Genomic DNA, 72,089 nt, shown 5'->3' with positions numbered 1-72,089 from the left:
GAGGGTTAGTTTTAAGATTAATTTATTTTATGTATATGAGTATATGTATATGTATACGTATATGTATGAGTACACTGTAGCTGTCTTCAGACACACAGAAGGGGACATCAGATCCTATTACAGATGATTGTGAGCCACCATACGGTGGCTGGTAATTGAACTCAGGACCTCGGGAAGAACACTCATCTTAACCACTTAACTCTTCAGCCCAAGGGTTAGTTTTAAAAAGGAGTATTAGTCTCAAAAGAAGGCTCACCAAAGAAAGGTTTAAAGAGTTACTGCAGAGAGAAAGCAAGCTAAGATTCTAGGGTCAGTTCAATGGAACCACAGTGGGCCTTTGATTTGGTGCTCAGGGGATTCTTTTAGGCCTGGGCAGTAGAAACTTGATAAAAGGTGAAGTAGTTTTTCTTGAGATTAGATTTTGAGTATATTGCAGGCTTAGCCAACTGAAGAACCCTATAGCCTATGTATGTTCCCCTGGCCCAACCAGGGTGACTATAATCTATACTTCTGTGCTTGTTAGTTTTTTGGCAACTTGACACAAGCTACAGTCATTTAGGAAGAAGGAGCCTCATTTTAGAAAATGTCCCAAATTAATTCGCCTGTAGGTAAGTCTTTGGGGACATTTTATTGACTAATTATTGATGTAGGAGGGTCCAGATTACTGTAGGTAGTAACAATCCTGAGCATGTGATCCTGATTGTGTGTGTGTGTGTGTGTGTATATATATATATATATATATATATATATATATATATATATATATATATATCAGGCTGAGGTAAAACATGGGGAACAAGCCATGGTTTGTATTTCTGTATAGACTCTGCTTTAGTTCCTGCCTCCAGATTCATGCCTGAGTTCCTGCTCTAACTTCCCTCAGTGATGGAGTGTAACCTGAAAGTTGAAAGCTGAAATAAACCCTGTTCTTCCCAGGTTGCTTTCAGTTATGTTCTTTATCACCGAAATAGAGAGCAAGGTAGGACAATGCTCAAATGAACTGGAATAATCTATGACCAACTTTGTAAATCTCAGGAGCTTCAACATTGAGGAAAACAAAACAAGAACAACAAACTTCACCCTGATGTACAGGTTGATGTTGGAGTTAAGTTACATTAATGTTTGAAATAGACTTAAAATTTTTCAGTCTAAAACTATTAACTTTATCAGTCCATTTATTTGGCTCATTGTTACAAATAGTGATGGCCATGTGTGTGTCAATTTGTGTTAATGGTATAACCTAAAGCTGAGAGCAGACATGGAGCAACATATACATAGATTTGGATAGAATGTTAAAATAAACATTAGAAGTGAGTGATGGTATATTGGAAGGATAAGGTTGATTTAGAAGTATGAAAATACACAATTTGAGGGTAGATCGAGGACACAAGATCCTAGATATGATTAACATATATTAAATGATAAGGAAAGAACATAATTTCATTTTATGCAAAAATGAATGTGTTCATGGATAAATGCCTTGTACACACAGGCAACAGCACACAATGAAAGAGCACCATGAACAGTTTGTACTAGAATTCAAATTTTAATTCTAACACACCTAGGGGTATGAACTTGGAAAGGCCTTAATTTTACTGGTAACATTTATTGAATGAAGAGGATGGGATTGCATCTCTCAGAGATGCATGGATAGACTCAACAAGATCCCAAGATAAGAACCCAACACCAGAGAGCATTGAATAAATGTTCTTCCTTACAAAGTCAGGATGAGACATCTATTCAAGATAGCATGTTAAATGGATATCTTTATCATTTATTTTTCCCCTCTCCAAGGCCCAGGGATCATTGTAGAAGAAGGGGTTAAAATAAGAGTTGGAAGTCTACAGAGAGAAATATGTCTGACAGTGATGAGCCACTGTATGGGTGCTAGGAACTGAACTCTAGTCTTCTGCAAGAGCAGCCAGGGCTCTTAACATCTGAATCATCTCTCCATCCATTTGTCCCACTTATTAACTATGTAAACTAAGAGATAGTATGATAGTCTTGATTAGTCTTAAATATTATATCTTTTCTTGGAGAGCACTATTTTAATACTATCATTAACATTATAGTATCAGTATCCCTAATTTAAATATTTGACATTCCAAACTCTAAAATGATTATGGCACCAACATTGCTCACAGGAAAATACCACATCAGAGATCATTTAGTGGGCCATGCATGCCCTTTTGGGTCTGTGTTACCTCAGGATATTTTCTAGTTCCATTCATTTGCCTGCAAAATTTATGATGTCCTCTTTTTTTAATAGCTGAATAGTATTTCATTGTATAAGTGAAATTTTCTGTATCCATTCTTCAGTTGTGGGACATCTTGGTTGTTTCTAGTTTCTGATTATTACCAATAAGGATGTTATGAACATAGTGGAGCATGTGCCCTTGTGATATGGGATCCATCCCATGAGTGGGCACTAAACCCTGACACTATTACTGATGATGTGTTGTGCTTGCAGACAAGAGCCTAGCAAGGATATCCTCTGAAAGGCTCTATCAGCAGCTGACTGAGACAGATGCAGATACCATTGGGCTGAAGTCAGGGATCCCTATAGAAGATATAGCAATGCCATAGGCAGACTGACAATGTCAACTAATCAGAACCATGGGAGCTCCCAGAGACTAAGCCACCAACCAAAGAGCAAACATGGGCTGGTCTATGGTCCCTGCTACATAGGTTTCAGAGGGCTATTTTGTCTGGCATCAGTGGGAAAGGATGCGTGTAATCCAGTAGAGACTTGATGCCCCAGAACAGGGGGATGCCTGGGGGTGGGGGAAGCACCCTCTCAGAGGCAAATTTGAGGGGAAATAGGATGAAGAACTCTGGGAGGGGGGACATGGAGGGGGTCAATATTTGGAGTGTAAATAAGTAAAATAATTAATTAAAAAACTTTTACAAAAGGACATGTTCATGTCTAAGGAGAAAGGTTATGTCATTTTACATTAAAATGGTCCCTTTGGAAATCTGCCCTATTGAAAGCCTGAAGATAGATGGATGCAACTGTGAGAAATTAATTTTATAAGCTCCCCAGTCTATATATAGTTCCACACCATTCACTCTTTATTATTAGAGTTAATAATAGGTTGGGGGTGAATGAACATGAAGGGGAAAGTCTATTGAATCTGGAGCAGGTAGAGAGAAACCTTCCCATGTAGAAGACAGGAAAGACACAACTCGATGTTCTCTAAAAGATGACTCAGAAGAGAATCCTGTCAGGCAGTGGTGGCACACACCTTTAATCCCAGCACTTGGGAGGCAGAGGCAGGCAGATTTCTGAGTTTGAGGCCAGCCTAGTCTACAGAGTGAGTTCTAGGACAGCCAGGGGAACACAGAGAAGGTAAGGACACACCTTAATTTAAAACTTGCATTTCTCAAATTCAGAGCCTAAAATTCCAGTCCTGATCTGAACTTAGTGTCTTGTGTTTGTGATAACCAGTTCTCCAGAGGTATGATTAAAGGCCACTTTAAGCTACATAGTAAGTTTTTGGCCAGAATGGTGGAACCCTATCTCAAAAAACCAAGATAACTAAATATATTACTCAATTAAAAACACAAATAAAAAACCCACAATTCTTAAGGTAATGTCACTAGGACATGAAAGCCACTGAGAAGTTGTGAGGCTAAGTCTATCACAAATGGAAATATAGCCCTTATTAAAAAAAAAAGACCCATGTGACTATTCCCTAGTATCATTTGAGATTTTACAGTGCAAAGTTGTCATCTGAAGCATGAATGTGTGTCCTCTTCAAAGTAATCCAGTGTCAGAATACACTTCTCCTCCTCCTCCTCCACCTTCTCCTCTTCCTCCTCCTCCTCCTCCCTTTTCCTCTTTTTCCTCCTCTTCTTTCTCCTTTTCCTTCTCCTTCTTTTTTATCTTAAACAAATTCTCTCATATGTTTTATCTTGACTGCAGTTTTCCATCCCTCTACTCCTCCTAGCCCTTCTTGCCTCCCCTTCCCCCCAGTTCCACACTCCTTCTCTGCTTCCCTTTAAAAAAAAAGACCCATACAGGGTATGTAATCATTGCTTCAGTCTCTGTGTCCTCCTATGTACCCTGATTAATTGATTCTGTGGGTTGTGTTCTTATAATGGAGGAACACATTTCTATTGTTCATAAGCCACCAAGTCTTTAGTAATGTGTTGTAGTAGCACAAATCGATCAAGTTTTCATGGTGGTTTGAAAGCTACATATCTGCTCTGTGAAACTAGCTCCTTAATGTCATGAAAGCTTATGCCTATATCATATTTACATCAAGAGTACTACGGAAGTGTTTTGTTTTAGTTTAGTTTCTGTTGCTGTGCCCTAACCAAAAGCAAATTAAGAAAGGAAAGAGTTCATTTCATATTATAGTTACCTGTCTATCACAGCATGAAGTCAGGCCAGGATCTCAAGTCAGAATTTGAGGACAAGCTTGCTTGTTGCTCCAAACAGCATTATTTTGGAACAAGGTACTTCACAGCCAGATATCTACATCAGGAACTATGAAGGATACTGCTTGCTAGCTGGAAGCAAGTTAGCTTTCTTAAATAGCTCAGGATCACCTGCTTAGGGATGGCACTGCCCAAAGTCGGCTGTGATGTCTTACATCAATTAACAACCAAGACCTTTCTCCACAGATGTGCTTGCAGGTCAGACTGATCTAGGTAATTCCTCAGATGAGACTGCTTTCTCAGGTAAGTCTCAACTGTATAAAGTTTACAGTTAGAGCTAACTAGGACACATTTCAGACACAACAAAGGTAAGCAAGGTATATTGTTCCTGTGACATTTCTAAGAGAATGGAATAGGCACCACCAATGTTACAAAAATACATTTTTGTAAATAGTGACACACAATGAATGAATCATTTTGAAACATCATATACTGAGAGAAAAAAACAAATCCCTTTCTAATGGTTTTTTGAATCCTTTTGATTATGAAAAGGGAAAGCTTCAATTTAATATGGGTGCATCTATCTCTACTGTCTAATTTTATAATCTCGCTTTTAACAAAAGCAGGACAGGACTAGGTTCAGAACCTCATTTGAACAGTGGTATCTAGTGAAATTTAATAACAGACTTTTCATAGCACTTTTTATTTGCATTCTCTGTACAGAAAATTTTCTTATTACATCATAAAGATGAAAAATTTATTAAAGAGTGTGAGAATTTAAAGAAAATGGCAAGTAAGTAGGAAACTTTGGTGTTATCTAGATGTGGCAAACAGACAAAAGATGACATCGGATTAGTTAATCTTGGGAAACACAACTCCTTGATATTTTTATTTTTCTGTATGATAATGAGAATTTCATGTTTTGTTCAATAGGTTCACAGGCCCCAGAGCTGATGAATTAGTCACAGCTTATGCTGAAGGAACAACTAATAGAATAAACCATAGGAAATAAAGCTTAACAGATTTTTTTTAATGAAGGGATCATAAGAAGAGGCAAAATGCAAATTAGAGCCAAAGTATAGCCTGTTGCATTATTATTATTGTTATTATTATTATTATTATTATTATTATTATTATTATACTCAATATGTGATAGGTAACATCTGGTCTTACATCCCAGGGAGTGCTGTTCTAGCCAACACTCAGATCACACAAAGAGTATGTCAAGTCAATGCCTTATTTGGAGTAAAGATAGAATGCTAACTCAACTTTTATGTCTGTTAGTCAAGGCTCACAGTTCCCATTCTACCTCCCCTAGTACCCTTTAATGACATGAAAGAGTCCACAAGTAAAATAACCCTATAGGTAACCCCTCTTCCTCTTCTCCCAAACACTATAGTGGAAATGCTGATTTTTATCTTCTGGTTCAAAATAATCCTCAAAGAATCTTCTGTCTAGTGTCTTCTGTTGCCTGCTAGCTATGAAGGTAGTAGGAAGGGTGCTATAATCTTCCTACCTACTGAGTTTACACAAAAATTTCACACTTTTTTGAAGGGTGCTATAACTGGTGCAGTGTCTGATAGTTCTGGAGCAAGTATTTGCCACTTCCCTATATATCAGAATGCACAGGCACACTCTCCAGAGAGAAAACTCACTGGGATCCAGATTTCAAATTGGAGCATGTTTATGCAATTCTGAGTCCCCAAGACTAATAGATATAAAGCAGAAGAATCTTGTTCTCTCTCTAGCAGTAAATGCTTTTCTGCCTAATATATACCATGATGAACATGAGTATTGAACAATGTGCTGCTATAATAATCAGTCCTTTACTGATTAGTATATAAGTGACACTATTGCCTCATCCCTTACTTTGGACCATGAGGGAAGGACTAATAAGAATAAAGAAGAGAATTCCACTTTTGCATTTCACCAATGGGTTGATGTGGTTATGGGTTCTTAAGTAACATGGCATTTCCCACTTGTGACTCTCAGAGATGTTATAAAGTTTAAACTGGTTTGAATCTGGAAACTAAAGTATATAGGAAGCATGAGTGCTGCTTAGCAAATATTTGCTGTCCCTATTATGATCATTTCAGTACCGTTCATCACCACCATCATCAGTACCATCATCATCTTAGGTACTGTCATCATCATCATCATCATCATCATCATCAAGTGTTTCCTCAATCCTGGGATGTGCTAAGTACATGGGAGGTTGTATAAATTGAAAGGGCAGATGGCTCCTATGCAGGGAATTAAGGTTATCCTTCAGAGCTGTTAGTAAGAACCCAAATATAATGAATACTATTAGCCATCTGCAAATCAACCCAGCAGATGGCCTAATCTTCTTAACTGGCTTACAATCCTCCATAATCCATTCCCTACTGACCTTTGTGTTCTCACTCTCTGATAAACATCTCTTTGACCTTACCCTATGGTTTCTCTTGTATTTCCCTTTTTTCTCATGCCCCTTATCCTGCCCTGAATGTCATTCCTCTCTTACTGTCTGTAATTCATATTCCTTCTCTATGACAACCTGCTTGCCACCTGCATCAATAGTCTTGACCATCTCCATATTATCCTGCAAGTCATTGAAATAACTCCCCAATCTGAGTATTGTCTGTGATCTAACAGTCCCATTCAGTTTGAGCTCTTTCAGAGGAAGTGCTAGAATTGACTTATGGCTGCATTCCTTGTTCATAATCTGAAACCTCAAACTTAGGGTCACTTAACAAACATTTACAGAACAACAACAACAACAACAACAACAACAACAACAACAAAACATACACCAGTAAATCTGTGCAGAGGAGACATGAGGAAACCAGGTTTCCCAACAGGAATATAACAAGTGTGTTCTTAGGAAGTTTCTGCCAAGGACCAGCACTGGCTTGGAGAGAGGTTCTGAGAGGGGTGGTGTCTGGGAGCAGCAAATCAAGCTGGCAGCCAATGTTCTGCTTGAGATGGCTCCCTAGACAGCTTTTTGTAGACAGCTCTTGGCTCTGTATTCTGCTGGAGACATCTTTTTATACTGTTCTCTCTGTCTGTCTCTGTATCTGTCTGTCTGTCTCTCTCTCTGAGATCTCTCTGTATCTCTCTCTCTCTCTTTGTGTGTGTGTGTTCTGCTCTGCTCTAGACAGATTTTTTTGATATTCTAAAAAACTCTTTGATTGAGACAGCTAGCTTTCTGCTTGAGACAGCTCTCTCTGCTAGTGTAAATTCCAAAAAGCTGTCTGAATAGCTCATGGGTCTTCTGGCCAAAGTCAGAAAGCTGTTATAAAAATTCTTGAATCTTTCAACCAAGTCAGAGATCCTGTAAGAAAAATTCTAAAAGTAATTCTTGGTTTTCTGATCAAAATCAGAAAGCCAGAAAATATTCTAAAAGAACTGTGTTGCTCTTCAGACAGCTTTCTCCGGATAGCTGCTAGAAAAATTTCTAAAAGAGCTATGTTATCTCACTAAGTAATTCTTGAGATATCTGACATCCTGTTAGAAAAAAGTTGTAAAAGAGCTATGAAAAATTCTGAAAGAGCTATGTCTTCCATGTTTTTCTCCAAACCAGAAATCCTATTAGAAAAAAAAAAAAAAACACCTTTTTTCCCCAATTCCATTGTATAGCCCTGGCAGTCCTGGAACTCACTCTGTAGAACAGGCTGACCTTGAACTCAGAAATCCACCTGCCTCTACCTCCCAAGAGCTGGCTAGAAAAAAATTTCTTGAAGAACTGTGCTTGTTCTCCAGAGAGCTCTGCTCTAGCTGTCAAAAAAACCAAAAAAACCAAAAAACCAAAACCAAACCAAACCAAACCAAAAAACAAAACAAAACTAAACTAAAAAACTTGCTTTTTGGTAGCTCATCTCATGCAGATCAAAACCAGTTTTTTGTTTGCATATCAATTTATTCCACATTCCCTCTTGACCATCCCAACTATCAGCATTCCATGACCTTAGCCCCTTGACTCTTGGGAAGAGACAACAAGCATAAGCACAGATGAGAAGATAGCTGGGTGAGACCCCACCCTGGAAATACCATTTTGACTACACCTGGACCTAGATTTGCTCTGTCCTAGGGTAACCTTGAACTCAGGAATCTGCTTACATTTGTAAGCATAAACAAAAAACTTAGCTGGGTGGGATCTCCTGCAATCACCACTCTCAAATCTCTTTATTTACTTCCTTAGTATCTTTCTGACAATTTGGCTCACAGTGCAGCTGCTTTTGTTTCTTTAGATCTGTGAAGCTCCTCATATAATTCATATTGCATCCTTATATTTTGCATAGTTGAGAAATTATATATTTTCAAACTCATGTTTTCAGAGTTCTTTCCCATAGCCTTGAGGGCTATCCTGAAGGTCCCAGTGTTTACTATTTTGCTGAGACATTAGCTACACCTGCTTCTCCTGGGCTCAGGCTGTCTCTGATTATCATTAAGTTGGTAATGTTAACAGGGAGGGCATACTTTGAAGGAAAAACATGAAAAAAAGTACATTATTATACAAACAAGCCTTATTTCCACCGAAGCCCTTGATGCTTGTGGAGGCCATCATGTTGGCCCTGTTCCTGGGTGGAAACCATGTCATTCCACCCCTACCATGGCCAGGACAGAACAAAAAAGGCCTGACCAAAATGAGACTGGGATCATATAATTCCCTTCCGGACTCCTACTTGGTCCCACCATTCCAAGTTTTTTCTTTTTAAATGTCCTCCCCATAGCATTATAACCTGAAGAGTAAGGCTTTAATATATATATTTAAGAATGAGGGGGTGTTTAAGGCTTAAACTACAGGAAGGAACAAGACAAAAAGTTTCTCTGTATAAGTGATGATATTTTAGAATGTATCTGTCATAAGTACAACTCTATGACCAATCGTTAGGGGGTGTCACACATTTTAAAATACAAATTAGTGTTCTGTGGCCTCTAATAGACCACCAGTGACCCTTGGATAGATATTATTGAATAATATAAGATTGAATTTATGAAGGTTTCTTAAGCCTTATTCAGAAAAGCTTGCAAGGATTTTAATGCACAGTCATGCCCCCCCCCCCACTTCCAGCCCCTCCATGATGAATTCTAGGCAAGTGCTCTACCCAATCCCCAACCCATTTCTGAGGGACTCTAGGAAGGTGCTCTACCACTGAAAATATCTTCCCAGATCTATCTTTACCTTTTCTTTTGAAACAGTATATTGTTAAATTGTCCATAATAGTATTGAACCCACTCTGCAAGCAAGTGTAGGCAAGTGCAGGCAAGCCTTGAATGTAGGACCCACAGAATCAACTAATCTGGGCTCATAGGGGCTCACAGGGACTGAACTGATGACCAGGGAGCTTGCATGGGTTTGACCTAGGCCCTCTACTCATATGTTATAGTTGTGCAACTTAGTCTTTTTTGGGGACTCCTAACAGTGGGAACTGGGGCTTTTTCTGACTCTGTTGCCTACTGTTGGAACTCTTGTCCTCCTAGTGGGTTGCTTCATCCAGCCTTAATATGAGGGGAACTGCCTAGTCTTCCTGAAACTTGATGTGCCATGTTTGGTTGATATCCATGGAAGGCCTGCTGTTTTCTGAAAAGCAATGGAGGAGAAGCAAATGGGGGTTTGGGGGAAGGTAAGAGACTGGGAGGAGATGAGGGAGGGGAAACTGCAGTTGGGTTTTAATATATGAGAGCAGAATAAGTTAAAAATATGGAAACTAATACAAAAACATTGTCCTTGTCATGGTCTCTGTGTGTGTGTGGTTGTGTGTGTGTGTGTGTGTGTGTGTGTGTGTGTGAGAGAGAGAGAGAGAGAGAGAGAGAGAGAGAGAGAGAGAGAGAAATATGTAAATGTCAAAGGACAATTTTGTGCAGATGGGTAGATCTTTTCTCCTTTGTTTTGTTTTTGTGTATCTAGAACTTCTATCCTTTTGTTGTCTTATTTATTCTCTCCAGCTGCTAATGGGATTCTTTGGGGGGTTAAACACAGGACCTCATGCATGCTAGAAAAGCGTGCTTACTCTAAATCACACCTCATTTCCTTACCAGCGGATTCTAGGCACATGTTATAATACCAAGTTAGAGCATCAACCCTTATGGAGGGCCTTGTCTTATGCATTCACTCAGGAGCAAAGTTTTGAAAAGTATTTTTAAAATTACTTCACTTATATTTCTAAGTTATAATAAAATTACATATTTTCCTCCTTTTCTTTCTTCTCTTCAAATCCTCCCATATATCCCTTCTATCAAGTTTAGGAACTTTTAAAAAAATTAATGTTGTTACATGCACACACACAAACACACACTACTCTCTTTAAATTTTATGTGCATTGGTGTTTGTTTGTTTTTTTTTTTTGTTGTTGTTTTTTTGAGACAGGGTTTTTCTGTATAGTCCTGGCTGTCCTGGAACTCACTTTGTAGACCAGACTGGTCTTGAACTCAGAAATCTGCCTGCCTCTGCCTCCCAAGTGCTGGGATTAAAGGCATGTGCCACCACTGCCCTACTGCATTGATGTTTTGCCTTCATGTATGTATGTCTGTGTGAGAGTGTCAGATCCTCAGGAACTGGAGTTACAGAAAATTGTGAGCTGCAATGTGAGTGTTGGGAAATGAACTCAGGTCCTCTGGAAGAGCAGCCAGTACTCTTTACTGCTGATCCATCTCTCCATCCTCCATATACAATGCCAGAATCAAAATACAATGCCAGAATCAAAATCTTATTGAATTCTTAGAATGCTGGTGGTAGTGGTGGAAATAGTAGGTGTTATATGTACAGCAATGTAAGAAGCAGGCACCTGTATCTGAATGGCCTGAGTGTCCATTGCAAAACCACACAGGAAGTGAAAGAAAGCACAAATAAATACAGGTTTTTTTTTTTTTTTTTTTTTTTTTGTTAATCATGGACATGAAGAAGATAGAGGAATAATTAGGGAACATATACTTTTGACTGAGAGGTTCCCCATGGTATATTATATGCAAGCTGTGGTCTGGGAGTACAGAAGGAAGAGAAAATAAACACAAAGGTATGTGGAAGAATGAGGAGACTCATCTAGAAAAGAACACAGGTTATTAGATGGAGAAGGGCCAAATGTGTTCAATGGACTGAAGCCATGAGCAAAGAATAAATTTGGAGGGATTCTTGCTGTAGAGGATATAACAGGTGTCTACAGAGTGCTCCTTGTATTCTAAATACAACTGGAAGCTGATAAAGGGATGTGAATGGGGGTGTTAATTTAAAATAATTTACAAAACTATTTATGGTTCATACTACGGTCTTCTCCTCAAAGCTCATTTCTTTCTTTTTTTAAAAAAATTTCTCTCTCTCTCTCTGTATGTATGTATGTGTGTGCTTGTGCATGGCATGGTGCACATGTGGAGGTCAGAGGAAAACTTTTTGGAGTTCATTCTTGCTCTCTACCTTTGGATGAATTGTAGGAATTGAACTCAGGTCACTAGACTTTCACAGAAGGCATCTGTACCCGATCTTTCTATTTCAAAGGTCATTTCTTATCTACTTTCCCTTAGTCTGTCCTGGGTGTGCTAGTCTTTATCTGATTTTTTAAGTGGTATTTTTATTTATTCGTTGAGAATTGCATGCATTTATACAATATATTTTCATCATATCCATTGACTATTACTTCCTTCTAACGTCTTCTAATGCCCCTGTCCTGTCTCCCTCTCTATTTTATCTTCTCTCTTTTATATCCAAATCCAATTAGTGCTTCCTATATGCATGTGAGTGTGCAACCATTCACTTGAACATGGCTGACCTATCAGAAATGAGTACTCAAAGCAGAGTTTCTGCTCTTCCCTCAGCAATGACCCACTGTTGATTTCATCTCTGCCAATGTGAGGGCCTTGGATTATCCTGATCCATTTATTCTGGAATTTTGATTATTTAGGCCACCAGAATTGATGTGAACTGATGTGTGCAACAGAGGTAGGCATCTGGCCGATTTTTGCACAAGCTAAGGTTTTTCAATGAGGCAGGATGTTTGTATTTACTCTGTAATGCTTCTATCCACCACTCATTTGCAAGGCTTACTACTTTACATAACAAAAGGGATTTTGTGCAAGATGAGATTTTGCAAATGGTCAAATGATATTGTATGAAATATACTGAAATTTACTGATGATTTCAAATGAGTATGAATATACTTAAATTGGGTTTTGGATATTAATAGGAAATATAGATAGCCTCTGACCAGTATCATACTATGAGATGAAGTTTGGTAGCCAGACACCCTCCCCTAGAACATTTAGGTAAAGGTTAAGCATATATATCTCTGATCTCTGGGTATCCAGATACTTAGAGTACAGTTTGTCTCAAGCCTTGGGGGACAATTTTCTTGTAGAGCAGGGAAGAACATTCATGACTCTGGAGAAAAGTCACAGTCAGACATGGGTATGAATTTTCTTAGTCTTCAAATAAGGGGGAATAAACCCACCTCAAGATCTTATGATCTATGAGGCAGATTCTTGAAGTAAACACTTACAGAAAGCCAAGGAGTGGTGCACACAAGCTAGATATTAGTTCCTATTTGTTTGTATGTTTGTTTATTTATTTAATGTGTATGGGTACTTTGCTTGCATGTTTGTCAGTGCACTGAGTAAATGCCTGGTGGTTGCAGAAGTCTGAAGAGGGTGTTATGTTCCTTGGAACTGAAGTTACAGAGGTTTGTGAGTCACCATATGGGTGCTGGGACTTGAACCCAGGTCTGTAGGAAGTGTAGTTAATGCTTTCACTACCAAGCCATCTTCTGCCCTACTTCCCATATATAGAGAAGGCAGAGAAGCAACTTCTACTATGTCCTCCAGACCCTTTACAAGCTGCAACTCAATGCTTGTATCACAGCCTTGCTAGAAACCCAGCAGCTACACCTTAATTTATTAACTTTAATCTTCTGTTTATATCTCATCCTTTATGTGAGTTTTTGTGCCATACCTCCTATGGTAAGCTTTGTTCTCCTAGTTTTAGTGAGGAGAAAGCTACAATTGAAATTGAATTAACAGCTGCCGTATGTGTTCTAAGATCCAGGCAGGAGTATTACACTGCCCGGGGCCATATTGATGTGAGTGCCCTGTGCTGCCACCTGATGTCATGGTGATGTTTGGTTCCATGCTGCTTCTATGGGCCATGCCTGGGTGCATGGTCTTAGTTCATCTGAGGTCTGTTTTGATGTCCATGGCCTGTGTTACCACAGAAGTCCATGTGGATGTTCATAGTCTGTGTTGGAATCATGTTGATGTCTGTGGGATGTACTGCCACCAGGGGCCATATTGATATGAGGAACCTGTACTGCTACCTGAGGCCAAGGTGATGTCCTTGGCTTGTGCTGCCACTGAGGGCTATTATGGTGTCTGTGGCCCATATAGTGGTAGAGAACCATGTTAATGTCCATGGTCTATACTGCCACTAGAGACCATGCATGTGGCATGTGCTGACGCTGGAGACCATGTGGATGTATGTGGTCTGTGCTGTTGCTAGAGACCATGTGTAAATCCATGATCTATGTTCCTGCTGACTATGAAGGGCAAGAAAGCTACTTTTGCCATGGTATTGATGACTGAAGATGCACAATAAAGAAAGAGGAACATAAAAGGCTTCTGGGACAAGCCCTTCGTCCTCCCCCATCAAAAGACTAACAAAACAGCCTAGACAGAAAGCTATCATCGAGAACCCTTAAAATTGAGATGAGGACACTGAAGTATAGCTTTCCATAACTGATGGCTTCTGGAGGGTGATGCATGTCTGGAAGGACCAAGTTTTCTTCAAAGGACTGGCCACTTGGAGTTTGATTGTTCTTCAGTGAGTATATGAACAACACAAAATATACTTGTTCTTCTTTCTTCTCCTCTTCCTCCTTCTTTTCCTCTTCCTCCTCCTCTCTCTCCTTCTCTTCCTCCTTCTCCTCTTTCTCCTTTTTGGAATAGGGGGAGGGCACAGGGAGGATAGGTGAACCTGGGATGACTGGGAAGTAAGAGTGATCTGAGTTAATGATATGAGCTTCCCCAAATCAATAAAAATATCATGAAAAATATATGATATTTTTAAAACTTTGATTTTAAAAAAAATTTTGTAATTATATTTATGTATAGAAAACTTAGTGTACATTTAACCCAATTTAGTGGCCAGTTCTTTAGCCTTTGCCTTTTCCAGCTTGGCAATGTGAACTATAGATTTAGGACCCAGGACGTTGCCTCCCTAGTGGCGATGGATCTCATCATATCTGTCATTATAATTGGTTCTAATAGCTTCCACCAGCTTAGTCAGAGCACCCTTCTCTTCTGAGTTAACCTGTGTGAAGGCAATAGTGGTGCATGTCTTCCTATGGGCCAGGCACCCCAGCCTGGCCTTCCCTTGATGATACAGTAGGGCACCCCCATCTTTCTACACAGGGCAGGCAGGAAAACCACCAGCTCAATGGGGTCTATGTCATGGGCCATCACCACCAGCTGAGCCTTCTTGTTCTCCACCAAGGTGATGACTGTATTGACTCCTGCTCGGAGGACAGGTGGTCTCTTAGTTGGGATGTCTCCTTTGCCAGCAGCTTTCTTCTCAGCATGGGCCAAAGAAGCCTTTGCTTCTTTTCTTGCTTTGTCTCTGCCTGTACTTGTGGGTAAGCTTAAGCAGCTGAGTAGCTGTCTGCCTGTCCAGGTCCTGGGTGAACTGGTTAATGGCAGGAGGTACTTTGAGCCACTTATAGAGGATGGCTCTTTGCCGCTGCAGCCTGATGTAGCGGGGCCATTTGACAAAGCATGTTAGATCTCTTTTGGGCTGCTCAATACCAAAGTTCTTGGGCCTTTTCTCAAAGGATTGACCACCGTTTTGGCCTCCTGTTTCTTGATGATGGCAGGGGCTGGGACCACTTTCTTCCCTTTAGCTTTCTTTCCTTTGGGCATCGTGTTCAGCTGGTGGAGAGAGCAAAACTTTGAGTTTTAAAATTATTATGTGTATATATGAACCGCCTGTGGAGGCCTGAGGACAACTTTGATATGTATGTGGGTTCTGGGGTGGAACTTATGTTGTGAGGCTACCACCACAATTCTATCTGCTGAGCTATCTCATGGGTCCAGTAATTGTTTTTTTTTAATTATTATTATTCTCTCATACATTACATCCTGATTGCACGTGCCTCTCTCTTCACTCCATTCTTCCCCACCCCCACCTCCACTATCTTTCAGATTCACACTTCCTTTGTTTCTCATCATAAAAAAGTGGGTCTTCTAGGGATATTAACCAAACATGGCATAATAAGTTACACTCAACTAGGCACAAACTCTCATATCAAGGCTGAACAAGGCAACTCTGTTAAAAGAAAATGGTCCCCAGATCAGAAAACAGAGTCAGAGATACCCCAACTCCCACTGTTAGAAGTCCCACAGGAACACCAAGCTACGTGTAACTATAACATATATGCAGAGGACTTATCTCAAACCTTTACAGGGTTCATGATTTTTGCTTCAGTCTCTGTGAGCCCCTAGGAGCCCTGCTTGGTTGATTTTGTGTGCCATGTTCTCATGGAGTCCTCCTGATCTCTTATAATCCTTTCTTTCCCTCTTCTGTGGGTTTCTCCTTGCTCTGGCTGTGTGTCTCTGAATCTGGTCCCATCAGTTGCTAAATGATGCCTCTCTGATGACAACTGGATAATCTATGAGTCTCTCTCTCATTTTTGAATACACCAATTGACTGATTATTTAACTTTTTTGTTTTTTTTGTGTTTTGTTTTGTTTTGTTTTTTGGAGACAGGGTTTCTCTGTATAGCCCTGGCTGTCCTGGAACTCACGTTGTAGACCAGGCTGGCCTCGAACTCAGAAATCTGCCTGCCTCTGCCTCCTGAGTACTGGGATTAAAGGTGTATACCACCACGCCTGGCTGATTATTTATTTAACTTTTTAAAAATTGAAAATAGATTTTCTTATGCAGTACATCTCGATGACAGTTTTCTTCCCTCCCTTCATTCTTCCCAGTGCTCCCATCTCCCTCAAAATCTCTGTTTCCCTTCAGAAATGAGCAGGCCTCTAGGAGACAACAATCAAACATGACAAAACAGGATACAATAATACAAGGTAAACACCCTCACACTGAGACTGAACAAGCCAATGCAATAAGGAGAAAAAAAGTCATAAGAGCAGGCTAAAGAGTCAGAGACACATTCACTCCCACTATTAGGAATCTCACAAAACACCAAGCTAACATTCCTTTATGGAGTGTCTCCATGAAGAAATTAGACAGTTCTCGTACCAGCAATTTAAAAGTGCACCTGAAAGCTCTAGAAAAAAGAAGCAAACACACTAAAGAGGAGTAGAACACAGAAAATAATAAAACAGGGCTGAAATCAATCAATTAGAAACAAGCAAACAAACAAACAAAAAACAATACAAAGAGTCAACAAAGCCAAGAACTGGGTCTTTAAGAAAACCAACAAGATAGACAAACCCCTAGCCAAACTAACTAAAAGACAGAGAGACAGTATCCAAATAAATCAAATCATACACGAAAAGGGAGGCATAACAATAGACAGTGTGGACATTCAAAGAATCATTAGGTCTTACTCTACAAAATTGGAAAATCTGAATGAAATGGATGATTTTATGGACAGATACTACTTACCAAAGATAAATCGAGACAAAAAATAAACTATTTAAACAGCCTTATAACCCCTATGGAAATAGATGCAGTCATTAAAAGTCTCCCAATCAAAAAAAAAAAAAAGTCCAGGTCCAGATAGTTTTAGTACAGAATTATATTAGACTTTTAAAGAAGAGCTAATACCAACACTCCTCAAACTGTTCCACAAAATAGAAACAGAAGGAATACTGCCAAACTCATTATATGAGGCCACAGTTATCTTGATACTTAAATCACACAAAGACTCAACAAAGAAAAATTCAGACTGATTTCTCTTATGAATATTGATGCAAAAATACTCAGTAAAATACTCACAAACCAAATTCTGGAACATATCAAAACCATGATCCAGTAGGCTTTAACTCAAGATGCAGGGAAGGGTTCGATATATGAAAATACATCAATGTAATCCACCATCTAAGTGAGCTGAAAGAAAAGAAATCATATCATCATCTCATTAGATGCTAAAAACAGCCTTTGACAAAATCTAACACCAACCACAGAGCATATTCAGGCTGGACCTATGCCCCCTGTACATATGTAGCAGATGTGGAGTTTGATCATCATGTGGATCTGTCAATGACTGGAATGGGGCTATCCCTAAAGCTGTTGATTTTCTGTGGTATATGCTCTCCTAACTGGGCTGCTCTGTCTATCCTCAGTGGGAGAGGATGCTCTTAACTCTTCAGAGACTTGATGTGCCAGGATGGGGAAATACCCAGGAGGGTGACCTTTGTCTCAGCAGAGAAAGGTATGGGGGTAAGGAAGGGACTTTGTGAGGGAGAACTGGATGGGTGGGGACAGTAATTGAGATATAAAGTGAATAAATAAATTAATTAATTAAAAAGGAAACTTTCAGGACTTTGCTCACAAATATATGTTTTGGAGATGGTAGATTTTATGATTAATTTGATATCACCATTACACTTTAAAATTGCAGCAACTTCAAAATTGTATATTATTAATGGATGCAATAATTATTTATCAATAAAAATAACTGCTTAAGCTGGACCTGGTGGCATATGCCTATAATCCTAGCACTAGGGAGCAGGAGGATCAGGAGTTCAAGATATGTTTAAGCTACATCAAATTTGAAGTCAGCTTGGGCTATGTGAGACCTTGTCTATAAAACCTAATTAACAAAGCAATCAATCAATCAATCAATCAATCAATCAATCAATCAATCAATCAATCAAGCAACCAACTAACCAAGCAAGCAAGCAAGCAAGCAAAGATTTTTACAAAGAGAATTGTAAAATGATAAACCCTCAGACCTAATCTTGTCTTTGTGTCATTTGTAATTTTTAATTCTTCATCTTTCATTGGAAAAACAACTGAACTCATGAGAGATAGTCCCCTGAAATGATGCATCACAATCTCACAGACTGCTGTCATTCTGGCTAGAAAGCCAACAATGGTTTCTACAAGACTGCACCCACTGCTGCTTCCAGGCACAGGTGTCAGAATTCTGTCTACAGATTTCCCCTTCACTGGTGGGTTATAGTACCTCCTGGGTCACAATGTTCCTAGTGCCCAAGAGGAGACTGGCAGATGATACAAGACCATAATGAGCAGTAGAGGAAGTTGAAGGAGGGGAATGGAAAGAAGGGAAATGGAGAAGAGGGAGAAAATATAGGAAGAGATTAAAGGGATCAGGGGAAGGTGGTTGTAGATGAGAAGATGAACTGGAGTTAGAGATGGAATGAGTGGGGCAGATGGTGAGGAAGAAGATATGAGCAAGTGGAGGGGAAATAAGTGTTGGAGGAAGAAGAGAGGAAGGAAAAGGGAGATAGGAAGCTAAGTGGGCATTTTCAATGCAGAAGAATAAGAAAAAGTAACAGGCTTGGTCTAGCTCTGGAGAGAAAAAAGAGTGGGAAGAGGGGGGAGGAGGGAGGAGAGGAGAGATGACATGACAAGAATGAGACAGAGGCTGTGACTGGATGCCAGGCCTGCAAGATTTTCAGAGTGAGCTACATTTACCAACCCGACAGGAGGAACATGGCCCAGCCTTTGGATTTTCTATTGGTTTCAATCTGCCTGTTTCACAGCCTTTTCGGTTTTCAAGTAGAAGGTAAGGGATGAAGTGAGTATGGCTGGGGGTGGGTTTTTGATGAAGCAGCCTAGTACATCATTGCCGTATATAACAAACTCTGAGATTTCCTGTAGGGGAGAGGCCACACTGACTTCGTGTGTTCTAATAAATGAAAAGGCATGTTTTCTCTAGAAAATAGGATCCTCCAAAAGGCTCAAACCTAGCAAGATAAAACTGAAAGGGGGGAAGAATAAGAACGCAGATTGGAATATTCTCCAGCCAGAAATCATATCACAGAATAAGTTCTCTATTCATTTTGATGTTTGAAATGCTTACATAAGGAGAAAAGGAGACAGTTTTGGAAAGCCCATTTTATTTCCTTATCAAAGTTGTGTTGTCTCGAGTGACTCTGAAATGGCTATTTAAGGAAGGATTGCATGCTGGTTTCTGTCTTAGTGTTGTGAGCATTAGGCAGAGCTGTGCAAATTACTTTTTATGGAGTGGTTGAGAGTACATACTCATTTAAGTACTCCTCAGCATGTCTTTGCATCTAAAAATAATTAAAAGCCAGAGTATTTAAAAGTGAAAGAGAAAAAAAGGAGAAGATTCTCTTTGTATAACCACTTTTCTATCAACTGGAATTCCTATTTTATGATTATTGAAAGGCAACACTTTTGCCATAGCTATGTATTTTTATTTGAAAAATTTAAATAGTATTTATTTGTGTATGTGAATATACACTTGGATATCATAGTGTGCATGTAGAGATCAAAGAAAAACTTGCAGGAGTCTGTTCTCTCCTTCCACCATATAGATTCCAGGGGACCAAACTCAGGTCATCAGGCTTTGTCAGCAAGCACTTTTATCCTCTGAGCCATCTTGCTGGCCCATTTCTCTCTTTTACCATGTACATAATTCAAGAAGCTACTTAAGATGTTTGCAGCCCCATAAGAGGAACAACAATATGATCCAACCAGTACCCCATCAGAGCTCCCAGAGACTAAACCACCAACCAAAGAGTACACATGGAGAGACCCATGGCTCCAGCTGCATATGTAGCAGAGGAAAGCCTTGTTGGTCATTAATACTAGGAGAGGCCCTTGGGTCTTTGAAAGCTTGATGCCCCAGTGTAGGGGAATGCCAGGACCAGGAAGCAGTAGTGGATGGGTTGGTGAGCAGGGGGAGGGAGGATATAGGGGGGTTTTGGAGGGGAAACCAGGAAAACGGATAACATTTGAAATGTAAATACAGAAAATATCTAATTGAAAAAAAAAAAAAAGATGTTCCTAAGACCTTTCTACTTTTAGCATCTGGCCTTTTAGGTTATTGACATCTTATCCCTCCATATATTATCATCATCATCTCTGCTATGTAAAGTGAGATACCATGGATCCTGGGCATGTTATCCTGTACTTAGAATGATACAGTGATATTTTACTTTTGGTCATATAACTGTTGTTTATTTATGATCCTCCTTTAGACAGTTCATGAACATTTGCTTCCTAGTGTTACAAACGCTACCATCAGTACCTTTTCTCCAAAGACATATTTTTATGTATGAGTGTTTTACCTTCATGCATATATAAATACCATGTACATGCCTGGTGACCAAGGATGGTGGAAGATATTCCCTGGAACTGGAATTACAGACAGTTGTGAGTTGCCTTGTGGGTCTTGAAAACTGAACCTAAGTCCTCTGCAAGAGCTGAGGGCTCTTAAACATGGAGCCATCTCCAGATGTCACCTCAGTTTTTGTTTTATATTGTTTTGATTGGGGATGGTGGTGGTGGTGGCTCATCACAGTACCCGTATCATGGCCAGAGAACAACTTGTGAGAGTCCAGTCTCTTCTTTTTGCTATGCGGTTGCTAGGGATCTAATTGGGTTGAGCCTCAGACTTGGCTCGGTGACAAGTGCCAAGTACCTTTTGTTTGAGCCACTGAAGTGCATACTGGAGGCTTGTAGTGCTGATTCTAGTCAGTATGGGTTGTAATGATCATATTACTGCAATAGCCAGTCTGAAGATGAGAGAATATGATCAACAGTTAGAGGCATTTTGCTTTCAGAGAAATCCAATAATGAAAAACATCAAATCTTACTTAGCATCTTGGCAATGATATCATGGTAGTTTAAAATTAAACATCACAAGTATCTTCAGTCAATGATTGAACAGGCAAGTGGGAAGACAGGCCTTGAGTGGTACGTGCTGAAACCATTTATGATCATGACCTGAAGAGGAAGAAGTGAACGTTGGAAAGAGTTCACAGAGGGCTGGTTTGAGTGATCTCATTCCAGAATTGAATTATTATTTTGGGAATAAAATATATAACCAATAGCTAGCAAATGGTAACCTCTTTTGTTTGCTGTTCTATTTTTTTAAGTTTTCTTTATTCTTAAGAATTTCATAATACATACATACATGCAATAAAATATAAGTATATATACCCTTATTTCCCCTCTTAATTTACTCCAACATGTCCTATTTACAATGTTTTTTTCTTTTATTGGATATTTTATTTATTTAGATTTCAAATGTTATCCCCCTTCCCAGTTTCACCTCTACAAGCCCCCTATCCCTTTCCCCTTCCCCTTCCCACCTGCTTCTATGAGGGTGCTCCCCCACCCACCAACCCACTCCTGCCTCACCACCCTAGCATTTCCATATGCTGAGGCATCAAGCCTTCACAGGACCATGGGACTCCACCCCCATTGATAACATAGTATTTTTACTGAATTTTTGGGAATTTTATTTCATGCACCCTATCACACTTATTTCCTAGTCCTTCCATGTCAACACTCCCCCTTGTAACCCCCTAAAAACAAGTCTGATTTATGTTATCTCTATACTCACTGGAACATGGACAAACTCTAGTAGCCAGCCCCTTAAATAGAACTGATTTGTTCCCCTTCTGCATCCCATACTAGAAGCCCACTGTGGAGAGCTAACTTCAGAACTCTTATCATACTTTAATAGTTCTCTTCAATGGCTTAATGTTAGGCTTCTACTTTGTTGGGGGTATTGGTGGTTGTGGATAGGTTAGGGGTTGTCGTAGAAGGCTTCCATGTCCATATTTCTCAACTATGCATCTACAGTCATCAATATAACTGTGGAAGTAGCTTTCTTGGTCTTTACAGTCAGCAGGAACATAGACTATGGATTTTCACATGGTTCTGGTGACAACACAGACCATGAATATGGCCCTAGCCTGCAGTAGGTCCAAGATACATACAAGGCCCTTAGAGGCAGCCTGAACTGCAGAAATCACCATGGTCTCAGGTGGTTGTGCAGGTCATTCTCATCAACATGGCCCTCAGTGGAAGTAAGGCCCATGAACATAAACATGGATTTAAGTGGCAGTCTAGACCATGGACATCCACATGCCTTTTCGTGGCAGCATTGGCCACAAACATCAACAGAGTCCTGGGATGCAGTAGGTCCTCTGAGCCAGACATGGCCCCAGGCAGCAGCATGGATCAAACATTTCCATAGCTTTAGGTGGTGTCCCAGGCCACCCACATCAATATGGCCTCCTGTATGTTCCATGGGTATCAACATGGACACAGGCTACAGCACAGACCACAAGCATCCACACGGCCTTTGGTGGTAACATAGGTCATGAATATCAGCAAAGACCCTGGCTTCGGTAGAACCATGGGCCCAGGAATGTTGGATCTGGAAATCACCATGACCTCAGGTGGCAGCACAGGCCACTCAGATAAAGTATGTCTCCCAGAGGAAGCACAGTCCCCCAAATATCAACATAATTTTAGGTGGTAGCCCAGACTATGAGCATCCTCATGAACTTTGATATTATTGCAGGCAATGAACATCAACACAGATTCCCATATCAATAAGACCTTGGATACAGACATGGCCCTTGAGGGCAGCACTGGCCCAGACATCACCATGTACTCAGGTGGAAGTTCAACCCATTCAGATCCATATGGCCTCAGCAGTAGTATGACCCATGGAAATCAACATGGCTTCAGGGGGCAGTAAAGACCATAGTGATTTGCATGGCCTTTTAAGGTAACATGGGCCGCAGACATCAACAGAGACCCTGGCTGCAGTAGAATCATATACCCAGACATGGTCTTTGGAGGTAGCACAGATACAGACATCACAAAGGTGTTAGGTGGTAGTGCAGTCAACTCATATCAGCCTTGTCCTCACTGTTGCTACATCTTGTCATATCTCCAGATCTACCTCTTTCCACAGTGCATGTACTGCTCCATTTTCCTATCTTTCCAATCTCTCTATCAACTATTTACTCCTTATAGTGATACCCATCACCTGTCCCATGAAGGCAGGGTGGGCTTTGTGTCTTCTGCTGCCTGTGACCCCAAATGTTTTTTTGAATAACCCATTAAGTCTAGTTAATGGCACCCATATGAGCATGGGTATAGGAAATTCAGACATGGGAGCCATAGAATCCTATCAGTAGCTATGCCCTCAAAAAAGAATGGTGCTCTCTCCTAGAAGCTTTTGTCTGTTAATAGCTTCCCAGTAAGGCATGTACAGAGATTACCTCCCACATCTCCCCTGTTTATGCTGTAACTTTGGTTCTATTGATCATTTGCAAGATAACCACAGCTGCTACAAATGTGATAGCTAAACCATGCTATGTCCAGAGAACATCATTTCACACTTCTCTCCACACTTTGCCTCTTACATTTTTTTGTGCTTCCTTTTCTGCATTGTTTCCTTAGCTCCAGTGACAGGGATGTTCCATTTACGGCTGCACACTCAATAGCCTATGTTTTCTTGTTTTAAAACGCTCATTACTTTGATGTTAGTCTTATTTGATGTTAGTCTTAGGGAGCACCTCCAAAATTACTCCCCCTCTTCTTCTTCTTCTTCTTCTTCTTCTTCTTCTTCTTCTTCTTCTTCTTCTTCTTCTTCTTCTTCTTCTTCTTCTTCTTCTTCTTCTTCTTCTTCTTCTTCTTCTTCTTCTCCTTCTTCTTCTTCTTCTTCCTTCTTCCTCCTCCTCCTCCTCCTCCTCCTCCTCCTCCTCCTCCTCCTTCTTCTTCTTCTTCTTCTTCTTCTTCTTCTTCTTCTTCTTCTTCTTCGTCTTCTTCGTCTTCTTCGTCTTCTTCTTCTTCTTTTCTTCTTCTTCTTCTTTTCTTCTTCTTCTTCTTTTCTTCTTCTTCTTCTTCTTCTTCTTCTTCTTCTTCTTCTTCTTCTTCTTCTTCTTCTTCTTCTTCTTCTTCTTCTTCTTCTTCTTCTTCTTCTTCTTCTTCTTTTTTTTTTCGAGACAGGGTTTCACTGTATAGCCCTGGCTGTTCTTGAACTCAGAAATCCTCCTGCCTCTGCCTCCTGAGTTCTGGGATTAAAGACATGCACCACCACACCCGGCCAAAATTACTCTTCTTGAAAGACATTTGTCTTTTTAATTTATGTAACATTGGATCACCATATAGTAAAATTTATTGGTAGAAAATAGATCATAAGTGGATGTTGGGTTACATTTTTTTTTTATGTTGTTTTGTCTCTCTTATGCACTTGTTGGAGTGTTTGTTATGGCTTTCTCTTCTCCTGAACCTATTGGGATGTTCTATTTTCTGTAACTCTTCCTAGAGGAATTACTGCATGCAGTTCAGCTAGGGGGCTGATGAAACATAGTGTTGATTATCAAATGGAATGCTGGCATCATCCTGTATTAGCTATATGCCAATAGGATCAAGGGTGAGGCTGGACACTCAACACCAAGGTGACTAGGTGGAGTCAAAACCTCAGTGACACCCTGGGTCCTAGGAATTTTCTGGAGACAGGAAACCAATTTTAGATCCAATAAAGTCTGTCTACTATCTGGGATCTGTGGGTAGAGACACAAGCCCAGAACAACTTTGCAAACACAGTTGTTTAGAGTCAAATTTCTGCAGCAACAATTGAAACTTCAGCAATTGGAAGACAACTCCCACAATAACCTGAGTGACTAAAACTCAATTTTTCTCAAAATTTTATTAGATATTTTCTTCATTTACATTTCAAATGCTATCCCAAAAGTCCCCTATACCCTTTTCCCCACCCTGCTCTCCTACTGACCCACTCCCACTTCTTGTCCCTGGCGTTCGTTCCCCTGTACTGGGGCATATAAAGTTTGCAAGACCAAGGGGCCATTTTAAAAAAGATATTCTTCTTTCATACAATTCATTCCAACTGTGTTTTCCCTTCCCTCCATTCCCCTTGCTTCCCCAGCACCTCCCTTCTCACCCAACACCTTCATTCTTCCTCTGTTTCTCTTTAGAAAAAGCAGGTCTCCAAGGATTTCAATTGAACTTGCCTCAAGGCTAAGTGAGGTAATCCAAGAGGAGGAAAAAGGTCCCTGGACAGGTGAAACTATCAAATATATCCCACTCCCATTAGGAGTCCCATAAAAACACTAAGGCAACAAACATAACATAGATGCAGAGAGCCTAGCTCAGGCTCATGCAGGTTTCATAATTGCCACTTCAGTCTCTGTGCAAAGCTCTACTCTTTGATGGGACCCTGGGCACTAGAGCCAACCCTCAACCCTGCACTGACCTCTGAGACCACTGGACTAGAGTCATAATCACTCAGGGTACTCTCTTGTCTTGTACAAGCCATAATACTTTAATGCTTAACTTTAAAGATAGTTAAGAATTTTGTATGGCTTGAGCTTGCACAGGTCTTGTGCATGCTATCACAACCACTGTGAGTTCAAATGTGCAACTTAAGAATACATTTTTTTTTTTTTTTTGCAGTCTGAATGCCTTTTTTTAAAATTAGGTAATTTCCTCATTTAAATTTCCAATGCTATCCCAAAAGCCCCCCATACCCTCCCCCCCACTCCCCTACCCTCTCACTCCCATTTTTTGGCCCTGGTGTTCCCCTGTACTGGGGCATATAAAGTTTGCAAGTCCAATGGGCCTCTCTTTCCAGTGATGGCTGATTAGGCCATCTTTTGATACATATGCAGCTAGAGACAAGAGCTCCGGGGTACTGGTTAGATCATAATGTTGTTCCACCTATAGGGTTGCAGATCCCTTTAGCTCCTTGGGTATTTTCTCTAGCTTCTCCATTGGGGGCTCTGTGATCCATCCAATAGCTGACTGTGAGCATCCACTTATGTGTCTGCTAGGCCCCGGCATAGTCTCACAAGAGACAGCTATATCTGGGTCCTTTCAGCAAAATCTTGCTAGTGTATGCAATGGTGTCAGTGTTTGGAGGCTGATTATGGGATGGATCCCTGGATATGTCAGTCTCTAGATGGTCCATCCTTTTGTCTCAGCTCCAAACTTTGTCTCTATAACTCCTCCCATGGGTGTTTTGTTTCCAATTCTAAGAAGGGGCAAAGTGTCCACACTTTGGTCTTAGTTCTTCTTGAGTTTCACGTGTTTTGCAAATTATAACTTCTATCTTGGGTATTCTAAGTTTCTGGGCTAATATCCACTTATCAGTGAGTACATATCATTTGAGTTCTTTTGTTATTGGGTTACCTCACTCAGGATAATGCCTTCCAGGTCCAACCATTTGCCTAGGAATTTCATAAATTAATTCTTTTTAATAGCTGAGTAGTACTCCATTGTGTAAATGTACCACATTTTCTGTATCCATTCCTCTGTTGAGGGGCATCTGGGTTCTTTCCAGCTTCTGGCTATTATAAATAAGGCTGATATGAACATAGTGGAGCATGTAAGAATACATTTTTTTAAAATAACTGAATTTAGTGAGGTACTTTGTCTCTTTAAGTCTAAATGTTAAATTTAGTGAAATAAGTATTTGTTTCTAATTGTGTTTTTCAGATTATTATGCACCAACTATAGGTGAGTGTGTTTTTAAAATCCTTTTATGAGACATTGTAAAAATGTTTTAGTAAGTGGTGTCACTGGATACTTCATATTTTTAAAATATAAAATATTTTATGAATATATACAAGGGAAATAAGTTACTTTAAAATAATTAAGGGTTTTATATGGTTTGAATTTGCATGGGTCTTGTGCCTGTTGTCACAGTAGCTGTGAGTTCAAATGTGTAACATTCCTGCTGTATGGAAACCATTCTTTCCTTATATTCATCCACTGTATATGGCTCTGGAAACATTTTTTAATTTAGTAATTTAATTTTATTTGTTTACATATTGAATATTATTCCCCACCCTGGTCTCCCCTCCCCTTCTTTTTCCCTATCCTTCTTCCCTTTTCCTCAAGGGGGTACTCCCCCACTCACCCTCCCACTCTCACCTTACCCCTCTAGCATCCCCCTTCTCTGGGACATCAAGCCTCCACGGGACCAAGTGCCTTCCTTCCCATTGATGCCAGATAAATCAGTCCTCTGCTACATTTTTATTGGGAGCCATGGAAAGGTCCATATAATCTTTGGTTGGTGGTTTAATCTCTAAGAGTTCTGAGGGGTCAAGTTAGTTGATACTGTTGTTCTTCCTATGGAGTTGTAGTACCTCCTTCAACTCCTTCAGCCCTTTCTCTAATTCTTCCATTGAGGTCACCAGGCTCAGTCCAATGATTGGATATGAGTATCTGCATCTGTCTTAGTCAGGTACTGGCAGAGCCTCTCAGAAGACAGCCATACCAGGCTCCGGTTTGCAAGCACATTTTGGCTTCAGCAATAGTGAGTGTTGAGGTTTGGTGGCTGCAGATGAAATGGATCCGGAGGTGGGACAGTCTCTGGATGGCCTTTCCTTTAGTCTCTGCTTCATTTTTGTCCCTGAATTTCTTTTTCTTTTTTTTTTAGTCTATCTTTTAGGACATTTCCCATTTTTTTTTAAATATTTTTTATTACATCTTTTCCTCAATTACATTTCCAATGCTATCCCAAAAGTCCCCCATACCCTCCCTCCGCCACTTCCCTACCCACCCATTCCCATTTTTTGGCCCTGGCGTTCCCCTGTACTGGGGCATATAAAGTTTGCATGTCCAATGGGCCTCTCTTTCCAGTGATGGCCGACTAGGCCATCTTTTGACACATATGCAGCTAGAGTCAAGAACTCTGGGGTACTGGTTAGTTCATAATGTTGTTCCACCCATAGGGTTGCAGTTCCCTTCAGCTCCTTGGGTACTTTCTCTAGCTCCTCCATTGGGGGCCGTGTGATCCATCCACTAGCTGACTGTGAGCATCCACTTCTGTGTTTGCCAGGCACCAGCATAGTCTCACAAGAGACAGCTATATCTGGGTCCTTTCAGAAAAATCTTGCTAGTGTATGCAATGGTGTCAGTGTTTGGAAGGTGATTATGGGGTGGTTCCCTGGATACGGCAGTCTCTAGAGGGTCCATCCTTTTGTCACAGCTCCAAACTTTGTCTCTGTAACTCCTTCCATGGGTGTTCTGTTCCCAATTCTAAGGAGGGGCATAGTATCCACACTTCAGTCTTCATTCTTCTTGAGTTTCATGTGTTTAGCAAACTATCTTATATCTTGGGTATCCTAAGTTTTGGGCTAATATCCACTTATCAGTGAGTACATGCTGTGTGAGTTCCTTTGGGATTGTGTTACCTCACTCAGGATGATGATCTCCAGGTCTATCCATTTGCCCAAAAATTTCATAAATTCATTCTTTTTAATAGCTGAGTAGTACTCCATTGTGTAAATGTACCATATTTTCTTCATCCATTCCATATTGTGTGAGTTCCTTTGTGATTGTGTTACCTCACTCAGGATGATGCCCTCAAGGTCCATCCATTTGCCCAAGAATTTCATAAATTCATTCTTTTTAATAGCTGAGTAGTACTCCATTGTGTAAATATACCACATTTTCTGTATCCATTCCTCTGTTGAGGGGCATCTGGGTTATTTCCAGCTTCTGGCTATTATAAATAAGGCTTCTATGAACATAGTGGAGCATGTGTCCTTCTTACCGGTTGGGACATCTTCTGGATATATGCCCAGGAGAGGTATTGCTGGATCCTCCGGTAGTATTATGTCCAATTTTCTAAGGAACTGCCAGACTGATTTCCAGAGTGGTTGTACAAGCTTGCAATCCCACCAACAATGGAGGAGTGTTCCTCTTTCTCCACATCCTCGCCAGCATCTCCTGTCACCTGAATTTTTCAACTTAGCCATGATGACTGGTGTGAAGTGGAATCTCAGGGTTGTTTTGATTTGCATTTCCCTGATGATTAAGGATGTTGAACATTTTTTCAGGTGCTTCCCTGCCATTCGGTATTCCTCAGGTGAGAATTCTTTGTTCAGTTCTGAGCCCCATTTTTTAATGGGGTTATTTGATTTTCTGGAGTCCACCTTCTTGAGTTCTTTATATATATTGGATATTAGTCCCCTATCTGATTTAGGATAGGTAAAGATCGTTTCCCAATCTGTTGGTGGCCTTTTTGTCTTATTGACGGTGTCTTTTGCCTTGCAGAAGCTTTGCAGTTTCATGAGGTCCCATTTGTCAATTCTTGATCTTACAGTACAAGCCATTGCTGTTCTATTCAGGAATCTTTTCCCTGTGCCCATATCTTCAAAGCTTTTCCCCACTTTCTCCTCTATAAGTTTCAGTGTCTCTGGTTTTATGTGAAGTTCCTTGATCCACTTAGATTTGACCTTAGTACAAGGAGATAGGAATGGATCGATTCGCATTCTTCTACATGATAACAACCAGTTGTGCCAGCACCATTTGTTGAAAATGCTGTCTTTCTTCCACTGGATGGTTTCAGCTCCCTTGTTGAAGATCATGTGACCATAAGTGTGTGGGTTCATTTCTGGGTCTTCAATTCTATTCCATAGGTCTACTTGTCTGTCCCTATACCAGTACCATGCAGTTTTTATCCCAATTGCTCTGTAGTACAGCTTTAGGTCAGGCATGGTGATTCCCCCAGAGGTTCTTTTATCCTTGAGAAGAGTTTTTGCTATCCTAGGTTTTTTGTTATTCCAGATGAAGTTGCAGATTGCTCTTTCTAATTCATTGAAGAAACGAGTTGGAATTTTGATGGGGATTGCATTGAATCTGTAGATTGCTTTTGGCAAAATAGCCATTTTTACAATGTTGATCCTGCAAATCCATGAGCATGGGAGATCTTTCCATCTTCTGAGGTCTTCTTTAATTTCTTTCTTCAGAGACTTGAAGTTCTTTTTTTTTTTTTAATATTTTTATTACATATTTTCCTCAATTACATTTCCAATACTATCCCAAAAGTCCCCCATAGCGCCCCCACTTCCCTGCCCACCCATTCCCATTCTTTTGGCCCTGGCATTCCCCTATATTGGGGCATATAAAGTTTGCAAGTCCAATGGGCCTCTCTTTCCATTGATGGCCAACTAGGCCATCTTTCGATACATATGCAGCTAGAGACAAGAGCTCCAGGGTTCTGGTTAGTACATTATGTTGTTCCAACAATAGGGTTGCAGATCCCTTTAGCTCCTTGGGTACTTTCTCTAGCTTCTCCATTGGGAGCCCTGTGATACATCCAATAGCTGACTGTGAACATCCACTCCTGTGTTTGCTAGGCCCCGGCATCATCTCACAAGAGACAGCTATATTTGGGTCCTTTCAGCAAAATCTTGCTAGTGTATGCAATGGTGTCAGCGTTTAGAAGCTGATTATGGGACGGATCCCTGGATACAGCAGTCTCTAAATGGTCCATCCTTTCATCACAGCTACGAACTTTGTCTCTGTAACTCCTTCCCTGGGTGTTTTGTTCCCAATTCTAAGAAGGTGCACAGTGTCCACACTTTGGTCTTCATTCTTCTTGAGTTTCATGCGTTTATCAAATTGTATCTTATATCTTGGGTATCCTAAGTTTTGGGCTAATATCCACTTATCAATGAATACATATTGTGTGAGTTCTTTTGTGATTGTGTTACTTCACTCAAGATGATGCCCTCCAGGTCCATCCACTTGGCTAGGAATTTCAAAAATTCGTTCTTTTTAATAGCTGAGTAGTACTCCATTGTGTAAATGTACCATAATTTCTGTATCCATTCCTCTGTTGAGGGACATCTGGGTTCTTTCCAGCTTCTGGCTATTATAAATAGGGCTGCTATGAACATAGTGGAGCATGTGTCCTTTTTACCGGTTGGGACATCTTCTGGATATATGCCCAGGAGAGGTATTGCTGGATCCTCCGGTAGTACTATGTCCAATTTTCTGAGGAACCGCCAGACTGATTTCCAGAGTGGTTGTACAAGCTTGCAATCCCACCAACAATGGAGGAGTGTTCCTCTTTCTCCACATCCTCGCCAGCATCTGCTGTCACCTGAATTTTTGATCTTAGCCATTCTGACTGGTGTGAGGTGGAATCTCAGGGTTGTTTTGATTTGCATTTCCCTGATGATTAAGGATGTTGAACATTTTTTCAGGTGCTTCTCTGCCATTCGGTATTCCTCAGGTGAGAATTCTTTGTTCAGTTCTGAGCCCCATTTTTTAATGGGGTTATTTGACTTTCTGGAGTCCACCTTCTTGAGTTCTTTATATATATTGGATATTAGTCCCTTATCTGATTTAGGATAGGTGAAGATCCTTTCCCAATCTGTTGGTGGTTTTTTTGTCTTATTGATGGTGTCTTTAGCCTTGCAGAAGTTTTGTAGTTTCATGAGGTCCCACTTGTCAATTCTCGATCTTACAGCACAAGCCATTACTGTTCTATTCAGGAATTTTTCCCCTGTGCCCATATCTTCAAGGCTTTTCCCCACTTTCTCCTCTATAAGTTTCAGTGTCTCTGGTTTTATGTGAAGTTCCTTGATCCACTTAGACTTGACCTTAGTACAAGGAAATAGGAATGGATCGATTCGCATTCTTCTACATGTTAACAACCAGTTGTGCCAGCACCATTTGTTGAAAATGCTGTCTTTCTTCCACTGGATGTTTTTAGCTCCCTTGTCGAAGATCAAGTGACCATAGGTGTGTGGGTTCATTTCCGGGTCTTCAATTCTATTCCATTGGTCTATTTGTCTGTCACTATACCAGTACCATGCAGTTTTTATCACAATTGCTCTGTAGTAGAGCTTTAGGTCCGGCATGGTGATTCCACCAGAGGTTCTTTTATCCTTGAGAAGAGTTTTTGCTATCCTAGGTTTTTTGTTATTCCAGATGAATTTGCAGATTGCACTTTCTAATTCGTTGAAGAATTGATTTGGAATTTTGATGGGGATTGCATTGAATCTGTAGATCGCTTTTGGCAAGATAGCCATTTTTACAATGTTGATCCTGCCAATCCATGAGCATGGGAGATCTTTCCATCTTCTGAGATCTTCTATAATTTCTTTCTTCAGAGACTTGAAGTTTTTATTATACAGATCTTTCACTTCCTTAGTTAGAGTCACGCCAAGATATTTTATATTATTTGTGACTATTGAGAAGGGTGTTGTTTCCCTAATTTCTTTCTCAGCCTGTTTATTCTTTGTGTAGAGAAAGGCCATTGATTTGTTTGAGTTAATTTTATATCCAGCTACTTCACCGAAGCTGTTTATCAGGCTTAGGAGTTCTCTGGTGGAATTTTTAGGGTCCCTTATATATACTATCATATCATCTGCAAAAAGTGATATTTTGACTTCATCTTTTCCAATTTGTATCCCTTTGATCTCCTTTTGTTGTCGAATTGCTCTGGCTAGGACTTCAAGTACAATGTTGAAGAGGTATGGAGAAAGTGGACAGCCTTGTCTAGTCCCTGATTTTAGAGGGATTGCTTCAAGCTTCTCACCATTTACTTTGATGTTGGCTACTGGTTTGCTGTAGATTGCTTTTATCATGTTTAGGTATGGGCCTTGAATTCCTGTTCTTTCCAAGACTTTTATCATGAATGGGTGTTGGATCTTGTCAAATGCTTTTTCCGCATCTAACGAGATGACCATGTGGTTTTTGTCTTTGAGTTTTTTTATATACTGGATTACGTTGATGGATTTCCGTATATTGAACCATCCCTGCATCCCTGGGATGAAACCTACTTGGTCAGGATGGATGATTGTTTTGATGTGTTCTTGGATTCGGTTAGCAAGAACTTTATTGAGGATTTTTGCATCAATATTCATAAGGGATATTGGTCTGAAGTTTTCTATCTTTGTTGGGTCTTTTTGTGGTTTAGGTATCAGAGTAATTGTGGCTTCATAGAATGAGTTGGGTAGAGTACCTTCTGTTTCTATTTTGTGGAATAGTTTGTGAAGAACTGGGATTAGATCTTCTTTGAAGGTCTGATAGAACTCTGCACTAAACCCATCTGGTCCTGACCTTTTTTTAGTTGAGAGACTATTAATGACTGCTTCTATTTCTTTGGGGGATATAGGGCTGTTTAGATCATTAACCTGATCTTGATTCAACTTTGGTACCTGGTATCTGTCTATGAACTTCTCCATTTCATCCAGGTTCTCCAGTTTTGTTGAGTATAGCCTTTGGTAGAAGGATCTGATGGTGTTTTGGATGTCTTCAGGATCTGTTGTTATGTCTCCTTTTTCATTTCTGATTTTGTTAATTAGGATGCTTTCCCTGTGCCCTCTAGTGAGTCTGGCTAAGGGTTTATCTATCTTGTTGATTTTCTCAAAGAACCAGCTCCTTGATTGGTTGATTCTTTGAATAGTTTTTCTTGTTTCCACTTGGTTGATTTCACCCCTGAGTTTGATTATTTCCTGCCGTCTACTCCTCTTGGGTGAATTTGCTTCCTTTTGTTCTAGTGCTTTTAGGTGTGTTGTCAAGCTGCTAATGTGTGCTCTCTCTAGTTTCCTTTTGGAGGCACTCAGAGCTATGAGTTTTCCTCTTAGAAATGCTTTCATTGCGTCCCATAAGTTTGGGTATGTTGTGGCTTCATTTTCATTGAACTCTAAAAAGTCCTTAATTTCTTTCTTTATTCCTTCCTTGACCAAGGTATCATTGAGAAGAGTGTTGTTCAGTTTCCACGTGAAGGTTGGCTTTCTAGAGACTTGAAGTTCTTATCATAGAGATCTTTCACTTCCTTAGTTAGAGTCACGCCAAGACATTTTATATTATTTGTGACTATTGAGAAGGGGGTTGTTTTCCTAATTTCTTTCTCAGCATGTTTATTCTTTGTGTAGAGAAAGGCCATTGATTTGTTTGAGTTAATTTTATATCCAGCTACTTCACCGAAGCTGTTTATCAGGTTTAGGAGTATTCTGGTGGAATTTTTAGGGTCACTTATATATACTATCATATCATCTGCAAAAAGTGGTATTTTGACTTCATCTTTTCCAATTTGTATCCCTTTGATCTCCTTTTGTTGTCGAATTGCTCTGGCTAGGACTTCAAGTATAATGTTGAATAGGTATGGGGAGAGTAGACAGCCTTGTCTAGTCCCTGATTTTAGTGCGATTGCTTCAAGCTTCTCACCATTTATTTTGATGTTTGCTACTGGTTTGCTCTAGATTGCTTTTATCATGTTTAGGTAAGGGCCTTGAATTCCTGACCTTTCAAAGACTTTTATCATGAATGGGTGTTGGATCTTGTCGAATGCTTTTTCTGCATCTAACGAGATGATCATGTGGTTTTTGTCTTTGAGTTTGTTTATATATTGGATTATGTTGATGGATTTCCGTATATTAAACCATCCCTGCATCCCTGGAATAAAACCTACTTGGTCAGGATGGATGATTGCTTTAATGTGTTCTTGGATTTGTTTAGCGAGAATTTTATTGAGTATTTTTGCATCAATATTCATAAGGGAAATTGGTCTGAAGTTCTCTATCTTTGTTGGATCTTTCTGTGATTTAGGTATCAGAGTAATTGTGGCTTCATAGAATGAGTTGCGTAGAGATCCTTCTACTTCTATTTTGTGGAATAGTTTGTGCAGAACCGAAATTAGATCTTCTTTGAAGGTCTGGTAGAACTCTGCACTAAACTCATCTGGTCCTGGGCTTTTTTTGGCTGGGAGACTATTAATGACGGCTTCTATTTCTTTAGGGGATATGGGACTGTTTAGTTTGTTAACTTGATCCTGATTTCACTTTGGTACCTGGTATGTGTCCAGAAATTTGTCCATTTCTTCCAGGTTTTTAAGTTTTGTTGAATATAGCCTTTTGTAGAAGGATCTGATGGTGTTTTGGATTTCTTCAGGATCTGTTGTTATGTCTCCCTTTTCATTTCTGATTTTGTTAATTAGGATGTTGTCCCCGTGCCCTCTAGTGAGTGTAGCTAAGGGTTTATCTATCTTGTTGATTTTCTCAAGGAACCAACTCCCCATTTGGTTAATTCTTTGAATAGTTCTTCTTGTTTCCACTTGGTTGATTTCGCCCCTGAGTTTGATTATTTCCTGCCATCTACTCCTCTTGGGTGAAGTTTCTTCCTTTTTTTCTAGAGCTTTTAGATGTGTTGTCAAGCTGCTAGTGTGTGCTCTCTGTAGTTTCTTTTTGGAGGCACTCAGAGCTATGAGTTTCCCTCTTAGAAATGCTTTCATTGTGTCCCATAGGTTTGGGTATGTTGTGGCTTCATTTTTATTAAACTTCAAAAAGTCTTTCATTTCTTTCATTATTCCATCCTTGACCAAGTTATCAATGATAAGAGTGTTATTCAGTTTCCACGTGAATGTTGGCTTTCCATTATTAATGTTGTTATTGAAGATCAGCCTTAGTCCATTGTAGTCTGATATGTATGGGACAATTTCAATATTTTTGTATCTGTTGAGGCTTGTTTTGTGACCAATTATATGGTCAATTTTGGAGAAGGTCCCATGAGGTGCTGAGAAGAAGGTATATCCTTTTGTTTTAGGATAAAATGTTCTGTAGATATCTGTTAAGTCCATTTGTTTCATAACTTCTGTTAGTTTCACCGTGTCCCTGTTTAGTTTCTGTTTCCACAATCTGTCCATTGATGAAAGTGATGTGTTGAAGTCTCCCACTATTATTGTGTGAGGTGCAATGTCTGCTTTGAGCTTTACTAAAGTGTCTTTAATGAATGTGGCTGCTCTTGCATTTGGGGCATAGATATTCAGAATTGAGAGTTCCTCTTGGAGGATTTTACCTTTGATGAGTATGAAGTGTCCCTCCTTGTCTTTTTTGATAACTTTGGGTTGGAAGTCGATTTTATTCGATATCAGAATGGGTACTCCAGCTTGTTTCTTCAGACCATTTGCTTGGAAAATTGTTTTCCAGCCTTTCATTCTGAGGTAGTGTCTGTATTTTTCCCTGAGATGGGTTTCTTGTAAGCAGCAGAATGTTGGGTCCTGTTTGTGTAGCCAGTCTGTTAGTCTATGTCTTTTTATTGGGGAATTGAGTCCATTGATATTAAGCAAAAGTAATTTTTGCTTCCTTTTATTTTTGTTGTTAGAGTTGGCATTCTGTTCCTGTTGTAGTCTTCTTTTAGGTTCGTTGAGGGATTACTTTCTTGCTTTTTCTAGGGCGTGATTTCTGTCCTTGTATTGTTTTTTTTCTGTTATTATCCTTTGAAGGGCTGGATTCATGGAAAGATAATGTGTGAATTTGGTTTTGTCGTGGAATACTTTGGTTTCTCCATCTATGGTAATTGAGAGTTTGGCCGGGTATAGTAACCTGGACTGGCATTTGTGTTCTCTTAGTGCCTGTATAACATCTGTCCAGGCTCTTATGGCTTTCAAAGTCTCTGGTGAAAAGTCTGGTGTAGTTCTGATAGGCCTGCCTTTATATGTTACTTGACCTTTTTCCCTTACTGCTTTTAATATTCTATCTTTATTTAGTGCATTTGTTGTTCTGATTATTATGTGTCGGGGGGAATTTCTTTTCTGGTCCAGTCTATTTGGAGTTCTGTAGGCTTCTTGTATGATCATGGGCATCTATTTCTTTAGGATTGGGAAGTTTTCTTCTATTATTTTGTTTAAAATATTTGCTGGCCCTTTAAGTTGAAAATCTTCATTCTCATCAACTCCTATTATCCGTAGGTTTAGTCTTCTCATTGTGTCCTGTATTTCCTGGATGTTTTGAGTTAGGATCTTTTTGCATTTTGTATTTTCTTTGATTGTTGTGCCGATGTTCTCTATGGAATCTTCTGCACCTCAGATTCTCTCTTCCATCTCTTGTATTCTGTTGCTGATGCTCGCATCTATGGTTCCAGATTTCTTTCCTAGGGTTTCTATCTCCAGCGTTGCCTTACTTTGGGTTTTCTTTATTGTGTCTACTTTCCTTTTTAGGTCTAGTATGGTTTTGTTCATTTCCATCACCTGTTTGGATGTGTTTTCCTGTTTTTCTTTAAGGACCTGTAACTCTTTAGCAGTGCTCTCCTGTATTTCTTTAAGTGAGTTACGAAAGTCCTTCTTGATGTCCTCTACCATCATCATGAGATATGCTTTTAAATCTGGGTCTAGATTTTCGGTTGTGTTGGGGTGCCCAGGACTAGGTGGGGTGGGAATGCTGCATTCTGATGATGGTGAGTGGTCTTGATTTCTGTTAGTAAGATTCTTACATTTGCCTTTCGCCATCTGGTAATCTCTAAAGCTAGCTGTTATAGTTGTCTCTGGTTATAGCTTGTTCCTCAGGTGACTCTGTTAGCCTCTATCAGCAGACCTGGGAGGCTTGCTCTCTCCTTAGTTTCAGTGGTCAGAGTATTCTCTGCAGGCAAGCTCTATTCTTGCAGGGAAGGTGCCCAGATATCTGATGTTTGAACCTGCCTCCTGGCAGAAGTTGTGTTCCACTCACCAGAAATCTTAGGATCCCGTTGGGAATCCTGTGGGTGTCCGGAGACTCCGCTGGAAAGGGACCCCAGTGCTCAGTGGACCGGAATGGACTTGTGCCCTGGACCAGTGCCCCAGCTCAGGCCGTGTTGCCTGCTTCCCTAGTTAATGCAGTCTCAGGTCCTGCACAATTAGATTGGAGCAGACACTGTGTTCCACTCATCAGAGGTCTTAGTATCCCGTGGGGAATCCTGTGTAGGTCCTTGCGGGTGTCCGGAGACTCCTCTGGCAAGGCACCCCAGTCCCCTGCATTTCTTTTAGACAGGAAAAATTCTGAGTTAAAACTTTTGAAATGGGTGGGTGATCCCATCCCTCCTCTGGGGGCCATGTCTATCTACTGGATGTGGTCTCTTCTGGTTCTATCTCACCAATGTTGGCTGTTTTGGCTAATGTCATCCCCACTGGGTTCTGGGAGCCTTTCACATCCCTGGTGTCTGGGATTTTCAAGTGATTTCTCCTAGTTGTCCACATCCCACTGCTACTTATTTCTGTTCATTCTCCTGTCCCTCTGAAATTCTCTCATGTCTCTTCACATACATGGTCCTGCTCCCCTATTTTACTCCTCCTTCACTCTTCTACCAAGGTGCCTCCCTCCCTCTGCTTCCTGTGATTATTTTGCTATACCTTCTAAGTTTGAAGCATCTACACTTTGGGCTTCCTTCTTGTTAAGCTTCATATGGTCTATGAGTTGTATCATGACTATTCTGAGACTTCGGGCTAATATCTATTGACAATGAGTAAATACCATGTATGTCATTTTGGGTCTGGGTAACCTCACTCAGGATGATATTTTTTAGTTGTATCCATTTGCCTACAAAGTTCGTGAGGTTGTCATTTTTAATAGCTGAGTAGAATTCCATTCTGTAAATGTACCACATTTTCTGTAGCCATTCTTCCATTGAAGGACATCTGGGCTATTTCCAGCTTCTGGCTATTATAAATAAGGCTGCTATAAACATAGTGGAGCATGTGTCCTTGTTATATGTTGGAGCATATTTTGGCTAAATGCTCAGTAGTGGTATAGGTGGTCTTCAGGTAGAACTATTTTCAGAGGAACTGCCAGATTTATTATCGAAGTGCTTTTACCAGCCTGCCATCTACCAGCAGTGAAGGGGTATTCCTCTTTCACTACGTCCTTCTCTACACCCTTGCCAGCATCTGCTGTTACCTGAGTTTTTGATCTTAGCCATTCTGACTGGTATGAGGCAGAATCTCAGGGTCATTTTGATTTACATTTCCCTGATGACTAAGGATGTTGAGCATTTCTTTAGGTGCTTTTTGGCCACTCAAAATTTCTCAGTTGAGAATTTTTTGTTTAGTTCTGTATCCCATTTTTAATTGGGTTATTTGGTTTTCTGGAGTCTACCTTCTTGAGTTCTTTGTATATTTTAGATAATGTCCTTTATCAGATCTAGGGTTGGTAAAGATCTTTTACTAATCTGTAGGTTGCCATTTTGTACTATTGACAGTGTCTTTTGCCTTACAGAAGCTTTCCAGTTTCATGAGGTCCCTTTGTCAATTGTTGAACTTAGAGCTTGAGTTCTTGGTGTTCTGTTCAGCAAAATTTCTCCTGTGATAATGTGTTCAATGCTTTTTCCCACTTTCTTTTCTACTAGATTCAGTGTATCTAGTTTTATATGGAGGTCCTTGATCCAGTTGGTCTTCAGCTTTGTACAAGGAGATAAGAATGGATCAATTTGCATTCTTCCACATGCAGACTGCCAGTTACACCAGCATCATTTACTGAAAATACTGTCCCTTTTCCACTATATTTCTTTGGCTTGTCAAAGATCAAGTGATCATAGGTATGTATGTCTATTTCTGGGTCTTCACTTCTATTCCATTGATCTACCAGTCTGTCTCTGTACCAATATCATTCAGTGTTTATCACTATTACTCTTTAGTACAACTTGAGATCAGGGATGGTGATATCCCAACTTCTTTTATTGGTGTGGATTGTTTTTTGCTATCCTTGGTTTTTTGTTATTACAGATGAAGTCGAGAGTTGCTCTATCTCTGTGAAGAATTGAGATGGAATTTTGATGGGGGTTGCATTGAGTCTGTAGACTGATTTTAGTAAGACGGCCATTTTTAGTATGTTAATCCTACCAATCTATGACCATGGGGGATCTTTCCATTTTCTGAGGTGTTCCTCAATTTTTTTCTTCAGATACTTGAAGTTCTTGTCATACAGGTCTTTCACTTGCTTGGTTAGAGTTATGCCAAAATATTTTATATTATTTGTAACTATTGTGAAGGGTGTTTATTCCCTAATTTCTTTCTCACCTCATTTATCCTTTGTGTAGAGGAAGACTACTTATTTGTTTGAGCTAATTTTATATCCAGCCACTTTACTGAAGTTGTTTATCAGCTGTAAGAGTTCTCTGGTAAAAATTTTTGGGTTGCTTATGTGTACTATCATATCATCTGTAAATAGTGATAAGTTGACATCTTGCTTCCTAATTTTTTTTTTCCTGCTTTACACATATACTTTATTTTTCCTTCTTTTTATTTAGTCTATTTTCTTATTCTCTTGATCTCCTTTTGTTATCTAATTGCTCTAGCTATAACTTTGAGTACTATAGTGAATAAACAGGGAGAGAGTAGACATCCTTTTCTTGTTGCTGATTTTAGTGGGATTGTTTCAAGATTCTTTCTATTTAATTTGATGTTGGCTGTTGGTTTGCTGTATATTTCTTTTATTTTGTTTAGGTATGGGTCTTGCATTCCTGATCTTTCCAAGACTTTTAATATGAAGGAGTGTTGTATTTTGTCAGAGGCTTTTGTGAGCATCTAGTGAAATGATCATGTGTGATTTTTTTCTTTGAGTTTGTTTATATGGTCGGTTACATTAATCCATTTTCATATATTGAGCCATCTCTGCATCCCTTGGATGAAGCTTACTTGATTGTGATTAATGATTGTTTTGATGTGTTCTTGGATTTGGTTTATGAGAATTTCATTGAGTATCTTTGGGTTGATATTCATAAGCAAGTTTTGTCTGAAGTTCTCTCTTTTTTTGAAAATTTTATTAGATATTTTCTTCATTTACAATTCAAATGGTATCCCAAAAGTCCCTTATACCCTCCCCCCACCCTGCTCTCCAACCCACCCACTCCCGTTTCCTGGCCCTGGTATTCCCCTGTATTGGGGCATATAATCTTTGCAAGACCAAGGGCCTCTCTTCCCAATGATGACCCATTAGGCCATCTTCTGCTACATATGCAGCTAGACACGAGCTCAGGGGGTACTGGTTAGTTCATATTGCTGTGCCTCCTATAGGGTTACAAACCCTGAAGTTCTCTTTCTTTGTTGGGTCTTTGTGTGGTTCAGGTATCAGCAAAACTGTGGCTTCATAGAATGAATTAGGCAGTATTACTTCTGTTTCCATTTTGTGGAACAGTTTGAGAAGTATTGGTATTAGGTCTCCTTTGAAGGTCTGATAGAATTCTGCACAAAAATCATCAGGCCATTTTTTTTTTGTAGTGGGTTTTAATGAGTGCTTCTATTTCCTTAGGGGCTATGGGACTGTTTAGATAGTTTATCTTGCCTTTATTCAACATTGGTACATGGTACCCATATCGAAAATCATCAATTTCATCTGGATTTTCCAGTTTTGTTGAGAATAGGCTTTTGTATTAGGATGTGGTGTTTTTTGAATTTCTTTAGTTTCTGTTGTTATATCTACCTTTTCATTTCTGATTTTGTTAATTTGGATACTGTCTCTGTGCACTTTAGTTAGTTTGGCTAAGGGTTTATCTATCTTGTTGATTTTCTCAAAGAACCAGCTCTTGGTACTTTAGATTCATTGTATAGTTCTCTTTGTTTCCAACTGGTTGATTTCATCTCTGAGTTTGATTATTTCCGCTGTCTACTCCTCTTGGATATCTTTGCTTCATTTTGTTCAAGAGCTTTCAGATGTGCTATTAAGTTTCTAGTATAGAATCTCTCCAATTTTTTTTTATGAAGGTACTCCATGGTGTCTTTAGTCAGGGTTTCTATTCCTGCACAAACATCATGACCAAGATGCAAGTTGGGGAGGAAAGGGTTTATTTGGCTTACACTTCCACATTGCTGCTCATCAGCAAAGAAGTCGGGACTGGAACTCGAGCAGGTCAGAAAGCAGGAGCTGATGCAGAGGCCATGGAGGGTTGTTCTTTACTGGCTTGCTTCCCCTGTCTTGCTCAGCCTGCTCTCTTATAGAACCAAGACTACCAGCCCAGAGATGGTCCCACCCACAAGGGGCCTTTCCCGCTTGATCACTAATTGAGAAAATGCCTTACAGTTGGATCTCATGGAGGCATTTCCTCAACTGAAGCTCCTTTCTCTGTGATAATTCCAGCTGTGTCAAGTTGACACAAAACTAGCCAGCACACCATGGTATGAATTTGCATATTAGCACTGCCTTCATTGTGTCCCATAAATTTGGGTATTCTGTGCCTTCATTTTCATTACATTCCAAAAAGTCTTTTCTTTCTTTCTTTCTTTCTTTCTTTCTTTCTTTCTTTCTTTCTTTCTTTCTTTCTTTCTTTCTTTCTTTCTTTCTTTCTTTCTTTTCTTCCCTGACCAAGTTATCATTGAGTAGAGAGTTATTCAGCTTCCATGTGTATATGTAATTTCTGTTGTTTTGTTTTTATTGAAGACTGTCCTTATTCCATGGAGATCTGATGGAATGGATGGGATTACTTTAATCTTCTTGTATCTGTTGAGGCTTGTTTTGTGTGTCATTATATGTTCAGTTTTGAAGAATATACCCTGAGGTGCTGAGAAAAAGATATATATATATATATTGTTTAGTTCCTGTTTCTATGATCTGTCTATTGTTGAGGGCAGGGTGTTGACATCTCCCACTATCACTGTGTGGGATTCAATGTATGTTTTGAGCTTTATTAATGTTTCTTTTACAAATATGGGTGCCCTTGCATTTGGGGTGTACATGTTCAGAATTGAGAGTTCATGTTGGTGGAGATTTTTTTGTTTTGTTTTGTTTGTTTTGTTTGTGTTTTTGTTTTTGTTTTTGATGAGTATGAAGTGTTTTTTTCCTGTCTCTTTTGATTACTTTTGGTTGAAATTATATTTTATTGTATATTAGAGTGGCTACTCCATCTTGTTTCTTAGGACCATTTGCTTGGGAAAAATTTTCCAGCCTTTTACTCTGAGGTCTTGTCTGTCACTGATGTGTGTTTTCTGTATGCCAGATGTTAGCCTATGTCTTTTTATTGGTTATTTGAATCCATTGATACTGAGAGGTAATAACAATAAAGAGCAATGATTCATGGTTCCTGTTATTTTTGTTTTAGAGATGGTATGATGTTTGTGTGATTTTTGGGTTTGTTGTGAAATTAATTTTGTGTTTTCTCTTAGGTGTAATTTCCCTCTCTGTGTTGGAGTTTTCTTTCTATCATCCTCTGTGGGGCTGGGTTAGTAGAAAGATATTGTTTAAATTTAATTTTGTCATGGAATATCTTCATTTCTCCATCTATGGTGATTGAGAGTTTTGCTGGGTATAGTAGCCTGGGCTGGCATTTGTGTTCTCTTAGGGTCTGCATGATGTCTGCCCAAGATCTTCTGGCTTTTAGAGTCTCTGTTGAGAAGTCTGTTGTAATTTGATAGATCTGCTTTTATATGTTACTTGGCCTTTTTCTCTTACAGCTGTTAATATTATTTCTTTGTTCTGTTTATTTACTGTTTTGATTATTATGCAATGGAAGGAATTTTCTTCTGGTCCAAGCTATTTGGTGTTCTGTGGGCTTCTTGTATGTTTATGACCATCTCTTTCTTTAGGTTAGTGGAGTTTTCTTCTATGATTTTGTTGAATATATCTCCTGGCCCTTTGAATTGGTAATCTTCACTTTCTTGTATTCTTTTTATTCTTAGGTTTGGTCTTTTCATTGTATCCTGAATTCCTGAATGTTTTGGGTTAGAAGCTTTTTGCACTTTGTATTTTTTTTTTTTTGAAGCTTGCATCAGTATCTTCTGCCCCTGAGATTCTCTCTTCTATCTCTTGTATTCTGTTGATGGTGTCTGTATCTGTAACTCCTGATCTCCTTTCTAGTTTTTCCATCTCCAGGGTTGCTTCCCTTTGTGATTTCTTTATTGTTTATTTCCATTTTTAGAACCTTGAGAGTTTTATTCAATTCCATCACCTGTTTGATTGTGTTTTCTGTATTTCTTTAACAGATTTATGTGTTTCCTCTTGAAGGGCTTCTGCCTGTTTACCTATGTTCTATATTTCTTTAAGGGAGTTATTTATGTCATCCTTAAGGTTGTTCTTAAGGTACCATCTTCATGAGATAGGATTTTAGATTAGAACCTTGCTTTTTATGAATGTTGGAGAGAGAACTGTGGTGGAATAACGGGGTTCTGATGTTCCTAATTGGCATTGGTTTCTGTTGGAAGAACTGGGTTCTGATGTTCCTAAGTGGCATTGGTTTCTGTTGCTTATGCTTTTGTGCTTGGCTCTCACCATTTGTAATATCAGGTATTAACTGGCCTCAGTGTTTCTGACTGGATCCTCTCCCTCCTGTGAGCATGGTTGTGATGGACCTCCTGGGAGTCAAGCTGTATGTGGGTGGGAACAGGTTTGGAGTGCAGGCTCTGCCTCAGGTCGAATTGTGGGCTGGAAGGAAAATGTGTCACCAGCAGGACAGGGTAGGGCAGGGCAGATTTTTTCCACCTAAACTGGGCCCTGTAGGGGTCACAGTTAGGCCAGGCATTTGGGTAGGGGGTGTCTCACCTGTGAGCCTGGTTTTGATGGACCTCCTGGGAGTCAAGCTGTTTTTTGGTGTGGGAGAGGTTCTGGAGCACTGGCTCTGTCCTGGGCCATCTGACTACATTTCTTCTCCTGCATTCACAATAATCCCTGAGTCTGTGGAGAATGGAGTGTGCTGTAGATGTCCCATTTAAGACTGAGCATCCTACAAGGTCTTGTTCTCTGCATGTTAAGCAGGTGTCTGTTAATTGCCATCTACTACAAAAGAAGCTTTTGTGATGAGGGTTGAATGCTGCAGTAATCTATGGGGATACCAATAAACTCTTAGGCATGGTGAGGTAAGCAAGAAATAGTCAAGGAGCTATTGATAATTTATTGCTGCTGAAAGAGGAAATGTTAGTTATCTTAAAGGGTATGGACTCAGTCAACCACAATCCAGTGGATGGCAACTTAACCAATCATATATAGGGCATAAATTTAGGTAAGCATGGAATGGGGTGTGGATCTGGGAGAACCTACTAGAGGGAGTATTATACAAGAATAATATATTAAGTTCTCAAAGAATTAGCAAAAGTATTAAAAAATTAAAAATAGTGATTTTATCAGTACCTTTAAGCAATTAAATTTGTCATTATGGATATATCAAACTAATATTTTCTTTTCTTAAAGACTAAACACTTAAAAAATGACAAATCAGATTTTTCTGTGTCTGTTCATATGATCAATTTAGTAACAGCTATACTATACTACACTATACTACAGCTATACTATACTATACTATACTACAAAGCATATTTTTCTTTAAAATTCCCTTACTGGTTGATAGTTTATTCTTAATTTACCATTTTAAAAAGAGTTATTTTACTTTTAATTGTGCATATGTGTGTGTGTGTGTGTGTGTGTGTGTGTGTGTGTGTGTCTGCATGTGGGTATGTATATATTAATGCTGGTGCCTACTGAGGGCAGGAGAGGGCATTGGATTCCCTTGTCCAGTCTTACCTGTTCTTTGTGTATTATAATCTTTCTCTCCCTCATCTGTGATGTTCCTTGAGCCTCAGGGGAAGTGCATATGATATACATGTTTCATCTGTGGCTGAACACTTCATAGACATTTATTCTTTGCACTTTGACCAGCTGTGATTTGTAATGGAATTGGAATTTTAGTTAGAATGCCATTCCAACTAAACCCATACACACAGGACTATATATTGTCCACAATTATTAGTTAATCTGACTAGAGAGGGAACCTCTAATATATGTGATATTATGAAAAAGAAATGACCTATAAGCTGATTATAAAACAACAGATTACTAGCAAAGCTGCCAAAAATTATTAGAATCTGGCTTTGTTGCTGATAAAAAATAAATATATTATAAATACTTTTTCTGGATATTTAATGTTAAGAGTCATCCAGATACGAATAAAAGAGGTGGTACTACTCTATTTTACATGGATGATGAAGTACTTTGGAATGAAGCCATTAAGAAATGTATAGGATTGTTTTGATTTGTATTTCCTTGATGATTAAGGATGTTGAACATATTTTAGGTACTTCTCAGCCATTAGGTATTCCTCAGTTGAGAATTCTTTGTTTAGCTCTGTACCCCATTTTTTAATCGGGTTATTTGGTTTTTTTGGAGTCTAACTTCTTGAGTTCTTTATATATATGTTGGATATTAGTCCCCTATTGGATTTAGGATTAGTAAAGATCTTTTCCCAATCTGTTGACTGCTGTTTTGTCCTATTGACAGTGTCCTTCGCCTTACAGAAGCTTTGCTATTTTGTGAGGTCTTATTTGTCGCTTGTTGATCTTACAGCACAAGCCGTTGCTGTTCTATTCAGGAATCTTTCCCCTTTGACCATATCTTTGAGGCTCTTCCCCACTTTCTCCTCTATAATTTTCAGTGTCTTTGGTTTTATGTGGAGTTCCTAGGTCCACTTAGACTTGACCTTAGTACAAGAAGATAAGAATGGATCAATTCACATTCTTCTACATGATAACTGCCAGTTGAGCCAGCACCATTTGTTGAAGATGCTGTCTTGTTTCCACTGGATGGTTTTAGCTCCTTTGTCAAAGATCTAATCATAGGTATGTGGGTTCACTTATGGGTCTTCAATTCTATTCCCTTGATCTACCATCTGTCACTGTACCAGTACCATGCAGTTTTTATCACAATTGCTCTGTAAAACAGCTTGAGGTCAGGGGATGGTGATTCCACCAGAGGTTCTTTTAATGGTGAGACTAGTTTTTACTATTCTAGTTTTTCTGTTATTCCAGATGAATTTGCAAATTGCCCTTTCTAGCTCAGTGAAGAATAGAGTTGTAATTTTAATTACATTGAGTCTGTAGATTGTTTTTGGCAAGATAGCCATTTTTTACTATGTTGATCCTGCCAATCCACGAGCATGGGAGATCTTTCCATCTTCTGAGATCTTCTTTGATTTTTTTCTTCAGAAACTTGAAGTTCTTATCATACAGATCTTTCACTTGCTTGGTTATAGTAACACCAAGGTATTTTATATTATTTATGACTATTTTGAAGGGTGTTATTTCCCTAATTTCTTTCTCAGCCTGTTTATCCTTTGTGTAGAGAAAGGCCACTGATTTGTTTGAGTTAATTTTGTATCCAGCTACTTTACTGAAGTTTATTATCAGGTTTAGAGAGTCTACCTCCCACCAGTCAGAATGCCTAAGATGAGAAAATCAGGGGACAGTAGATGCTGGCCAGGTTGTGGAGAAAGAGGAACAGTCCTCTATTTTTGGTGGGATTGAAAGCTTGTACAACCACTGTGAAAATTAGTCTGGTGGTTCCTCAGAAAACTGGACATAGTACTACCAGAGGATCCAGCAATACCTCTCTTGGGCATATATCTAGAACATGTTCCAACTGGTAATAAGGACACATGCTCCACTATGTTCATAGCAGCCTTATTTATAATATCTAGAAGCTGGAAAGAACACAAAAGTCCTTCAACAGAGGAATGGATACAGAAAACGTGGTACATTTATACAATGGAGTACTACACAGCCATTAAAAACAATGAATTTATGAAATTCTTAGACAAATGGATGGATGTGGATAATATCCTGAGTGAGGTAAGCCAATCACAAAAGAACACACATGATATGCACTCACTGATAAATGGAAGCTCAGAATCCTTCTTTGAAGGGGGAACAAAATACCCATTGAAGGAGTTACAGAGACAAAGTTCAGAGCAGAGCCTGAAGGAACGACCATCAAGAGACTGCCCTACTTAGGGATCCATCCCATAAACAACCACCAAACCCAGATGCTATGGTAGATGCCAACACATTCTTACTGACAGGAGCTTGATAAAACTGTCTCCTGAGAGGCTCTACCAGTATCTGGCAAATATAGAAGTGGATGCTCACAGTCATCCATTGGATGGAGCACAGGATCCTCAATGAAGGAGTTAGAGAAAGTTTCTAAGGAGCTGAAGGGGTTTGTAGCCCCATAGTGGGAGCATCAATATGAACTAACCCCCAGAGCTCCTTGGCACTAAACCACAAATCAAAATAAACACATGATAGGACTTGTGGTTCTGGCTGCATATGTAATAGAGATTGACCTAGTTGGTCATCAATGGGAGAAGAGACCTAGGTCCTGTGAAGGTTTCATGCCCCCGTATAGGGGAATTCCATGGTCAGGATTGGGAGTGGGTGGTTTGGGTAGCAGGGGAACATGATTGGGGATTTTCGAAGGGACACTAGGAAAGGAGATAACATCTTAAATGTAAATAAAGTAAATTTCTAATAAAAATTATATATAAAGAAATGTATAGGATAAGTAGAGAGCCTGCCAAGAATTTCCTCAGTGAGGGTCTGGAAGCATGGCTGAGTATTTGCCACATCCACAAGGCCTGGGTTCAGTCCCCAGCAATGAAAAAGGATATAGGATTTCCATAAAGTAAATAATTTCAGGAGCATAAAACTAGATCTGAAAAGAGAACATGTATGATATCTATGGTGGTTTGAATAGGTATGTCTACCATAGACTCATGTGTTTGAATGTTTGGCCCATAGTGGGTGGCATTATTGAAGTAGATATGGCCTGGATGAAGGAAATGTGTCACTGTGGGAGTGGCCTTTGAGTCCTCCTATGTTGAAGCTACACCCAGTGTGGTACACAATCTTCTGCTGTCTGTGGATCAAGATGTAGAACTCTCAGCTCCTTCTCTAGAACCATGTCTAGAGACATGTGCTACCATGCTTCCTATCATGATAATAATGGACCAAATCTTTGAAACTGTAGGCCAGTCCCAATTAAGTATTTTTCTTCAGAAGAGTTGCTGTGGTCATGGTGTTTCTTGCTTGACATTATCTTGTGTCAATACTGCTCTTTCTCAGATTAACATGTCTATTACTGTCATTTTCCAGAAGAGTCTGGATTTTAAAATCTATGAGTGAAATGAACTTTACTTAAATTTTAATTTTTCAGAGTCTTTAATTAGAAATCCAGAGACAGAAGGTAAGTTCATCAGAAAATTTTCATTATTAATATGTTCTTTTTTTTCACATGTTTTTCTTTATTTTAATTTTATGTGTATGGGTGTTTTGTCTGTCTGTATGTTCATAAACCATATGAATGCCTAATGTCAATGGAGGCCAGAAGAAGGCATCAAATTCCCTGGAATTGAAGTTACAAATGGTTGTGAGCAAACATATAGATACTGTCAACTGAAGCCAAATCCTTAGGAAGAGCATCTAGTGCTCTTAACCACTGACCCATCTCTTCAGTCCCTGTGCATTGTCTTCTGATTCCATAAAATATGAACTTAGTGATTTTGTTTCTAGTAATTTTTTCTCTTTTTTCATAAAACATTGCATATGTTCCTTTTAAACAGACAAAAGAGTGAAATATGCCTCCATGAATTCTTACTAGCACTAAAAATTTATACTTCAAAATTTTTGCTATTCTAGTAAAGAATCCAGATATAAAAAAAAATTAGCCAAAAATAATTTGGGGTGTTCTCCACTGAAAGTAGTCTGCACAGATGAGAGTGTGCACTACAGAAGCTAACAGCTTCTGGGAAGGCGGGAGCCACAGAGCTTCTGAGGCAGCCCCCTTTTCGGGTTCCAGACATCCAGCCACCTTCCCAGCTAGAGGATAGGTGTCCGCCCAGCCCTAGAGGGCTGTGCCTCAGTATCGGCAGAGGCCATCTTGGTTCAGAGACTCTGCCGAAAGTAATCTGCACAGGTGAGAGTGTGGACTACAGAAGCTAACAGCTTCTGTGACAGGCCAAAGCGACACAGCTTCTGGGAAAGGTTCAGTTTTGGGCCTTCATCTTCTGCCAGGCGGGAGGTCCGAATGCCAGATATCTGTGCACCTTCCCTGTAAGAGGAGAGCTTGCCTGCAAAGAGTGCTCTGACCACTGAAACTCAGAGGAGAGAGCTAGTCTCCCAGGTCTGCTGATAGAGCGTAACAAAATCACCAGAGGAACAATCTGTAAACAGTGACAACTATAACAACTAACTCCAGAGATTACGAGATGGCGAAAGGTAAAGGTAAGAATCTTACTAACAGAAACCAAGACCACTCACCATCATCATAACCCAGCACTCCCACTTCTCCCAGTCCAGGGCACCCGAACACACCCGAAAAGCTAGACCCGCATTTAAAAGCATATATCATGATGATGGTAGAGGACATCAAGAAGGACTTTAATAACTCACTTAAAGAAATACAGGAGAACACTGCTAAACAGGTAGAAGACATTAAAGAGGAAGCACAAAAATCCCTTAAAGAATTGCAGGAAAACACAACCAAACAGGTGATGGAATTGAATAAAACCATCCAAGACCTAAAAAGGGAAGTAGACACAATAAAGAAAACCCAAAGTGAGGCAATGCTGGAGATAGAAACCCTAGGAAAGAAATCTGGAACCATAGATGCGAGCATCAGCAACAGAATACAAGAGATGGAAGAGAGAATCTGAAGTGCAGAAGATTCCATAGAGAACATCGGCACAACAATCAAAGAAAATGCAAAAAGATCCTAACTCAAAAAATCCACGAAATCCAGGACACAATGAGAAGACCAAACCTACGGATAATAGGAGTAGATGAGAATGAAGATTTTCAACTCAAAGGACTGGCAAATATCTTCAACAAAATTATAGAAAAAAATTTCCCAAACCTAAAAAGAGAGACCCATGAACATACAAGAAGCCTACAGAACTCCAAATAGACTGGACCAGAAAAGGAATTCCCCCGGACACATAATAATCAGAACAACAAATGCACTAAATATAGATAGAATATTAAAAGCAGTAAGGGAAAAAGGTCAAGTAACATATAAAGGCAAGCCTATAAGAATTACACCAGATTTTTCACCTGAGACTATGAAAGCCAGAAGAGCATGGAGAGATGTTATACAGACACTAAGAGAACACAAATTTCAGCCCAGGCTACTATACCCAGCCAAACTCTCAATTACCATACATGGAGAAACCAAAGTATTCCACGACAAAACCAAATTCACACATTATCTTTCCACGAATCCAGCCCTTCAAAGGATAATAACAGAAAAAACCAATACAAGGACAGAAACCATGTCCTAGAAAAAGCAAGAAGGTAATCCCTCAACAAACCAAAAAGAAGACAGCACAAGAACACAATGCCAACTTTAACAACAAAAATAATAGGAAGCAACAATTTCTTTTCCTTAATATCTCTTAATATCAATGGACTAAACTCCCCAATAAAAAGACATAGACTAACAGACTGGCTACACAAACAGGACCCAACATTTTGCTGCTTACAGGAAACTCATCTCAGAGAAAAAGATAGATATTACCTCAGAATGAAAGGCTGGAAAACAATTTTCCAAGCAAATGGTCTGAAGAAACAAGCTGGAGTAGCCATTCTAATATCTAATAAAATAGACTTCCAACCCAAAGTCATCAAAAAATACAAGGAGGGGCACTTCATATTCATCAAAGATAAAATGTTCCAAGAGGAACACTGAATTCTGAATATCTATGCTCCAAATACAAGGGCAGCCACAATCATTAAAGAAACTTTAGTAAAGCTCAAAGCACACATTGCACCTCACACAATAACAGTGGGAGACTTCAACACACCACTTTCACCAATGGACAGATCATGGAAACAGAAACTAAACAGGGACACAGTGAAACTAACAGAAGTTATGAAACAAATGCATCTAACAGATATCTACAGAATATTTTATCCTAAAACAAAAGGATATAACTTCTTCTCAGCACCTCATGATACCTTCTGCAAAATTGACCACATAATTGGTCACAAAACAAGCCTCAACATATACAAAAATATTAAAATTGTCCCATGCATCCTATCAGATCACCATGGACTAAGGCTGATCTTCAATAACAAAATAAATAATAGAAAGCCAACATTCACGTGGAAACTGAACAACACTCTTCTCAATGATACCTTGGTCAAGGTAGGAATAAAGAAAGAAATTAAGGACCCCCCAATGTAGGAGCTAGAGAAAGTATCCAAGGAGCTAAATGGATCTGCAACCCTATATGTGGAACAACATTATGAACTAACCAGTACCTCGGAGCTCTTGACTCTAGCTGCATATTTATCAAAAGATGGCCTAGTTGGGCATCACTGGAAAGAGAGGCCCATTGGACTTGCAAACTTTATATGCCCCAGTACAGGGGAATGCCAGGGCCAAAAAGTGGGAGTGGGTGGGTAAGGGAGTGGGGGGGAGGGTATGGGGGACTTTTGGGATAGCATTGGAAATGTAAATGAGGAAAATACCTAATAAAAATATAAAAAATATAATTTGGGATGTTGTGAATAAAGAGTACTGAAGTAGAAAAACATTTTCTTTTGTAATCAGTTGTCTAACTGTAGTATAGATGTTTCAATTTGAAAAATATAGTATCAACCTAGTTGGAGTCAAATAAGTAATATTTTCGATGCTTGTGGAATCCAGATTATGGTGGTTTAAATAAAAATAACCCCTCTAGGCTCATAGAGAATGGTACTATTAGGAGCTGTGGCCTTGTCATAGTAGGTCTGTCCTTGTTGGTGGAGGTCACTAAAGCCTGTTCACTTCATGCTCCTTGCCAACCAATGCAGAACACTCAGCTCCTCCAGCACCATGTCTACCTACATGTTGCCATTCTGGATCCATGGCAATAATGAACAAAGCCTCAGAAACTGTAAGTCCAGTGAAATGTTTTCCTTTACAGGAGGTGCCAGGTTCATGGTATCCCTTCACAGCAATAGAAATCCTAAGACCCAGGCCTTGACTATTTTTTCACAATGATGTTCACAGCTCTAATAGTGGCTTTGATCGTTAAAGTAAGGGATTCTGTAGTAAAGCTTTAGGTCCGGCATGGTGATTCCACCAGAGGTTCTTTTATCCTTGAAAAGAATTTTTGCTATCCTAGGTTTTTTGTTGTTCCAGATGAATTTGCAGATTGCCCTTTCCAATTCGTTGAAGAATTGAGTTGGAATTTTGTTGGGGATTGCATTGAATCTGTAGATTGCTTTTGGCAAGATAGCCATTTTTACAATGTTGATCCTGCCAATCCATGAGCATGGGAGATCTTTCCATCTTCTGAGATCTTCTATAATTTCTTTCTTCAGAGACTTGAAGTTTTTATTATACAGATCTTTCACTTCCTTAGTTAGAGTCACGCCAAGATATTTTATATTATTTGTGACTATTGAGAAAGGTGTTGTTTCACTAATTTCTTTCTCAGCCTGTTTATTCTTTGTGTAGAGAAAGGCCATTGATTTGTTTGAGTTAATTTTATATCCAGCTACTTCACCGAAGCTGTTTATCAGGTTTAGGAGTTCTCTGGTGGAATTTTTAGGGTCACTTATATATACTATCACATCATCTGCAAAAAGTGATATTTTGACTTCATCTTTTCCAATTTGTATCCCTTTGATCTCCTTTTGTTGTCGAATTGCTCTGGCTAGGACTTCAAGTACAATGTTGAATAGGTATGGAGAAAGTGGACAGCCTTGTCTAGTCCCTGATTTTAGAGGGATTGCTTCAAGCTTCTCACCATTTACTTTGATGTTGGCTACTGGTTTGCTGTAGATTGTTTTTATCATGTTTAGGTATGGGCCTTTACTACAGAGCAATTGTGATAAAAACTGTGTGGTACTGGTATAGTGACAGACAAATAGACCAATGGAATAGAATTGAAGACCCAGAAATGAAGCCACACAGCTATGGTCACTTGATCTTCGATAAGGGAGCTAAAACCATCCAGTGGAAGAAAGACAGCATTTTCAACAAATGGTGCTGCCACAACTGGTTGTTAACATGTAGAAGAATGCGAATTGATCCATTCCTATCTCCTTGTACTAAGGTCAAGTCTAAGTGGATCAAGGAACTTCACATAAAACCAGAGACACTGAAACTTATAGAGGAGAAAGTGGGGAAAAGCCTTGAAGATATGGGCACAGAGGAAAAATTCTTGAATAGAACAGCAATGGCTTGTGCTGTAAGATCGAGAATTGACAAGTGGGACCTCATGAAACTGCAAAGCTTCTGCAAGGCAAAAGACACCATCAATAAGACAAAAAAAAAAAAAAAAAAAAAAAACACCAACAGATTGGGAAAGGATCTTTACCTATCCTAAATCAGATAAGGGACTAATATCCAATATATACAAAGAACTCAAGAAGGTGGACTCCAGAAAATCAAATAAAAAAATGAAAAAATGGGGCTCAGAAATGAACAAAGAATTCTCACCTGAGGAATACTGAATGGCAGAGAAGCACCTGAAAAAATGTTCAACATCCTTAATCATCAGGGAAATGCAAATCAAAACAACCCTGAGATTCCACCTCACACCAGTCAGAATGGCTAAGATCAAAAATTCAGATGACAGCAGATGCTGGCGAGGATGTGGAGAAAGAGGAACACTCCTCCATTGTTGGTGGGATTGCAAGCTCATACAACCACTCTGGAAATCAGTCTGGCGGTTCCTCAGAAAATTGGACATAGTACTACCGGAGGATCCAGCAATACCTCTCCTGGGCATATAACAAGAAGATGTCCCAACCGGTAAGAAGGACACATGCTCCACTATGTTCATAGCAGCCCTATTTATAATAGCCAGAAGCTGGAAAGAACCCAGATGCCCCTCAACAGAGGAATGGATACAGAAATTATGGTACATTTACACAATGGAGTACTACTCAGCTATTAAAAAGAATGAATTTATGAAATTCCTAGCCAAATGGATGGACCTGGAGGGCATCATCTTGAGTGAGGTAACACAATCACAAAGGAACTCACACAATATGTATTCACTGATAAGTGGCTATTAGCCCAAAACTTAGGATACCCAAGATATAAGATACGATTTGCTAAACGCATGAAACTCAAGAAGAATGAAGACCAAAATGTGGACAATATGCCCCTTCTTAGAATTGGGAACAAAACACCCATGGAAGGAGTTACAGAGACAAAGTTTGGAGCTGTGATGAAAGGATGGACCATCTAGAGACTGCAATATCCAGGGATCCATCCCATAATCAGCTTCCAAACACTGACACCATTGCATACACTAGCAAGATTTTGCTGAAAGGACCCAAATATAGCTGTCTCTTGTGAGACTATGCAGGGGCCTAGCAAACACAGGAGTGGATGCTCACAGTCAGCTATTGGATGTATCACAGGGCTCCCAATGGAGAAGCTAGAGAAAGTACCCAAGGAGCTAAAGGGATCTGCAACCCTATAGTTGGAACAACATGATGAACTAACCAGTACCCCGGAGCTCTTGTCTCTAGCTGCACATGTATCGAAAGATGGCCTAGTGGGCCATCACTGGAAAGAGAGGCCCATTGGACTTGCAAACTTAATAGGCCCCAATATAGGAGAATGACAGGGCCAAAAGAATGGGAATGGGTGGGTAGGGAAGTGGGGGTCGGTATGGGGGACTTTTGGGATAGCATTGGAAATGTAATTGAGGAAAATATGTAATAAAAAATATTAAAAAAAATTAAGGGATTCTGAGGAAGAACTCACTTTTTAAAAGGAGTTACATTTAGTTTCTTAGTTATGTATGTGCTTGTGTATGTATTTGAGTGCAAATGCGGAGACCTGATATATAGGATCCTCCCTGGAGCCCGAGTTACAGGAAATTGTGAGTTGCCACACTTTGATGCTTAGAACTGAATGTGAAACCTCTGTAATAACAATATGTGCTCTTAACCACTAAGCCATTCCTTTACTCCTGAAAGAACTCACTTAGAAGTTTAAAATAGAATAGTTTTTTAAAATATAAATCTAATACATTTAAGTGAAGGGGGATTTGATGTAATTCTATTTTAATTAAAATGTGTTATATAAAATGGTTTATTTTTATCAATTTCACATATTTAAACAATGTATTTTGATCGTATCCATCTCTAACACTTCATCCCACTTCTCACATTCCTAACATTCCTTTCCTCATTTCATGTATTTTTTTTTCATTTGGTAACTAATTATTTGCCAAAATTAACTCATTTTGGCAATTAAAGATACATACTGGAATGTTGGCTTGATGCTAGGCAGCTCTTCACAGTTGCAATGGCCATTCCATGTCTGATAGAATTCTATAGCTCTCCTTCCCATCCTTCTGATGTTACATACTTTCCACCCTCTTTATGAGATGTGTTGTGTGGGTGTTGACATAGATGTCTCATTTAGGGAAGTAATTCATTTAAAAAACACTCTACTAACATACTCAGGGTTGATAAAGAATTTTTGTGTTCTTTTAGATGGTGTATGTGTCTTTCCATTCTTGTATAGAAGTGAAATATTCTATGATTGTGTCAATTTCAATCTGAAACACAAGTGGTGTTCTTTGAACAAGACTTTCCAAGGTTACTGGAAATACTGTGCTCTTTCAGGTAAGTGCTTGACTCACAGATAGTCATCCCTTGTCTTGGGAACCATTTGATGTGATAGACAGGAACTCAGAATCCAGAGCAACTTCTGTTGTGAAAATAAGAGGCATACAACTTCTTTGTCGCTGTTGAATGAGAGCACATGCTTTTAATGTATGTCGTATATCTCCTTCTATTACTCTTTACCTTTTTATTATTATTTATTTTTTGAGACAGGATCTCTCATTAAACGTGGAGGTTGCTGATTTGGGGAAACTACCTGTTCAGCAAGCCCAAGGGATTTACTTCTTTCTATCCTCCCCTAGAGTTGAGATTGGAGGCATGTGATACTATACCTGGATTTTATTTAGATTCTAGGTATCTGAAATTGGGTCCTCATACTTGCACAGTGAGTGCTCACAGTGACTTTAGATACTGAATTGTCTTCCAAGTCCCTGAGGTGTGTGATTTCTGACAATTTCTCATTTTTATAAACTACATGGTCTAGGAAAGAGAAGATTGTGCAAAAGTGTGTGTGTGTGTGTGTGTGTGTGTGTGTGTGTGTGTGTGTGTGTGTGTGTATGCTGCAAAGAAGAAAGTGTTCCCCTTCCCACTGACTCTTCCTTTTACAGACTATGCTCCATGTGCCTTTCCCTTCTGGTACAGACATATGATCTACTGGGATTGCACAGAGGATGGAGAGATGTTTGGAAAAAAGTGGTGTTCACTCACCCCAAATTATAACAAAGACCAAGTTTGGAAATATTGTATATAGTGGTGAGATTTATTGGACAATGATGATGATAATGATGACAACAACAACAATAATGAAGATAACTGGTTGTAGAGAGAAGGAAGAAAAATGCTAATTCTTTTTGGAAAGGACTTTCCCTCCTGAAGAGGTTGAATCTTCATTAAAAGTCTTTGTTTAAATTTAAAGCTTTTTTCTCAGATGCAAGTTGAAGATGCCCTGACAATAGATAACTTAGGGTATAGAGTATGGGTTGTGGGATTTAAGATGGAGTGTTAATGTTCAACCACCACTTTCTATTTGCTAGGCACATAAAATGAAGCCATTAAAAATCATACCAGGGTGAAAGCAGTCTGTCAATGTAGTTTTTTTTGTTTTTGTTGTTGTTATTGCCACACTACTCAGTTGGGAAATCTCCATAAATTCTTGATTTTCTTTGAAGATGAAAGTGATACAGTTAAGACAATTAGAAGTTCATTGCTGAACAAAGGCCAAATTTTGAGAACACAGATCTTCCCCTGCTCTGTGTCCGCTTTGCTTTTTATCTGAACCAAGTCAAATCATGCTCCTCCCTTTCCCCTTCTAGCACCATTTATATCTGACAGTGAAGAATACACAGCAAATGCCTCATACTTTCACCCCAAAGGGGAACAGCTGACCCCTAAATCTATTCTAATAGAAGAAAAGGGGTTTGCCATGGAAATACCATAGCGACACAAAGCAACCTTAGAAGACTCTACTGGGAAGCAAAAGCTTCTTAAAATTTCCAAAAGGTGAAGTCAACTGGGCAGAATTCAAAGATGGATTTTGAAGAGACTATACTGAGAAAATTTCAACACTAAACAGTAGGTGCCATATCTGGCACTGTGCAAATTGGTGGGCATTAAAACTGTCTCCTATTCATCGAGAACATGAAGGAGCCTGTGTAAACCTCAACCACCATGGGATTGTTACTATATGTAACAAGGTAATTGAAATAGATGAAGTGAGCTTGTCAGCATGATCACATGACACCTGGTAGGGTGGAGGGTTGACAGGATGCCAGGCCCCATATTCACCTTAGAACCCAGGCAAAAATCTTTATGCCTATCAAGACCTTGGCTCTTCTTGGCTGCTAGGTGAGTTCACCTGACATCAGCACCCACTTGGTTCCTAAAAGGAGCAAGCTAAGAATATATGGGTTTAAGGTTTGTATCTGTGTCTTTTCTTATCCAGGAAACAAAGACAGTAGTTCCTGAAGCTGCCTGAAAAGTGGTCTAGAGCTGGGCATAAGAGTTATTATAAGAATTCAAAACTAGGTCTCCTTTCCCAGGCTTTTTGGGCCTTAAATAGGTTCACACTGAGCTGCCCCTCTCAGTGTCTGCATTTTGTAATGTTCATAACATTTTGGTAAATAAGCAAGGCTTTCATTAAACTTATGGTAGTTTCCCAAGTGCTGGGATTACAGTGCCTTACTATCATGCCTGCTTCAATATTGGGGTATTTGAAAATCACACCATAGGGTCTAATGAGATTATTCAGTGGGTAAAAGTGCTTGCCACCAAACTTGATGACCTGAGTTCCATATAGTAGAAGGAGAATCAATATAGTAGAAGAGAACAAGCTCCTGCAAATTGTCCTCTGACCCCTTCTTCCTTGCATACAATTAAAGATAAATAAATGTAATTAAAAATTAGACACCTCTAGCAATGGGCGAAAAGACACCTTGTTGGTGCTGTTTTTAAATCAGTCAGGGGCAGAACAGATGGCAGCCCATTGTTCATCCTAGCCTGATGCCTGGCTTGGTGGCCAAAGCTGTCTTAAACCTAGGATTCATAAAAACCAAACCAAACCAAACCAAACCAAATCAAATCAAATCAAATCAAATCAAATCAAATCAAATCAAATCAAATCAAATCAAATCAAATCAAATCCAGGCAGTACATTGTGGGAAGAGGAAGACAAACAGAAACCTGCAGACTGTCATGTCACCCATAGGCTTGCCCTCCAGTGCATGGCTCAGTTGGGCCATAGACATCCACTTGCTGCCATGCCCTGTATATCATGGATGAAGGATGTCAGCCAGAGGCCTGCCAACTGTGTGACCAGCACAATGTGTGAGTATGTGGTGATCAGATGGAAGAGAAAGAGAAGTGGAACAACTTGAGTATTATGAAGAGGGATGGGACTGGAGACTCGAGGGTGAAGAGGAGTTGCCTGTGAGTTGCCATCTCTGCCACCTAAGGCCCTGGTGTGGTCCCTGTCCGAGCTGCTCCCGAGAGCAATAACTGAGTCCATGACCATGTGACAGGGGTCAATACAATATTTTGCCTTACTATGTTTTGGTATGGGCCTTGAATTCCTTATCTTTCCAAGACTTTTAATGTGAAGGGCAGTTGAATTTTGTCAAATACTTTTTCTGCATCTAATGAAATGATCATGTGTTTTATTTTATTTTATTTTTTTTAGTTTCTTTATGTAGTTGATTACATTGATGGATTCCCATATATTGAACCATATTTGCATCACTGGGATGAAGCCTACTTGATTGTGGTGAATGATCATTTTGAAGTGTTCTTGGATTTGGTTTGCATGAATTTTATTGAATATTTTTGATATTCATAAGGGAAATTGGTCTGAAGTTCTCTCTCTTTTGTTAGGTCTTTCTGAGGTTTTGGCTTCAGCATAACTGTAGCTTCATAGAATGAATTGGATAATGTTCTTTCTGTTTCTATTTTGTCGAAAATTTGAAGAGTAGTGGTATTAGGTCACTTTGAAGGTCTGATAGAATTCTGCACTAAACCCATCAGGTCCTGTGCTTTTTTGGTTGTGAGACTTTTAATGACTGTTAATATTTCTTTTAGGGGTTATGGGATTGTTTAGATGGTTTAACTGATTCTGATTTAACTTTGAAATTTGGTGTATGTCTTTAAAATTGCCCATTTCATCCAGATTTTCCAATTGTGTTGAGTATAGGCTTTTGTAGCAGGATCTGATGATTTTTTGAATTTCCTCAGTTTCTGTTGTTATAGCTTCCTTTTCATTTCTGATTTTGTTAATTTGAATACTGTCTCTGTACCCTCTGGTTAGCCTGGGTAATGGTTTATCTATCTTGTTGATTTTTTCAAAGAATCAGCTCCTGGTTTTGTTGATTCTTTGTCTAGTTCTTTTTGTTTCTATTTGGTTGATTTCAGCCCCAAATTTGATTATTTCCTGCCATCTACTCCTCTTTGGTGTATTTGCTTCTTTTTGTTCTAGAGCATTCAGGTGTGGTGTTAGGGTGCTAGAGTATTCTCTCTCCACTTTCTTTTGGTAGTCACTCAGAACTCTTAGCACAACTTTCATTGTGTCCCATAAGTTTGGGTATGTTTTGACTTCATTTTTATTTAATTCTAAAAAGCCTTAAATTTCTTTCTTTGATTATTCCTTGACCAAGTTATCATTGAGTAAAGCATTGTTCACTTTCCATGTGTATGTGGAATTTCTGTTGTTTTTGTTGCCTTAGTCCATGATGATTTGATAGGACAGATGGGATGATTTCAATCTTCTTGAATCTGTTGAGGTCTGTTTTACAACTGATTATATGGTTGATCTTGGAGAAGGTGCCATGAGAGGACGGAACTTTTGTTTTATGATGATATGTTCTATAGATATCTGTGAAATCCATTTGGTCCATAACTTGTTAGTTTCACTGTGTCTCTGTTTAGTTTGTTTTTCTATGATCTATCCATTAATAAGAGTGGGGTGTTTAAGTCTCCCAGTATTATTGTGTGAGGTGCAATGTGTGCTTTGAGCTTTAGTAAAGTTTCTTTTATGAATGTGGGTGCCCTTGCATTTGGGGTATAGATGTTCAGAATTGAGAGTTCTACTTGGGAGATTTTTCTTTTGATCAGTATGAAAGTGTCTCTCCTTATCTTTTTTGATATATTTTGGTTGTAAGTTGATTTTATCTGATATTAGAATGGCTACTACAGTGTGCTTCTCAGGACAATTTGTTTGGAAAATTGTTTTCTAGCCCTTTACTCTGTCTGAGACAGTGTATGTGTTTAACACTGAGGTGCCTTTCCTGTATGCAGCAAAATACTGGGTTCTGTTTATGTATCCAGTCTGTTAGTCTATGTCTTTTTATTGGTGAATTGAGTCCATTGATGTTAAGAGATATTAAGGAGTACTGTTTGTTACTTCCTGTTATGTTTGATGTTATTTTTATGTTTGTGTGGCTATCTTCTTTTGAGTTTTTTGAAAGAAAATTATTCCCTTGCTTTTTCTATGGTGTAGTTTCCCTCCTTGTATTGGCATTTTTCCATATATTATCCTTGTATAGATGGATTTGTGGAAAGATATTGTATAAATTTGGTTTTGTCATGGAATAGCTCGGTTTCTGCATCTATGGTAACTGAGAATTTGGCTGGAGCTGACATTTGTGTTCTCTTAGGGTTTGTATGATATCCCAGTTTTCATAGTCTCTGTTGAGAAGTCTTTTGTAATTCTGATAGGTCTGCCTTTATATGTTACTTGATCTTTTTCCCTTACTGCTTTTAAAATTCTTGCTTTGTTTTGTGCTTTTGGTGTTTTGACTATTATGTGATGGGAGGGATTTCTTTTCTGGCCCAATCCATTTGGAGTTCTGTAGGCTTCTTGTATATTCACGGGCATCTCTTTCTTTAAGTTAGAGAAGTCTTCTTGTATAATTTTGTTGAAGATATTTATTGGCCCTTTAATTTGGGAATCTTTGCTCTCTTCTATACCCATTATCCTTTGGTTTGGTCTTCTCATTGTGTCCTGGATTTTCTGGATGTTTTGGGTTAGGAGATTTTTGTATTTTGCATTTTTGTTGACTGCTGTGTTCATGTTTTCTGTGTTATCATCTACACCTGGTATTCTCTTCTATCTCTTGTATTCTGTTGGCTATTCTTATATCCATGACTCCTGACATCTTTCCTTTGTTTTCTCTCTCCAGGGTTGTCTCTGTGATTTCTTTATTGTTTCTATTTCCATTTTTAGATCCTGGATGGTTTTGGTGAATTCCTTCACTCTTTGGTTGTGTTTTCTTATAATACTTTAAGGAATTTTTGTTGTTCCTCTTAAAGTGTTTCTACCTGTTTACCTGTGTTCTCTTGTATTTCTTTAAGAGAGTTATTTATGTCCTTCTTAAAGTCCTCTATCATCATCATGAGAGGTCATTTTAAATCAGATTCTTGTTTTTTTGTTTTTTTTTTGTTTGTTTGTTTTTTGTTTTTTTTTTTGGCGTATTGGGGTAACCAGGGCTTGCTGTGGTGGGAGAACTGGGTTTTGACAATGCCAGGTAGCCTTGGTATCGGTTGCTTATGTTCTTATGCTTGCCTGTTGCCATTTGGTTATCTCTGGTGTTAGCTGGTCTTGATGTCTCCCGACTGTGGCTTGTCCATTCTGCAAGTCTGTGTGTCAGTCATCCTGGGAGACAAGTTCTCTCCTGTATGAATTTAGGTATGGAGAGCTGTGGTACAGGGTCAGCTCTGGGATGCAGACAGAAACCAGAAGAATTCTGTCCCCAGCTGTTCCTTGGTTCCTGTGTCCTGATGGCTCAGGGTGGGTCCCTCTTGGGCCAGGAAGTTGAAGAGAAGTTGCAGTCTTATCTGTACTCCCTGGTGAACAGGCACTTCTGGGAGACCAGCTCTCTTCTGGATGTATTTTTTGTATGTAGTGCTGTTGCATAGGATCAGCTCCAGGCACATAAGGAAACTGGAAGCTTTCTGTTCCAGGCCACTCCTCCATTCTTGTGTCCTGAGAGTTTAGGGTAGGTTCCTCTAAGCAGCAGTGGTGGTCTTATCTGTGCTCACAGGATGTCTGCACTCCTGGTGCTCTTTGGGTATGGAGTCCCATGGCACAGGATAAGCTTCAGGTGCAGACAGAAACTGGAATGCCATCCATAGAAGTTTTCTTCAAAATAACCAGAAACTGGAAACAACCTAGATGACCCTGAATGGATAAAGAAGAATGGATAAAGAAAATGTGATATATCTACACAATGTGTAGATATATCTACACAATGTCATGCTGTTCAACTATTAAAATCCAAGATATAATGAATTTTGCAAGCAAATAAATGGATGGAACTTGATAATATCATCCTGACCGAGGTAACCCAGTCCCCAAAGGACATGCATGGTATGTACTCACTTATAAGTGATATTATCCATAAAATACAGGTACCATGCTACACTCTACAGACCCAAAGAAGCTAAACAAGATGAGAGGTCAAAGTGAGAAAGCTTGCATTTTACTTAGAAAAGGGTATAAAATAGTCATAAAAGGCAGATGTAGGGAGGGAACTTGGAGGGAGGGTATTGGGAGTGGCATGGGGGATTCAGGATCAGGTGTGAGGAAAGACAGGAGAGATTTCTAGATGGCCATGAAAATGAATGTAAATCTGCAACTGATGTGGGTGTGGAGGTTGGGGACATCTCCAGGAGGAGACATGGCCTGGGACAAGGGAGGCACCAAAGAATCAATGAGGGTGACCTTAGCTGTGACTCAGTACTACATTGGAGATATGGACCCTGAAGAGGATACCTTCTGTATCTAGACAGAACCCCAGTGGAGCAACAGAGGCATTAGCCCTCTCACAAAACTTTCATCCCAAAATTTATCCTGTCTACAAGTAATGCAGGCATGGAGGCATGGGGGATGGAGCAAAGACTGGGAGAATGGCCAACCAATAACTGGCCCAACTTGAAAACTACCCCATGGGTAAGCAACAATAAAAGAAAGGATTGTAGGTCCCGAAGGGGATAATACTCCACAGGAAGATCAACAGAGTCAACTAACCTGGACCCTTGGGGTTCTCAGAATCACCAACCAAAGAACATATATGGGCTGGACCTAGGCCTCCCCACTCATATGTAGCAGATATGCAGCTTGACCTTCATGTGGGTCCTGAACAAGTGGAATGGGGGCCATCTCTAAAGCTGTTGTCTATATGTGTGATATGTTCTAGCTAGGCTGCCCTGTCTAGCCTCAGTGGGAGAAGATGTGCCTAGTCTCTCAGAGACTTGAATTGCCAGGGCCGGGGAAAACCCAGGGGAACCTGACTTGTCCAGAGGAGAAAGAAAAGGAAGAGGAAGGAAGGATTATGGGAAGAGATGACAGGGAGGGGGCAATGGGTGTGATGTAAAGTGAATAAGTAAAAACAAGTAAATTATATTTTCAAAACAGTAAAAAAAAAAAAAAAAAAAAACCTTTCGTTGCTGCTCTAGCCTCTCTCTTTCTGAGCTGCTAGCACTCCTGTGACCATGGTGAATGATCCTAAGACCTGCCAGACATTCTGCAAGAAATGTGGGAAGCACCAACCCCACAAGGTGACACAGTACAAGAAGGGCAAGGATTCTTTGTATGCTCAGGGAAAGCAGCATTATGACAGGAAACAGAGTGGCTATGGTGGGCAGACTAAGCCTATTTTCTGCAAAAAGGCTAAAACTACAAAGAAGATTGTGCTGAGACTGGAGTGCGTTGAGCCCAACTGCAGATCTAAGAGGATGCTGGCTATTAAGAGATGCAAGCATTTTGAATTGGGAGGCGACGAGAAAGGGCCAAGTGATCCAGTTCTAAGCCGATTTTGTTATGAAGACAATAAAATCTTGACCTTTTAAAAAAAAAGGCAAAAAAATAAATAAATAAAGATCAGGCTGTAAAGGGAGTCATGCTTTCCCAGTGGTAATGATTTCTCTTCACATGGCCAAATGAGAAGTAGGTCTTCAATACATCACAACTGTGTAATTGATTATGTACAAATTCAAATCCATAACCGAAAGACACCAGAAAACATGACTTAAAACATTAATTCTACAATATTTGTTCATTTGATGAGGTGAAGAGAAATTTGAATTTATAAAGGCTTGGCAAAGTAGAAATGCAGAACTTGTGGTGTTAGAATTGACATATCCTCTTTGGGCCGGACCAGCACCAGGGTAGCTAGAGCGCAGGGTTGGCTGACACCCGCCAGCTACCCAGGACCCCCGCCACAGGATTTTGAGACTGCTGGTGAGTGGAACACAGCTTCTGCTCCAGTCCAATCACGCAGGACCTGAGACTGCTTTGGTTGGGGAGGCAGAAATCCGCCCTCAGTAGGGCCACAAGCCTCTCCGGTCAGAAAAGCGCCGGGGTAGCTAGGGCGCAGGGTCGGCTGACACTCGCCAGCTACCCACAACACCCGCCACAGGATCTTAAGACTTCTGGTGAGTGGAACACAGCTTCTGCTCCAATCCAATTGCGCGCGGGACCTGAGACTGCATTAGTTAGGGAAGCAGAAAACCGGCCTGAGTAGGACCACAGGCCTCTTCCGGCCGGACCAGCACCAGGGTAGCTAGAGCGCAGGGTCGGCTGACACCCGCCAGCTACCCAGGACCCCCGCCACAGGATTTTGAGACTGCTGGTGAGTGGAACACAGCTTCTGCTCCAATCTTTAAACAGTGACAACGACAACAACTAACCCCAGAGATTACCAGATGGCGAAAGGTAAATGTAATAATCTTACTAACAGAAACCAAGACCACTCACCATCATCAGAACCCAGCACTCCCACTTTGCCCAGTCCAGGGCACCCCAACACACCGGAAAAGCTAGACATGGATCTAAAAGCATATCTCATGATGATGGTAGAAGACTTCAAGAAGGACTTTAATAACACACTTAAAGAAATACAAAGGAACACTGGTAAACAGGTAGAAGACAGTAAAGAGGAAGCACAAAAATCCCTTAAAGAATTGCAGGAGAACACTGCTAAAGAGTTACAAATCCTTAAAGAAAAACAGGATAACATAATCAAACAGGTAGAAGACCTTACAGAAAAACAGGAAAACACATCCAAACAGATGATGGAAGTGAACAAAACCATACTAGACCTAAAAAGGGAAGTAGACACAATAAAGAAAACCCAAAATGAGGCAACACTGGAGATAGAAACCCTAGGAAAGAAATCTGGAACCATAGATGCGAGCATCAGCAACAGAATACAAGAGATGGAAGAGAGAATCTCAGGTGCAGAAGATTCCATAGAGAACATCGGCACAACAATCAAGGAAAATGTAAAATGCAAAAAGATCCTAACTCAAAACATCCAGGAAATACAGGACACAATGAGAAGACCAAACCTACGGATAATAGGAGTGGATGAGAATGAAGATTTTCAACTCAAAGGACCAGCAAACATCTTCAACAAAATTATAGAAGAAAACTTCCCAAATCTAAAGAAAGAGATGCCCATGAACATACAAGAAGCCTACAGAACTCCAAATAGACTGGACCAGAAAAGAAATACCTCCCAACACATAATAATCAGAACAACAAATGCTCTAAATAAAGACAGAATACTAAAAGCAGTAAGAGAAAAAGGCCAAGTAACATATAAAGGCAAGCCTATCAGAATTACACCAGATTTTTCACCAGAGACTATGAAAGCCAGAAGATCCTGGACGGATGTTATACAGACACTAAAAGAACACAAACTCCAGCCCAGGCTACTATACCCAGCCAAACTCTCAATTAACATAGATGGAGAAACCAAAGTATTCCACGACAAAACCAAATTCACACATTATCTCTCCACGAATCCAGCCCTTCAAAGGATAATAACAGAAAAAAACCAATACAAGGACAGGAACCACGCCCTAGAAACAACAAGAAGGTAATCCCTCAACAAACCTAAAAGAAGACAGCCACAAGAACAGAATGCCAACTTTAACAACAAAAATAACAGGAAACAACAATTACTTTTCCTTAATATCTCTTAATATCAATGGACTCAACTCCCCGATAAAAAGACATAGACTAACAAACTGGCTACACAAATAAGACCCAACATTTTGCTGCTTACAGGAAACTCATCTCAGAGAAAAAGATAGACACTACCTCAGAATGAAAGGCTGGAAAACAATTTTCCAAGCAAATGGTATGAAGAAACAAGCTGGAGTAGCCATTCTAATATCTGATAAGATTGACTTCCAACCCAAAGTCATTAAAAAAGACAGGGAGGGATACTTCATACTCATCAAAGGTAAAATCCTCCAAGAGGAACTATCAATCCTGAATATCTATGCTCCAAATACAAAGGCAGCCACATTCAGTAAAGAAACTTTAGTAAATCTCAAAGCACACATTGCATCTCATACAATAATAGTGGGAGACTTCAACACACCACTTTCACCAATGGACAGATCGTGGAAACAGAAACTAAACAGGGACACAGTGAAACTTACAGAAATTATGAATCAAATGGATCTGGCAGATATCTACAGAACATTCTATCCTAAAACAAAAGGATATACCTTCTTTTCAGCACCTCATGGTACCTTCTCCAAAATTGACTACATAATTGGTCACAAAACAGGCCTCAACAGATACAAAAATATTGAAATTGTCCCATGCATCCTATCAGATCACCAAGGACTAAGGCTGATCTTCAATAACAAAATAAATAATAGAAAGCCAACCTTCACGTGGAAACTGAACAACATTCTTCTCGATACCTTGGTCAAGGAAGGAATAAAGAAAGAAATTAAGGACTTTTTAGAGTTCAATGAAAATGAAGCCACAACATACCCAAACTTATGGGACGCAATGAAAGCATTTCTAAGAGGAAAACTCATAGCTCTGAGTGCCTCCAAAAGGAAACTAGAGAGAGCACACATTAGCAGCTTGACAACATAACTAAAAGCACTAGAACAAAAGGAAGCAAATTCACCCAAGAGGAGTAGACGGCAGGAAATAATCAAACTCAGGGGCGAAATCAACCAAGTGGAAACAAGAAGAACTATTCAAAGAATCAACCAATCAAGGAGCTGGTTCTTTGAGAAAATCAACAAGATAGATAAACCCTTAGCCAGACTCACTAGAGGGCACAGGGAAAGCATCCTAATTAACAAAATCAGAAATGAAAAAGGAGACATAACAACAGATCCTGAAGACATCCAAAACACCATCAGATCCTTCTACCAAAGGCTATACTCAACAAAACTGGAGAACCTGGATGAAATGGAGAAGTTCCTAGACAGATACCAGGTACCAAAGTTGAATCAAGATCAGGTTAATGATCTAAACAGCCCTATATCCCCCAAAGAAATAGAAGCAGTCATTAATAGTCTCCCAACTAAAAAAAGCCCAGGACCAGATGGGTTTAGTGCAGAGTTCTATCAGACCTTCAAAGAAGATCTAATCCCAGTTCTTCACAAACTATTCCACAAAATAGAAAGAGAAGGTACTCTACCCAACTCATTCTATGAAGCCACAATTACTCTGATACCTAAACCACAAAAAGACCCAACAAAGATAGAAAACTTCAGACCAATATCCCTTATGAATATTGATGCAAAAATCCTCAATAAAGTTCTTGCTAACCGAATCCAAGAACACATCAAAACAATCATCCATCCTGACCAAGTAGGTTTCATCCCAGGGATGCAGGGATGGTTCAATATACGGAAATCCATCAACGTAATCCAGTATATAAACAAACTCAAAGACAAAAACCACATGGTCATCTCGTTAGATGCGGAAAAAGCATTTGACAAGATCCAACACCCATTCATGATAAAAGTCTTGGAAAGATCAGGAATTCAAGGCCCATACCTAAACATGATAAAAGCAATCTACAGCAAACCAGTAGCCAACATCAAAGTAAATGGTGAGAAGCTTGAAGCAATCCCTCTAAAATCAGGGACTAGACAAGGCTGTCCACTTTCTCCATACCTATTCAACATTGTACTTGAAGTCCTAGCCAGAGCAATTCGACAACAAAAGGAGATCAAAGGGATACAAATTGGAAAAGATGAAGTCAAAATATCACTTTTTGCAGATGATATGATAGTATATATAAGTGACCCTAAAAATTCCACCATAGAACTCCTAAGCCTGATAAACAGCTTCGGTGAAGTAGCTGGATATAAAATTAACTCAAACAAATCAATGGCCTTTCTCTACACAAAGAATAAACAGGCTGAGAAAGAAATTAGGGAAACAACACCCTTCTCAATAGTCACAAATAATATAAAATATCTTGGCGTGACTCTAACTAAGGAAGTGAAAGATCTGTATAATAAAAACTTCAAGTCTCTGAAGAAAGAAATTATAGAAGATCTCAGAAGATGGAAAGATCTCCCATGCTCATGGATTGGCAGGATCAACATTGTAAAAATGGCTATCTTGCCAAAAGCAATCTACAGATTCAATGCAATCCCCATCAAAATTCCAAATCAATTCTTCAACGAATTAGAAAGTGCAATCTGCAAATTCATCTGGAATAACAAAAAACCTAGGTTAACAAAAACTCTTCTCAAGGATAAAAGAACCTCTGGTGGAATCACCATGCCGGACCTAAAGCTCTACTACAGAGCAATTGTGATAAAAACTGCATGGTACTGGTATAGTGACAGACAAATAGACCAATGGAATAGAATTGAAGACTCAGAAATGAACCCACACACCTACGGTCACTTGATCTTCGACAAGGGAGCTAAAAACATCCAGTGGAAGAAAGACAGCATTTTCAACAAATGGTGCTGGCACAACTGGTTGTTAACATGTAGAAGAATGCGAATCGATCCATTCCTATCTCCTTGTACTAAGGTCAAGTCTAAGTGGATCAAGGAACTTCACATAAAACCAGAGACACTGAAACTTATAGAGGAGAAAGTGGGGAAAAGCCTTGAAGATATGGGCACAGGGGAAAAATTCCTGAATAGAACAGTAATGGCTTGTGCTGTAAGATCGAGAATTGACAAGTGGGACCTCATGAAACTGCAAAGCTTCTGCAAGGCTAAAGACACCATCAATAAGACAAAAAAACCACCAACAGATTGGGAAAGGATCTTCACCTATCCTAAATCAGATAAGGGGCTAATATCCAATATATATAAAGAACTCAAGAAGGTGGACACCAGAAAGTCAAATAACCCCATTAAAAAATGGGGCTCAGAACTGAACAAAGAATTCTCACCTGAGGAATACCGAATGGCAGAGAAGCACTTGCAAAAATGTTCAACATCCTTAATCATCAGGGAAATGCAAATTAAAACAACCCTGAGATTCCACCTCACACCAGTCAGAATGGCTAAGATCAAAAATTCAGGTGACAGCAGATGCTGGCGAGGATGTAGAGAAAGAGGAACACTCCTCCATTGTTGGTGGGATTGCAAGCTTGTATAACCACTCTGGAAATCAGTCTGGTGGTTCCTCAGAAAATTGGACATAGTACTACCGGAGGCTCCAGCAATACCTCTCCTGGGCATATATCCAGAAGATGTCCCAACCGGTAAAAAGGACACATGCTCCACTATGTTCATAGCAGCCCTATTTATAATAGCCAGAAGCTGGAAAGAACCCAGATGTCCCTCAACAGAGGAATGGATACAGAAATTATGGTACATTTACACAATGGAGTACTACTCAGCTATTAAAAAGAATGAATTTATGAAATTCCTAGCCAAATGGATGGACCTGGAGGGCATCATCTTGAGTGAGGTAACACAATCACAAAAGAACTCACACAATATGTATTCACTGATAAGTGGATATTAGCCCAAAACTTAGGATACCCAAGATATAAGATACAATTTGCTAAACGCATGAAACTCAAGAAGAATGAAGACCAAAGTGTGGACACTGTGCCCCTTCTTAGAATTGGGAACAAAACACCCAGTGAAGGAGTTACAGAGACAAATTTCGTAGCTGTGATGAAAGGATGGACCATTTAGAGACTGCTGTATCCAGGGATCTTTCCCATAAGCAGCTTCTAAACGCTGACACCATTGCATACACTAGCAAGATTTTGCTGAAAGGACCCAAAGATAGCTGTCTCTTGTGAGACGATGCCGGGGCCTAGCAAACACAGGAGTGGATGCTCACAGTCAGCTATTGGATGTATCACAGGGCTCCCAATGGAGAAGCTAGAGAAAGTACCCAAGGAGCTAAAGGGATCTGCAACCCTATTGTCGGAACAACATGATGTACTAACCAGAACCCCGGAGCTCTTGTCTCTAGCTGCATATGTATCGAAAGATGGCCTAGTCGGCCATCATTGGAAAGAGAGGCCCATTGGACTTGCAAACTTTATATGCCCCAATATAGGGGAATGCCAGGGCCAAAAGAATGGGAATGGGTGGGCAGGGAAGTGGGGGGCGCTATGGGGGACTTTTGGGATAGCATTGGAAATGTAACTGAGGAAAATATGTAATAAAAATATTAAAAATTAAAAAAAAATTAAAATAAAAAAAAAGAATTGACATATCAGTAGTAGTAGGTATATGCGTGAAGCTAATTTGGTGGAGCACTTGCATAAAATGTGCAATCCCTTGGGTTCCATCCTCAGCATTTCATAAACTAGGCATGGCTTTGCAACCCTGTAATCTCAGAACTTGGGAGCTGGAGACAAGAAGATCATAAGTTCATGATAATTATTGTGGATTTGAGGTCTGTCTGGGCTGTATTAGCCCCTGTCCCAAAAACCAACCAACCTAACAAGAATGCCCCCTCCCAAACATTCTCAAACCTAAATTATCATTAGTACCCAAAATTTCTAAGGGAAGAATAAAAAAAGCAAGGAGAATGGAAAGTAATTTTAAAACATGTTATTCATGAGAAATTTAAGAGAAGGAAAAGAGCTACAGAATTCAATATAGAACCAATGGCCACTAGGAAAGTGATGTTATCTAGAGAACCAATGGGCAAATGTCAAAGAGATAAAGCAGTCAGCTGCTGTGAGGCAGAAGTCTGAGAATAATGAATGAGAAAGGCAATTCTATACTCCAATATTTATCTAATTATGAATCATATGAGAATCTTAAAAAAAAAAGTCTTGGTCCTAACCAGTAGAAGAGACAAAAATCTATAAGGAGATCCCAGTTAAGGGATCTGCCACACATATATGAATTCAGAGGTCACTGTGGACAGTCACCAGACCAGGTAGTCTTGGACTTTTCTGAGCATGAAAATTCAAAATATCTTCTTGAGAACCTTCCTGTTACCCAGAGAAACTTGAGATGAAAGAAGAGAGGCAGTTTGAACACTCAAGGATCTCCAGAGAGAAGCCTTCTTTGGGAAGGGTCTACCTTTTGAAAGCTGTACATAGATGCTTTATCCTGAATTCAGTAGTTTCAGTCTTAGCTAACATTCATATTCTATTTCAGTCTTGTTCATGTGTATGTCTGTGCCTCTGTTACTGGCACTGACTATGGGGGTCTCTTGGA

At 39.6% G+C, this 72,089-nt stretch overlaps 1 protein-coding gene and 1 pseudogene across 1 annotated transcript; both read left to right on the top strand.

The window, feature by feature from the left end:
- The first annotated feature begins 18,985 nt into the window (after positions 1–18,985).
- Positions 18,986–56,919, top strand: Bsph1 (binder of sperm protein homolog 1). Its single transcript, XM_021166012.1, has 5 exons — positions 18,986–19,058; positions 26,786–26,806; positions 48,745–48,774; positions 56,037–56,168; positions 56,777–56,919. Exons 1-5 carry the CDS (start codon positions 18,986–18,988, stop codon positions 56,917–56,919), a joined length of 399 nt encoding a protein of 132 aa, XP_021021671.1.
- Positions 56,920–64,145: 7,226 nt separating this feature from the next.
- Positions 64,146–64,461, top strand: LOC147003558 (large ribosomal subunit protein eL42-like; annotated as a pseudogene).
- The last annotated feature ends 7,628 nt before the right edge of the window (positions 64,462–72,089 follow it).

Source organism: Mus caroli, unplaced genomic scaffold (genome assembly GCF_978045245.1).
Source record: "Mus caroli unplaced genomic scaffold, Mus_caroli_1 scaffold_8, whole genome shotgun sequence".
Taxonomy (NCBI): domain Eukaryota; kingdom Metazoa; phylum Chordata; class Mammalia; order Rodentia; family Muridae; genus Mus; species Mus caroli.
This window is presented reverse-complemented; position numbering and strand designations above follow the sequence as displayed.

What these genes read in the sequence shown, in the direction of transcription:
- Bsph1 (XM_021166012.1), top strand. Translation starts at nt 18,986, where the DNA reads ATGGCCCAGCCTTTGGATTTTCTATTGGTTTCAATCTGCCTGTTTCAC. An exon ending in TTTCGGTTTTCAAGTAGAAG is followed by an intron (nt 19,059 to 26,785) that starts GTAAGGGATGAA and finishes TGTGTTTTTCAG; the next exon opens with ATTATTATGCACCAACTATA. An exon ending in TTATTATGCACCAACTATAG is followed by an intron (nt 26,807 to 48,744) that starts GTGAGTGTGTTT and finishes TTAATTTTTCAG; the next exon opens with AGTCTTTAATTAGAAATCCA.